The 72,089-nt window shown below is 35.3% G+C and overlaps 3 protein-coding genes across 3 annotated transcripts in view; 2 read left to right on the top strand and 1 right to left on the bottom strand.

The window, feature by feature from the left end:
* LOC145662859 (uncharacterized) overlaps positions 1-6,415 on the top strand; it is a 119,555-nt gene extending 113,140 nt beyond the window's left edge. The window contains exon 2 of the mRNA XM_081728795.1: positions 2,039-6,415. Within this exon, the coding sequence (XP_081584921.1) occupies positions 2,126-4,630 (2,505 nt within the window). The 5' untranslated portion in view covers positions 2,039-2,125 and the 3' untranslated portion in view covers positions 4,631-6,415. The remainder of the gene's footprint in view (positions 1-2,038) is intronic.
* A 21,756-nt stretch (positions 6,416-28,171) lies between these two features.
* mRpS24 (mitochondrial ribosomal protein S24) lies at positions 28,172-54,727 on the top strand. The gene is made up of 3 exons (XM_081728794.1): positions 28,172-28,311; positions 47,912-48,098; positions 54,330-54,727. The coding sequence occupies exons 1-3, from the start codon at positions 28,270-28,272 to the stop codon at positions 54,617-54,619; spliced, it is 519 nt and encodes a 172-aa protein (XP_081584920.1). The 5' UTR covers positions 28,172-28,269; the 3' UTR covers positions 54,620-54,727.
* Positions 54,728-63,121: 8,394 nt separating this feature from the next.
* LOC145662857 (calpain-9-like) overlaps positions 63,122-72,089 on the bottom strand; it is a 412,792-nt gene continuing 403,824 nt past the window's right edge. Inside the window, exons 15-16 of the mRNA XM_081728793.1 lie at positions 71,510-71,565; positions 63,122-69,136 (exon numbers count right to left, since the gene is read on the bottom strand). Of these exons, the coding sequence (XP_081584919.1) occupies positions 69,110-69,136; positions 71,510-71,565 (83 nt within the window). The 3' untranslated portion in view covers positions 63,122-69,109. The remainder of the gene's footprint in view (positions 69,137-71,509; positions 71,566-72,089) is intronic.

The raw sequence follows: 72,089 nt of genomic DNA, 5'->3' as shown, positions 1-72,089 counted from the left end.
CTTCGAACACTGCTTAGACCCCTACATATATTACATGAGAATAAATAATACATAAATTGATTGAATATTAGAGCACTCCATGCTTTTTAGTCAGGCGTATATAGAAAAACTTTTTTTAAGTAATCTGGAAAACATTTTTTTTTTACATTTAAGTTTGACTTTTTAAAAAGAAAGCATGTTTTTTAAAAATATTTTATGTTTAAAAATACTTTTCTAACTTTTTAACCATAATTAAATGCATTTATTCAGATAGAAAGGAAACTCACAAGTTAATAACTTATACAAACTCACAAATATCGAATAATTGAGTTCATGTTTTCAACATGAAATAGTACATTGATTACAGGTGGCAGCACTTAACGAGAAATAACTGCCTTAAGGTTATGAGATTTTTTTCCATTGTAAGTTATTAGTTAAAGAAAAGCTTCTAAAAAAACAAAAGTATGTTTCCTTGTAAGTTTAAGAATATTGTAAAACTTTATGTAATTTCGTCTCATAAGGAAGAGGTAGAGCAGTTAATAAAAAGAGTGTCCGGAATCGACTCCCACTACCAGTTTTTATTGTAAAAATCCACTATAAGAGTATTTGTACAAAATACTATACAATTTGTTCTCTATTTTAAAAGGGTAAGTGAAAGGTAGTCTTTGACCGTAAGGTCGCAGACAGGATCTCCAACAGAGCCCCGAAGCAGGCAAAGTGGAGTGGAATTAGGTTCCCAAAGCTCCGAAGCAAGCAGTGGGTAGGTTAGATGGCAAACAGAGCCCCGAAGCAGGCAAAGTGGCTGAGGTTTGGATTTCCAGACAGAGCCCCGAAGCAGGCAAAGCCAGGAGAAAGGATAGGCGTAGTCCCGTAGCAGACTAGAGGCCCTGGGATAGGTTACTCCTAAAATCCCGAAGCAGACAGTAGGAGGGTCACCAGAAAACGTCCTGAGCTGGATTCTTCTGCCCAATTTATAGCGTCCCTTGGGTGGCGGTGGCGCTTCTGCTTCGATTTCGTCTTCTGCTCCGTGGGAGGGACTAAACGTCGTCTGCAGGTGATTGCAGGTCCTCCTGGTGGAAGTTCCTCTTAATGAAACACGTGGTGGTGTTTATAAACACTTGATGCGTGTATTTGTTTACAAACAACTTCACATGGGATATTACAATATGCTTATGCAGTAGATTGGTAATGAAATTGATCGCGTGTAAGCTGCTGAATATCCCCAAATTAAATAAATTATTTCGATTTCTTCCACAGTTTACAGCACTACTAGTAGACTATAAAATAAATGAATTCCTGCATCTTACTTCCTTCTCAAAGAAAAACTTCTTACGTCACTGTAATGGACTAATAATAATCTATATAAAGTCTGTTTGTACAACACAAAATTTGGAACTGTTAATGATAAACTTCTGGAATCCTATTCCGTACTACTTACATGAGAACTTAGCATTGGTATACGTATAAAGGCGTAAACTTTTCTCCGTCTTGTTCGAAGACTTCACTATTAAATCAAAGTATGAAATAGAACTTGTAATCCGAACAGTTTATACGTATATATCTAATGTTTAATCGTTTCAGTATACTTCAAACGTTTAAATCTGTAGTAAGAAAACTTTTAGTTTATTAACGAGAATAACATGTTACCCTGTGGCCACATCGTGAATATTCCGTTGATGTGGAGCTCCTTCGTGGCTAAGCAGTTAGCGTACGCTCCTTTGGTGTGGGAGACCCGGATTCGATTCCCGGCGGAGCCCATGTGGTTCGGATTCCACGTTAATCAGTAGTTCCCGTCTCATATAAAACTTAAAATCAACTCAATTCCGTTGATACGGCTGTTATAACTACTTGCATTGATGTTTTATCTATCTTTAAAAATAGTTGCACAGGACGTTTCAGCGGAATACTTACGATGTGGCAAAATTGAAACACGTCTTCTGTCAATTCGGTTTTCACTTTGTTCCGAATATGGTATTGTGTAATCTTTTCATAATATTCTGCTTGATGTATTTTTAGAAGTTCTGTTTTAACTAACGTTGTTTCTTTTTCTTTGTTTCAGATTGATAAATTAACGAAGAATGAGAGGGTCTTGCATTAGAGAGAGAAGTAATGGCCGTTATGATTGGATGCTTGAATTTCCTTCAACATGATTTTAACCTGGATGATAACATTTACGGTTCTTTTCTCTGCAACAACGGAACAAATCACTGAGTGGGATAGCTTTCCTGATACAGAACCTGAAGCATTCTATTTATATTCTTTGAAACCTACAGGTAAAATTACTGAGAAAGAAGATGGTTGTTTGTGTGTTATAAACTTCGATTTAACCGGATGTTACAGAGAAACATGTATGGAAGTGCCACATTTGATGGTGACAACATCGTCATTTCGATTAAGAGCAACAGGAGTGAAAATCATTCGCCGAGGTGATTTCGTTAATATGTCTCGAGTAACTCACATGGACGTCGACAGTAACAGTGAACTTACCAAAATTGAATCTGGTGTGTTCTTAGATGTTCCCCAACTTACACATCTGTCCATTTGTTACAATATTCATCTGCAGAGTTTGGAGAATGATACTTTTGCTGGATTAAATAACTTAATTGAACTTCGACTTGTGAAGAACGGTTTCTCCAAGGTGTTTGATGTTAGTTTTGCGTTGTCTCCACTCATTCTTCCAAAGTTGAACAATTTAAGTTTAAGTGAAAATGTCTTTCGTTCCATATTTGCTAATGAATTTATGCCTATGGATGGCAGTACATTACAAAATTTAGATTTAAGTGGATGCCAAATAGAATTTATAAACTCTTCAGCTTTAGAGTATTTAAAGAATCTCCAAGTTCTAAGTCTAGCAGAGAATTCTATTCCAATATCTGTTTTGCAGGATCTTTTGAACTCTTCGCTTTCGTACTCATTAAAAGTCCTTAATTTACATAGCTCTGGATTTCGAGGTCGTGTTCCAAAGGTGCTCTTAGAAGCAATTGCTGAGACAAATATTACACACTTGATTCTATCAAATAACCAGTTTCAGTATATAGATAATACTTCTTTCCCGTTTATGCCGCGATTAGAAACTCTAGATCTTAAAGGAGTATTATTACAAAGTATTGATGACGATGCCTTTTCTTCACTTCCGAATCTTCACAATCTGAAACTTACGAAGAACAAACTTATTGGTATTCCGCCAGGGATTCTTTTAACTCACTTACAGTCGTTAGATTTATCGGAAAATTCAGCCGATCCTTTCCTTGGAACCAGATATTTTGATCTTGGTAGCAATTCATTTGTTAACATGACAAATCTCAGAGTCCTTAACTTGTCATACAATCGTCTTGGTAAGCTTAAAGATACCTCACTGTTCGGTCTCCGAAATCTGCACACTTTAGGCTTGAGAAATGCATCGTTATTTGATCTCGGGAAAGACTCATTTGCTTCTCTAAGATCACTTCGTTTGCTCAATCTAGAAAGAAATCCTATAAACCCTAGCACCCTTGTTTATGGGGTGTTCAATGGATTAGTTAATCTTAGAACACTATTACTTGGTGAATGCGATATAACACATTTCCCAGACAGTTCTGTTTTCCAAGATTTGTTACAGCTGAAATACCTAATTTTGAAGGATAATTCGCTGAAGATCTTAGACCCACATCTTTTTATGGGACTAAGAAACCTACGTGGTGTGGACTTGTCTGACAACAAGCTTGAAGCATGGGTAGATAAGAGACTGTTTGGAGATAGTCCTTACCTTACTCAAGTATTCTTGCTTCGCAATCAAATCTCACATTTCACGCAGGAAATGTTAGAAGACTTCAGTAACCTCTCAACATTAGATCTGTCCGATAATCCATTCTCATGTGATTGCTCTCTTGGGATTGTTGAATTATGGTTGCAAGAAACAAAGTACTCTAACATTATCAACGAAACAATATTTACAACACCATGTTTCAGACCTGATGAGTGGAGAGATCGAAAAATAGTGGAATTTCTCAGGGATTTCGATTCCGATATCTGTGACAGTGAAACTGTGAATATGCTGCTGCTAGTAGCTGTTCCGGTGGTAGTGCTTTTGGGATGTGCATTAGTGTTTGCGGCAATGACATATCACTTTCGTTGGTATGTGCGTTACTGGATTTTCCTTGTACGAACGAAGAAGAAACGCAGTGCACGTGCTGCAAGTGAAGGTTATTCAAATTATCAATATGATGCCTTTGTCTCGTATAATCACGAAGACAGAAATTTCGTCGTACGAATGGTCTCTATGTTGGAGAATTACGAACCACATTTTAGACTATGCGTTTATGAGCGTGACTTTGAAATTGGAACTGTGATTTCCGAATCCATTATACAAAGTATTCATGAGAGTCGAAAGACTGTGTTGGTAATCAGTGATAACTTTGCGAAATCTCAGTGGTGTATGTGGGAGCTCAATATGGCTCAACATCGCCTCTTCGAAGAAAAGTGGGATGCCTTGGTATTAATTAAACTTGGCAGTGTTGCAGAACAAAACATAACACCAACTTTAAGGTACTTAATGAAAACTCGAATTTATCTTCAGTGGGATGCGGAACCAGAAAAACAAAGAATTTTCTGGGATAAACTTAGAGCTGCACTTGCCAAACCCCCTCCTGGAACTCAGTTACAAAAAGCATAGTATTGAAATAAATACTCTTGTAAGTAATTTAATATTTCGTATATTGTGCAGTGCCAAATTAGAATTGAACATCATATATGCATAATGTATCATGTGATGTGATTGTTCCTTATTTGATACAAGTGTTTACTAAAAGTTGGAGTAGTAAACTTAAGAACGTGTGTATTCGTACAACTGGAAATCATTTATTCAATCAAAAAGTTGAATGCTTGCGACTTTTTTTGAATATATGTATGTATCATGAAGCTTTTCTTTAGTGTAATATTTTAATAGAACTACAGTATTCTTTCTGCGTAATAGCATAACGTATTCACATTTTTTTAATAATTTACAATGAACATTGTGCGTAAGTATTAGTTTTAGTACTAATCATGATTGTATTTTGTGAAACATCTTGGAACTTTTAAAAACATTATTTAAGGTGCATAAATCATGTATCCTCATTGACCTACGTACATTCTTACGAAGTAAAGAATAAATTACGGATATTGTAATTATTTCTTTATGTTGTATATACCAGTTACATGATCTTATGTGCTTAAATTGACTTACCAAACACAATTTGAAATATTCAACTAAATGCCTCAAATTATCTTTTCACACTTAAGCCCTTTGTTTACCCTCACATGTGCACTTCAACTCAAATCTTAACGTACTATTTTAAGTTCCTATTTGCACTTTCCTTTTACATACGCACACTTTCTTTTTCACCCTCACCGATGTGTCCTTCTTCACACACACACACTTCAGTTTACCTAATAGAAGAAATTGGGATTATTTCCATAAGACTCAACCATCTTATATTCTTTGTAAAATTTCCAAGGATGATATGTTGAATTTTTAATGTAAGTAATGTTAATTTTCTTTCATAGTATCTAGTACATAAATCTTGCCTTAGATTCTTCTTGATTCATGATTTAAAATTTATAGTACACACATTAAATACATTTTGTAATTAAAAATAAATTCCTCCAGACATTATTTTTAGCATTATGGGATTAACAACTCATTACAAGAAAAACAGTAATATGTCAATCTGTGCAAATATCAAAGAAATGATAAAGTAATTCAATATGTTGCATGTTAGAGCTTGAAATCTTAATTTGGTGCAGTTTTAAAAAAATTATGTATATACAAATAAGAGCAGCATTTTCTGTGGTGTTATTTAAAGAATAACTTAATTCAATTTATTACACTAAAAACAATAACGCCAATCTTCTGATTGTAGTGGATTTATACTCTTCATTCTCGATTTATATAGAAATATAGTGTGCAAACTATGTACTGTTAGTAGACACTTGTAAAAAGTTTTAATAATGTTTAAAAATGTCAATATACTCGTACTTACGGTAAATGCAGTGCAGTACGGTAAATAATCTAGCCTGACTCCAGAAGGCAACCTACACTGTACTGCAGATATTTTTATATGATACGTTGTACCCAGAGTATTGCAGGCTTTTAAAATGTATATAACACAGCGTATTGAAATAATTTGATATTAAGTTATTGAGGTGTACATTAACAAAAAAAAACTATCAAAAATGAATCTTACATTGGTGTGTCTTGTTTGACATGAATGTTTTCATTTAAGTATTGTAATATTTTAATATGTAAAAAAGAACTGTGACCTTTTTATTGTAAGATTGTAAAACTATTACTTCAGAAGATACGTGTATGTTGAATACAATAATGTACATAGAAACAAACAATTGTACAAAATTTTTATAAACTCAATTAACTATAAAGCATTTATTATTTCATTCTATCGAAAGCTTTAATGGAACTTTACATCTCCAACTTACCTTGAAGATACATCCTAATTACAATTCTTCAGAAGTCCTTTATTCTAAATTTTAGTGAGATTCTGTGAATAAGTACAAGTATAAAAGAAACATAAAAGTAGTAAAGAGTATCATCCCCTACATTTTTTAATGTTTAAGTTACTTTCAATGGTCTCCGGAAACATGCAACACTAAAATATATTCTGGAAGGGTTTCTAAGAAATAAAGATTTTATGAGGGTTCAATATACGAAGGTGAATTTAACATTAACGGCATAGAAACAACATTGCTTTAACACGGCCATGTTCCAAGGCAAACAGTTGGTCAATTTATAGGATAATAAGCAATATGTGTCTTATCGGAAAACGCAACTCCTACAAAAGTGAGGTTAAGGTAAGTAATTAACAAATGCCAATAGTTAACAGGTTTTACTGTGTTTATTAAATATAAATAAAATCAGTATAGGTTCTGTCGGAAAAACTCTCTGAACAAAATTAATCACATTACTATCTTAAAAAACAAAAACAAATTATACCTTAGGCCAGTGATGGGCAAACTACGATTTGTTAACCAGAAGTGGCTCCCTGAAAAATTCTATTAGATCCGTGACATGATTCCTAATGTGATGAATGAAAATAATTAAGGAAAATAAAGAATTTTGGAGTATTTTGTTCAGAAAGCCACAGTCGGATTACTCATCCAACATTTAGAAATGCAATCACAGCTTAATTTAACAAATTCTTGTTCATAATCTTTCAATCATTAATAAGGCTTCGTATTACAAGAATTTTGTAATATGTACTATTGTTGTTTTTAATAAATTATATTGGTCCACCTAAAGTTTTTTGACCCCTCCTATAAAAGTTTTGCTCATCACTGCCTTAGAGTATGTTATAAACGATTATTGTGTCTAAACAAACAACATTTATAAAAAATCGAATGAACTAAATCACCAGTCAGTGGCGATTTGTTTGAAATAAACTTGTCAAAATTGAAAAGTTGTAGAGCTAATTTATAAGGATAAATGAAATTTAATTTTGATAGACTTCAGGTCTAAAATTAAACTGAGAAACGGGTGTACAAAATGTTATCTTCTAGGTTAGTCTAGATTCTTATAAACTATAAGATAGCAAAAAAACATAAAATAAAACAATCTGTGAAGATGCACACAATGATCTGCGTGGAAGAGAAATAATAATCAATCGTGCACAGAATTCATCATGGTTAATCCACTTCACTATGCACACTACAAGACTCAAAATTATACTCACTATTTGCCGTTATACTTATGGCTTTTTAGTTTCTTATGGAACACACACTTTTAAGTTCTGCTGATAGGCACATTGATGATAGTTTTTTTTTTTTTTTGAGACTGAACTATCATCAAAAGTGCATCAGAGAAGGATAGTTCTACTTGTCCGAAGTATATAATGTGTCGTTTACACATAACCACGAGGAGAATTACAAGGCACTAAGAACAGTTTGGAGCTTGAGTACTAATGCACACATCATTTTACTAACTTGTGATTAACAGCACCTATTTTCTAGTTCTTCACAGGGGCACTGATATACAGAAAAGCACCCTGATTGAACGTGAGAGTTTTATAGGTTTTTGATAGCGTCAGGTTTGATCCTTGTCTCACGCGTCGATATTTTGGTTTGGCTTCTTCACTTGGGATCTCGCAGACATTGTGATTTCTATGGAGATCACTTCTTTCTGATTCGTATTTTGGAAAGATTCATTACCTGTCATATATTGATTTCTTAGAGAGTCAGATTATTGGGAACAAGCTTACATTTTTATCTTTTCTTCCAGGAAGTAAGGTGTAACATGAAATAATTCACTGAAATTGTCCTATACGGCAATATGATTTTTGACCTTTTGGTTATCTTTATTAATCACATATATTCATGTATTAATTACATAGATACAATGGTCTCAGCTTTTCTTAACATCTCATGATGAAAAATTGTATTACTTGATCATTTATGAGAATTGTTTATACATCTGCGTTCATTGACCTTTGAACCTAGTATTAATATGATAATGTTAATAATATATAGTTACAGATTGGACCATTTATCTTGCAACACTCTTGTAACTCTTAAACTAATATATAAGATTCGATTAAATTTTGTAACATATAAACATTGATAGAGGATCATTTGTAACATACTACTCCCGCAAAATACTACTCGATTTAACAGTTAATGAAGTTTTTTATATGGCACTACGTTAGGTTATTACACATTTCAAACCTATATGGTAAACTGAAACTGACAACACTGAATTTACTATTCAATGTTACAAAAGGAAACTGACAACACTGCATTTACTATTCGGTGTTACAAACTAAGGACATTAAAGTATCACAAACACCTGTAAACATCTAAAATTTTAGTGCCTTTTACAGCAGTAATAACTAGAGGAAAAATATGAAAGTTTATATTTTAAATCTTGCTTCGTAGAGCATTAGGAACAAGCTTAATATTTCATTTGTATCTTGAATTAAAATAACGTGTCTTAAATACTCATATTTCGATCAAATTTTCATATGTGGTAAAAATCTTCATATTTTGTCTGTAATGTGCCTAAATTGATTTTGAACTTCGTTGAACCCGGTGACTTTGCATCACTTTGAAGGATAACCATATTTCTTCCTCTCTGGTATGTAAATGGGAAATTTTCTTATCAGATCAACAGTGATAGACTGAAGCCCATTATCTGCTAATTATAGACTATCTACTGGTGAGAGAAATCCCATAGCGAGTGGGAGTCTACCAGCATCATCAGTGTTGGAGTTTTAAGGTAAGTTAACATGCCACTTTGGTGTGAGGAGGCATAGTGACATTACAAGGTGCCGAATCCCATGGTATGACCACAGCCTGGCAGAATCCAAGCCATGATCTGGGAGCCCCTTGAAACCAAGAAGAGGCTACAATATCAGCCCTACCAACCACACATAAGGGCTGAGGTATCACACACACTACTCGTGCAATCCACCCATTTGGGAATGGGACAAACCTCTCCTCTTCGGGCAGGATCTATTAATATCTCGCTCACTTTATTGTATGAGAAAGAAAGACAATGCCTGTGTATGATATACTTGTACATACCGACAATATATTTAACTTTAAAACGCATACTGCACTGTATTTTACTTTGATGGTGCAACTTAGAGGGAGGGGAGATATTTAAAAATGATCGAAAATGACCAATATTAGTATCGAATCCATAGTTTCCGGGGTCACTGAAACGAACAATGACATTTCCAATGCAATTTAAATCCAAATTCAGCTCTTTATGTCCAAAATGAAACTTATTCTCCACGTGCGAAGAACGGATATTCTGGTAGTTTCTAAATAAGTTTACTTTTATATACTGAATATCAGACCTTCAACTAAAGCAAATCATTACATTCAACATTTTGTGAATGCAGAAAGAGAACTGTGGATATTATTGAAATTACATCCTTACCCCATCAAGAGAAAGATTTTCGAAAATACTGTAACACGTTTTCCCTTATTTTAAATTAAGTCTCTTCATACTGAATTTCACACTTCCAAATTAAGCACACTCACAATTGGCACGGTTCTAAATCTTATCTCTTGCCTTGTAACAAAATAAGTGTTCTGTAAAAATTTCACGTTTCAAGATATAGCATTATGATCTGGACCATGATAACTTCTTTTCTTTTACATAATAATATATTAATAGACATGGATAACGTCTTCATACTTTGTCTCTCTTTAGTAATAATGCAAATAAGACGTGTGTCAATGCATATCGGAAGTATTTTAATGTTGAATACTATGTCCATGACATGAACTATTTCTAAGAAGTAGGAACATGCTTAGATACCGTCACATCCAATCACGCAGATTATTTCCAAGAAACCTAAAGATCATAAAGTTATTTACAGCAATTGATATGTCTACCTGTTCCGGAGGTACTATGAACATTGGTAAAGTTCGCAAGGGCTGATACCGAATTGATTCCGAAACGGATGAGTTGATTTCCATTACCTGACAGTGGATTTACCCCTAGCGTACGAGTTGATTCCCATAGCGTGCGATTCCGAGTTCGTATACCGTACCGATTCACGTGTGCCAACCACATCTTGGCTGCTTGTGAAGTTGTAGTTATCAAACTATCCTAAATAATTCCAACTTTCAACTTCTGAATAACTGACTTGACAGATGCAATTTGCAATATAAATTTGAGAAATTTTATACAGTGAACAAACTACAGTAAAAAAGAAAATTACTTTTGACTCACCATTTTCGCTACTTGGAAGATGCTGGAGTAAATATGTCAACTTCATTTGCAAAACTAAACACACCACTAAAATATTTTCAATCACAGAGCTCAGTCATTCACTAAACACATAATGAAATAGTGTTTGATTCATCAACTATCCAAGTTTGACTCCCCTGCAGTTGGTAGGTCTGATTTACCTTGAGACGGCACCAGTCCTGGTTTTTTTTCTCTGTTTCCTCACTTCAGTCCAGGCAGGCGTGCAGTGCAGAGCAACTCAGCAACAATGTGTACTCCGCAACAGAAAGCGCAGTGTATTATTTGGCTTGTGAAAACTGAGTCAATTATAACAGTGCAACATAATTTTAACACTATGGTGGTGAACCACCTACAGCAAAAACTATCTGTCATTGGCTAAAGTCTTTCAAGGAAACCGGTAGTGTTTTAATAGCAAAATCACCAAGTAGACCGAGAACTTCTCAAGAACCACGAAGTTCAGACTTAACCCCACTGGACTTGGGGCCACATACAAAAGTGTTATGTACAGTGAAAAGATCAGAGACATCAATCATTTAGGGAAAGAATCGTCGCGGCGGCGGTTGGGACAGTTACACCTGAAATGTTGGTGAATACGTGGCGAGAAGTGGAATATCGTCTCGACTTGTGCAGGGCCACAAATGGATCCCACGTTGAAGTCACGTATGACAAGATAGCCCCCCCACTTTAGAAAATTGAAACAACGACTAGGTCATTCGTTTGTACTACGTTTGTACCGTTTGTACCGAAAATATTTTCGTTTGTACCATTTTCCTTCTAGGGGTACCTGAGAGGTCAACTGGGGGGGCTATCTTGGCGCCAAGATAGCCCCCCGGTATCACAGCACAAAAAATTGGAATACACCATTCGAAAGCAAATCGTTTGTACCGTTTGTACCGAAAAGAGTTTTGTTTGTACCCTGATAGTTTTCGAGAAAGAGTGGATGGCGTTTGGGGGGCTATCTTGTACGCAAGATTGGCCCCCTAATATGTACTTTTTCCATGCCCATTAATAAGTATTATGTGTCTATTCATGTGAATTTATGTGAATTTAGATCTCTTGATGTACATATCCAAATGAAAAGAAGGACTTGTTGGGAATAACGCAACGTTAAAACTGAATCGGCGAGTGGGAAAACAGTGTGAGTTCAAAATAAGCCATTTTCAGTTAAAGGCGAAAATAACACTAAAGATGTAGAACTACAAGATGTAATGAAGAGCAGTACAATTTGGAAGACCTCGCAAGAATGCTATAATGTCGATTGTACATTTGTGGCATTAACAAACGAAAGTTCTTTCTTCAAACATCTCAAAATGCGTTTTGTGCACCAGTAGTGTTTTTCCGCTGAACGATTCAATTAAATTTAATCTATTTGTGCCCTTTTCCGTAAATAAATACCGTAAAAAGCATAACGAAGTGCGTACAAATTCAGAAAGAAACTGGATTTACAGAAATAATCTTAAACAAAGCAAGCTAAAAGATGAAATGTTTGCTCACCTACACTGCGTCCTTCCACGTTTCAGATTTACACCAACTGAAAAAATTAGCTGTTTATATCTGTCACATTAACGGCTCGAGAAGTTTGCCGCTTTCATAGACAATAGACGAAAGCAAATAGGCTATTGCTGAATAAAACGTATTTACTTAAGGAAAAGGGCAGAAATAGAGAAAATTTAATTGAATCGGTGAGTGGAAAACTACTATAGTCCACAAAACGCATTTTGAGATATTTGAAAAAATAACTTTCGTTAGTTAATGCCACAAATGTACAGTCGACATTATAGCATTCTGTTATAACGTGCAAGGTCTTGCAAATTGCACTGCTCTTCATTACAACTTGTAGTTCTACATCTTTAGTGTTATTTTTGCCTTTACTTCAAAATAGCTTCTTTTGGACTCACACTGTTTTCCCACTCGCCGATTCAATTCTAACGTTGAGTTATTACTGAAAAATTCATTTTTTTTATTTTGATATGCAGAACCAGAATTCTAAATACACATGAATTCACATGGATAAACATATAATACTTACTAATGGACATGGAAAAAGTACACATTAGGGGGCCAATCTTGCGTACAAGATAGCCCCCAAATCTCATCCCCTGTTTCTCGAAAACTATCAGAGTACAAACAAAACTTTTTTCGGTACAAACACTGGTATCTTGGCGCCAAGATAGCCCCCCCCCCCAAATGTCATCCCCTGTTTTTCGAAAACTATCGGGGTACAAACAAAACTTTTTTCGGTACAAACGATTTGCTTTCGAATGGTGTATTCCAATTTTTTGTGCAGTGATACGGGTGGGTTATCTTGGCGCCAAGATAGCCCCCCGCCCCAAATATCATCCCCTCTTTCTCGAAAACTATCAGGGTACAAACAAAACTTTTTTCGGTACAAACGGTACAAACGATTTGCTTTCGAATGGTGTATTCCAATTTTTTGTGCTGTGATACGGGGGGCTATCTTGGCGCCAAGATAGCCCCCCCAAATGTCATCCCCTATTTTTCGAAAACTATCGGGGTACAAACAAAACTGTTTTCGGTACAAACGGTACAAACGATTTGCTTTCGAATGGTGTATTCCAATTTTTTGTGCTGTGATACGGGGGAGCTATCTTGGCGCCAAGATAGCCCCCCAAATGTCATCCCCTATTTTTCGAAAACTATCGGGGTACAAACAAAACTTTTTTCGGTACAAACGGTACAAACGATTTGCTTTCGAATGGTGTATTCCAATTTTTTGTGCTGTGATACGGGGGGGGCTATCTTGGCGCCAAGATAGCCCCCCCAGTCGACCTCTCAAGTAACCCTATAAGGAAAATGGTACAAACGAAAATATTTTCGGTACAAACGGTACAAACGTAGTACAAACGAATGACCTAGTCATTGTTTCAATTTTCTAAAGTGGGGGGGGGGGAGACTATCTTGCCATACGTGTTGAAGTCTACCAACATTAAACAAAACTTGAAGGAATTCTCTTTCATGATATCTAGTCATTGATGTAAGTTTTCATTCATTTCCCAATTAAATTTATACTTGAAGCTAGGGAGTTCTTTTTCAAACACCCTGTATTTAAAATTATGTATCTTTATATACTGATATGTTTGTTCTTCTATCTCGTGCGTGAGGTCCCTAGACTTTGTGATGTGCAAACATCATGAATGTGAGTGTTCTCGTAGCTCTCGTTTTCTCCTACTTTCTTCATTCTACCATTATCTTCCCTCTTATTATAATTATCACCGTTTCACTAAACACAGTCAGGAAACACAATTACTAGCAAAGATGCCGCGGACCACCTATTAAGAAACACTAGTTCACATGCATTACACATTTTTATTTCTTCTTTATTGTTACTCATAATTTACGTGCTAAGTTGCAACTGTCAAGCATAAGTAATGGAATTATATACATGGGAGAAGCTTGTAGCAGATTTTCCGAAGATATTCATAGCGGGTAATGGTAGACTCTATTAGTTTTAATCATTTATTCTTCTATATAGTTCTGTTTGTACCGCTTTTTTTTTTTTTTTTTGAGTGGTATTCTTCTCACTTCTCATTTTAACATAAGTTTCAGTCTTAACACCCTTCAATGTTTCTATCAGGTGAAAAATGCTTGGATGGGGAGAGTAAAATTGAGTGTTCAGTTTAGAGTGGAATGCTTCGCAACAGCTAGTAGTACGTTCAGAACTACTATTAAAGTCGGCCCACATTATGGGTGGGAAGTCGCTGTTTGCGAGAATATAGGTCAAGTAAATAATCAAGAAATTCATCCAGTTTTTCATGTGTAGGTTTGCGGGACATTAGATCTACGAAGCAGTCTTCAATTCGATCTGGTGGGAGAAGAGGCAGTCCAAACAAGGTTTTGAGAAGTGCTTCTAGTTCAGTGTCTTTTGATTTAAAATTATTTAACAGTCCCAAGGGTGAATGTTTCTCCACAATGACTGACCGAGATGGAATCTGCAGCCCTTTATAGTCGTTTGGGGCCAAACGTAAGCAATTTCTTGGTGGATCGCGGTCTCAGTCAACGTATATAATGTCTGGATTGGTGATATTTTTAATTAAGCACAAAGCTTCCTTGAATGTCTCAGAGGTTTTGTTTGGGAGAAATAAAATACCAACGGGAAATAGTTTTTTTTATTTACACCGTGAATTATAAATATTTGATGGAACAGCTTAGGGCAGCTCTTGAAAGTACCATCTACATTTTGAGGTTTTCGAATTTTTAAGAAAGTCCAAATTACTTTCACACGAGAAACCAACAATATTCTTTTCTGAGTCGTTCACAAACAAAAAGTTTTCGCGCCTGTTTGTGTTGAAAACACTTTTCTCTAGGGCTTCGTGCAGTTCTTTTAAGTTATTAGGCAACTTCGGAAGCTTGCGTGAGAGAGCAGCATTAATATTTTTCCTAATTCAAACTAAATCACGTGTTGTGAGTGTGTCGATATCACTATCAGCTAACTCGATCCGTATAAGTTTCGACGGGCGCTCACACAAATTTTCTACAAAACACTTACATGTTCTTCTCGTACATTTATATCTTTCAACCCCACCGACAAGACACTTATGGAAACAACATTTGTAACCATCTATCATCAACAGTTGCTTGCCCTTTTCACTTGGCATCACTTCAAACTCCATCGCTGGCACACAATGAACTGGTTCGTCGCAAGTGAGTAGCGATACCTGCAGGAACTGTGTGAAAGCAGCCCGGGAATCAACACGGACAAAGAGGGTTCGTAGTGTTGGGAACCAACTCGGATGTTATCGTTAGACAAACTTGTCGAATGCGGGAATCAATTCGTACACTACCAAAACCCCAAGGGACGCAAAACGGCAGCAGGTTCGCAAGACCGCTTAAAATTATAACGTTACGAGAACTTGTAATTACAACCATGCGCGTCGACTACGTGGGTGCTCCGGGGCTCCGGCACCCACAAGATTTTTAGTTTGGACCCGGGTTTGAACCCGTTTCTTTTGCGTTTCAGTCATGTTACTAACTGAGCTAGGGCAACTCCAACTTATCCTTATAGTACCGGTATGTTTTACTTTATCCAGCACAGCCCTTTATGACGGTGTTCATAAAAGATTTTAACTAAAAAGAAATCAATCACAACTGAAAGCTTATTGGCTAACACGTCTCGCCATTGATATGCACCCACATAAATTTTGGAGAGTGGGCGCCGTTGATTACAATTACCAAAACGTATTACTGTAATGTCATAGAAGTAGACGAAAGTGACATTTTTAAAGCAAATTTTCATAACTACGTCATTTTAATCAGTATAGAAATTTCTACCCTCGATTTTCATATCTCCGGAAGAGGTTGGAGATAGTTATAATACCGAAATTGAGACCGACACTTGTAATTTAAGACGATATCGGGACGAAACTAAGTTCAGTCTCAAAAATTTGAAAAAACAATTACTGAAATAGTCTTACTCGTTTTATACGATAATGAAACAATTACTTTTGCATGGTCGTAGTCACAGGCACATGAGGAGGAGGGAGGCATATCGGATTCAATATATTTTATTCTCTTCCAGTAATTTTAATGTTCAAAGGGCATGTTGCCGACATATTCCAAAGCCTATTTTGTAAACTCATAAGGTTTCAACTTCCCAACACTCGAGGATCCACAAGGGCAGTTTGCGGGGAGGGTTATTCTACCAGGACGATGAACGTAAGCTAGAGGTGCGAAAAACAAATTTTATATCTGGAATATAATAGTGTAACATTCATATACAACAATTGTCAATCCACTGCTGGATGAAGAGCTTGCAACTCTTCTTTCACAACCATCCATTTTGGGCTATTCTTTTCCACTTTGCAGTATTTATTGATTTCGCCATAGCGCCTTGTACGAAGACTTTTTCTAGTTTCTTCTTGTCTCTTTGTGTGCAGTTTGAGAACCTCTTTCCTCCGTCGTTCATAATTTCTTCTTGGAATATGGCCAGTCCATTGCACCTTCAATGTCTTTATTTTCATAATATCCGTCACTCCTATCAGTCTAATCTACATGGTTCTTTTCCTATATTTGCGAATGATTCCTAGCATATATTTTTCAGTTCTTCGTTTTGTAGCCTCGGGATGATGAATGTCCATTTTGTTAGTGTCCCCGTCTCTTATATGACAAAACCAACAGCATATATTCAGTGAGAGTTTCGCTTTAGACTCACTGGTGTTTGATTTTCAATACGAAGCTGTTCCTTCAGATTGCGCTCCAGCCTACGTCAGTTAATTTCGTTTTTCCTAATGTTACCCCCATGAACATCTTGTCTTAGGTAGGCTTAGGTGTACCCTTCTATTTCCGTGTTTGCTGGTGGAGTTGTTTTGTTGAACGTCACTTTCGACTTTTTTGCTACAGTCATTTTTAACCCGATTTCTTTGCTTTTCAAATTATCATAATTTGCAGATATCTTTGTTTACAAAGATAACAATATCATCAGCGAAACGAAGGTGGGTCAGATGTTTATATTTATCCATTCGTTCCCCTACTTCAGAAGTCAACACATACTGAAGGTCGTTTGTGAACAAATCTGGAAGAAATAGTATTACCCTGACTATCTTTTTCTTATTTTTATAATTTTTCTACAGTCACAGTTGGATATTTGCTGTAGCTTGTTTATATCTATTACCGATAACTTTTACACAAACTCCTTAGACACTGCTTGTTTTAATAATGTGAAGAACCACCGAGGTCTTCACGTAATCGAAAACTTTTTCGTAGTCAATATAGAACATAAGGGTAATTCATAGTCGTTTGACTATTCTATCAGTTTCCTCATCACTTCAATATGATCTACTGGGCTGCGGCCTGTTTCTTGATTGGGGGAGGTTTATCTCACATGAGCTCCAGTACTTAAAAAAATAATGTAAAGAAAAGAAGAAAATCAATAAGAAGAAAATCTATAGGTTCATAGGTGTAAATTGTGTCTGTCCTTTTTATGCAGCCTATGATCACGGCATTTTTAGGAAACTCACTTGGCTAGCTTGCAAAAAGCTATGCTTGGATAATATCGGTTCTTTGTCAGTTTACTTTATTATGTCAAATAACTCCATTGCCTGGTGCCTTTTATCGTTTCAGGTTCTTATTTTATCGTTTCAACTTCTACTTGAAGCACTAAGGTATATCTTTCTTTTTCTTCCTTTTCTTCCACTTCCGACCTAATGTATCAATATAATTTGTTGCTGGATAGTTAAAACTAGTGGATGTGCCAGTTTCTCTCTTCAGCACTTCTATTTACTTCAGTCCATTGCTTGGACTCTGCTTTGTCGTCTTAAGACACATTTGTATTGAATTATTTTTCGTACAATACTGATGTTAAACTTTCCCATATTCTGTAATGGAATTTTCATGTTTTAGAAGTTCCACATATTCTATATTAGATGTTGGATTGTCATTACATTCCTTCTTTTCTTCGTTATAGACCCCCTATGTCGTGTTTCTTTGAGATTATCTTCTAATTCTTCTTTTTCGTAATACTTCCTATCTTCATAGCTATGGTAAAATATCAGACTTAGTAGCTGTATCTATCAGGATGTTTGTGATCTCCCTGTTAGCTTCTGAAATGTTCATGTCCTCTTTCATGTTCCGAGTATGGCAAAATAGTTTTTTCAGTCCTATTTGAAGTACGTTATGCTTCTCTTGAACAATTTTTCTTTCTACATAGGTTCCTGTTGCTTTCTGATTTTCAGAGGTAAAGTTTTCATTAAACTATTTGATTATTACTTCCTGTGTTGAACCTGTTCAGAATATTTCAATCTTCAACCATGTATCTTCTATTTAACACATATAGTTCATATTACTTATCCTTGCACGTATGTGTCGTCATGTCCATTTTTGTGGGACTTTTCCTAGAGGAAAATTCATAGTGTAAATTTTCTCGGCTTAAGCAAATTCTACTAAGAGGTTTCTACGTTTGCCTATTTCGCCATTTCAGAAATTTCTTTGTGATTTTTTTTTCGTTTGTCTCTTTTTGTCCTATTCTCGCTTTAAAATCTCTCATGATTATGTTATGTAATTCATTTGTTACTCATTAAACTCTCTAATTCGTTAGTCTTTAATTTTTGCACTTCCTCTCCTGAATGATGTGTTGTGGGAGCCTGCAAACGGTGTCTGATATCTGATAGGAAGGGAACCCTTACGAATTAAGTGAAGATGTGTGAGTTGGTTGGATTTACCGTCAAATATTGTTACAGAACACATTGCTATTTAAAACTGATCACTGCTACGTATAACTCGAAGTTCCTGTTATCACAAGCAAGAGGACTAAGAAGATAAACTGGGACATTGTCAGATTAAGCAAAATAAGAAAAATAAGAGATGAACTAATCTTAATCGAGGTGTTGTACATTCACCTCTCCTATTACAAAGAATCAGAATGTGACAAAACTAGCGGTGTTTGATTTCTTATCAACAAAAAACTGAACTGCAATGACTTGGAGGTAGATAGTATATCTAGTCAAGTATCAAAGCTTTCATCACTCTCCAGTATATATCAAATGTGCTCGAAAATTTTCTTCTTACTTTGGCGCTAGTTTCGAAAACCAGGTGACACAATACAAATTCAATTTGATGCATAATCCTATATGTTTTGGTTTAAATTATTTAGGCGCCAAATTCATATTTTCAGTCGTCATGGACACCTGGCGCCCAGGAATCTTCAAGCTCTGTGTATGAGAATAAAAGTGAGCCTATGACAAAACCAAGTTTAGGGTAGCCTTTGGAGGACAATTGCCTCCCCGTGGATTCGCCAATGCTTCCCAACATTATTTTTCACACAGTTTAGGAATTATTCGGGGAAAATGAGTTGAAAATTTCTTGTTTTACTGAACTGCTTCTATTAGTAAATGATACACATCTGGTCACAGAAACTTAGACTGCCTTTCAGAGACAGTTCAAAGAAATTACCCTAGATTTTTACGAATTCCCTTTAGGTCTAGCTTATTTTCCCTGTATTTTTATCACATTCAGGGGTGGAAATTAAACGATAATATTGCAGTGTTTATATGAGATTTTGGTTGTAGATAAACAAAATGGTTACAATACAAGAAAAATAAGAAGTAATTTTAAATCGCAAATTTGATACATTATTTTTAATCTAGAACGATTAGAAAACCGATGAAAGTAGGGGAAATATAACTACAAATGCATTACAATGATTAACCACCTGCTTTATGGATTTGCTGATTGTTTCACTGCCAATTCAAATGTCCCCAAAACGCACTTTTGTCCCTTTACCATTATTGGAGAAAAACTAAGGAGTAATTTGTGAAAAGCCCATCAAAATCAGCAAAGAGCTTCTGCTGCTTTTCTGGTATTACATGTGACCCGTCTTTTGCCTAGGAGGCTGAGAGGAACTGGCCTTTGTTTCTAAAAGGGTTAAAAGATTTCAAGAAACAAAGCAAAATCACATTTGCTTGCAATGCCAATATTAGAACCTAGCAGAAAATAAAAAGAAACCTAAATAAAGTTCGCTTCGCAAAAGGCGAGTTACTTTTCTTTCTTTCTTATTTTTTCAATGAACTTTAAGAAGTTCGTTCCTGAATTCTCTATGTCTGTGTGTGTGCATTATATGCAATTTTTTCAGTTTTGAGCCTTCCATTAGGTACAGCATCGAAATCTATCTAAAGAAATGATGGAAGGTTTGGGTTCACTTTTACCGTTTCCGAGATATTGACCGAAAAAGTTCCATTTTCGGAAGATTTAAGGAGCCATATCTCGAAAACCGTAAACCATAGAGAGATGTTATTTTGCGATTTTTTCAATTTTGAGCCCTCCATTTTGAGCATGTCTTCGTACAACAACATATCGTAGAACGTTTTAACAGAACTCTTAAAAAAACCTGAAAGAAACAAGCAAATTATAAATGGATAGATATGCAGTATACAAGAATTGTTTAATGAGTATAATAATAAAATACATAGAACAATTGGTATAAGGCCTGTAAAAGTTAATAAGAAAAATTGATTCTTTTAAAGTTCGTTCTTTCAATGCTCTTGCAGCATTCTCAACTGGTTTTAAAGCTGAACTCTTAAAACGATACTTTTTTCACGAAAAAAGTCTTTTAGAACTTATTTTCTCTGAAGTCCTTCAGCAAGTAATTCTGTGAGTAGTGTTAAAATAAGCATACGAACATGATTATAATACAGTGTGTTTGAAAAAGAACTCCCTAGTTTTAATGTGTCCTAGAATCTGTACAAAGTGACATACAATATTCTAGTTTATGGTGTTTGATTCATCAACTCTCCAAGTTTGGCTTCCCTGCAGTTGGAAGGTCTGCTTGACCTTGAGACGACACCAGTGCTGTTTTATCCTCTGCTTCCTCAGTTCAGTCCAGGCAGGCGTGCAGTGCAGAGCAACACAGCAACAATGTGTACTCCGCAACAGAAAGCGCAGTGTTTTATTTGGCTTGTGAAAACTGAGTCAATTATAACAGTGCAACATAATTTTAGACGTCACTATAGTGGTGAACCACCTACAGCAAAAACTATCTGTCATTGGCTAAAGTCTTTCAAGGAAACCGGTAGTGTTTTAATAGCAAAATCACCAGGTAGACCGAGAACTTCTCAAGAACCACGAAGTTCAGACTTAACCCCACTGGACTTGGGGGCCACATAAAAAAAAAATGTTATGTACAGTGAAAAGATTAGAGACATCAATCATTTAGGGAAAAAATCGTCGCGGCGGTTGGGACAGTTACACCTGAAATGTTGGTGAATACTTGGCGAGAAGTGGAATATCGTCTCGACTTGTGCAGGGCCACAAATGGATCCCACGTTGAAGTCTACCAACATTAAACAAAATTTGAAGGAATTCTCTTTCATGATATGTACTCATTGATGTAAGTTTGCATTCATTTCCCAATTAAATTTATACTTGAAACTAGGAAGTTCTTTTTCAAACACCCTGTATTTAAAATTATGTATCCTTATATAAAAAATATACTGATATGTTTGTTCTTCTATCTCGTGCGTGAGGTCCCTAGATTTTGTGATGTGCAAACATCACGAATATGAGTGTTCTCGTAGTTCTCTCGTTCCCTCCTACTTTCTTCATTCTACCATTATCTTCCCTCTTATTATAATTATCACCGTTTCCTTCAGCCTCGGTGCATAATTGTGGGACGTTAAACTAAAAAGAAGTTCTTTAATTTTAAAGTTAGACCCTAAAATATTTTAAGATAAATTAGTAGCAATTTTACCTTTTGCAAGGAAGAGAAATTTGAATATTTAAAATACTGATGTTTCATTTTCTGAAAATAACCCTCACGCATTTTAAATAAATAGTATCCGACGACTGAAAGATAGATAGGCTTCTTGTAAAAGCATTACTTATTAGAATTTCAAAAGCTTACATTCATGTTTATTTACGTTACTTCGCTTCAATAACGATCTTACTTGCGCCAATCAAAATAAATAGGAAATTTTGCACGTTTGCTTCTCGTTCCTTTGAAGCAGACCAATGTTAAACTGAACTCCAGCGTTAAACTAAACTTTCATATTTAACTTAACAGCTACCTTTATTTGTTTATCTCAGACTGATGTATCTACATCATAAATTTTGAAATAGCTTTAGGAAATAGCGAATTGCATACTTCACTTAGTCCTTCTTCATGAACTAGGAACGAAAGTAAAACGCTCAGGAATAAAATAGTCGAATGGTAAGCTGTGTGGAAAATACGATGATGGAACCCAAGATATGTGGTTCAAACAGACCCAGTGACCTTAGTTAAAACTGTGGAAAAGGTGGGGATATTAATCGTTAACAATATGCCAGTAAATATGCATAATAACACAAGACACTCGTATCATACCAAAATAATTGGCTACATCAGGAACCAACAAACTTCACTACTTTCTAGCTTCGATTGCTATAAGTTGGAACGAGCGAAGCAAGAATAACGTACTGAATATTGAAGTGCTAACTTCCAAATGAGAAATACACTAAATTAGAGAGGGCCTTATGCAGAGTCCTTTTGAAGTATGATTAGCGTCATATTAAAGGCCTGACTACTGCAGGAAACATATGTTAGTCGAACTCTTTAGTATGGCACTAACCACGTGTCAGAACGATTCTACACTACATTTGCTACATTTGCTTAATAAAGTGACATTTTTTAAAGATGTCATTTGTCTAAAATTGTATTATGTGAAACTTATAAGTAGAAAATGTGTTTAAATAAGATCATGATGTCCTATCACAAAGTAACAATGGAAAAGAATAAGCTCTTAAATAAGTGATATAGTTTAACATGTTGAATTATTACACACACACACACACACATTCATATTTTTATATTTGTCTTATAAACAAAACTATGAAAAGAAATACAAATGTTATGTAGCATCCACACTTGTGTCCCTAAAGCCTTATAATAAAACAAGCTGAAATGCCCATTCTTTGCACGGGAAGAGTAGGTTTATAGAAATAGTTGAACTCGTTTTGCCTGGAATACGCATTTAATGAAAGTGTAATTACAAAAACCGATAAGATACTCGATTATGGCATATATTTTGAAATCTAGTACCGGTATCCCATTAGGATACGTCCCTTAGAAAATAATAAATGTGACATAATACCTGAAACCTTGAGGAAGGAATTTTGTTCCAAGACTGATTTCATACGAGTAAGCTATTTCTTGTAATCCGATCACGAACAAATACCGTAATTTCTATTTCACCGTAATTTTGGAAAATACTGATTCTTGTGTCTGCTTATTTGGAATGAAAAGTTTAAACATAGATTTTCATCTTCGTAACTTGAATGGCTTATGAGATACTTTATTTACCGCATTTTAATTATGGATTCTATACCTATTTAGGACATTCTTTTTAATCAAAGCAGTGCTAAGTATGTTCCAAAATTCATTTTTTTTGCCATTTTCCCGTGATGCGATCACAAACAATAAACATCATATTCAATGCAGAGGAAAAAAAGGAAATACCTCTTTTCTCTTAAAAAAATTAAAAATGCTAAATGGATGATGTGTTTGCTGATTTTGAAAGAGGAGTTTATATACCGAATTTCATTTCCCCAACTCCGATTTATGTGATACTCTATCCTGAGCAAAACATTTAAATTATTTTCCACCTTTACCTTTCTTACTATCCGTATTTCGAAAAAAATCTTATTTATTGCTCTCGTAATAAAGAAAGTTTTCTGCCCAAGTCACACGTTTCTACATATATCAATATGGCTTGAATTTTCAGTGAATCGCTTCCACTCTCCCATATAATCGTATATTTTGCCCCTCCTTCTCCTTCAACGAGTGGAATTTTCGAAACGGCTGAAATACGTTTCCTTTATTTTTAATTAAGAGTTTATATAACAAGTTTCACACCTTCAACTTAACTGTATTTTCTGAATAAATAATGATAAATCTTTCTGCTGTAGAAATTATCCCTAGCCTCTTCAGAAGCGAAATTTTCGCAGACAATGAAATTATTTTTATGTAAGAGTTTATACACCGATTTTCACATCTTCAACTTAAACAAATCCTCACAAGGGCCACTTTCTCAATAAAGAAAGGGAAATTAAGATATAGTTCTTTCACTCTTTGCCTTCTAAAGAGCGGAATTTTCCAAAAGGCTGAAACACGAATTTCCTTTTCTAAGACAGACAATATCGCAATAACACTATTCTTTCTTCTTATGATACATTATATAGAGGTAACTATCAAATGAAAAGAAGGGGTCCGCGATAACTTCGTGATACATCGCTTATCTCTGGTTCATGGGGCCCTGGGTTCCATCCCAGCTCGTGCCAAGTGGACCTAGTGGTGGACAGACACCATATGCTATGGATTTCTCAGGATTCTCCACTTTCTTCCAATTTTCTTCATTCCACCATTTTTGTCATTTTTTCAAATCTTTAATTGCACCCATCTTGACTAGTTGTTTTCATAAAACCGGGTGGCATACTGATTCAGTGGTTATGCGTGGATGGTGATGGGTCATGTAGTTACGTGTTATTAGTGAAATCCTTAAGAATGACATTTTTTGTTATTGTCAGGTATGCTATTTCTGTAGAAGGAGCAAGTATGTGCAGACATATTGGACTTATTTGTAATCTGGATTGAAAATGAATATAAAATTTGAAAAGTTGAGGAAAAGACGAAGAATATTGTGGCGGGCCGGCGGTATGCGTTTGCGTAGACCGGCATCCACACAAGAGAGTTTAGTAATTAACCAAAATACTTCTAATTGGTCAACAAAGTTTCTGCAAATCACCAATTATAACTCGAGCGGCAAAGTTATACTGGAACAGGAACTCAGCTAACAACCAATCTGAAGATCTTAGCTTTTACAAGGTAGCGATGGCCTCGGCCAAGACTTAACTTCTAACTAGAGAACGGTGGAGTCGTTATCTCGACGAAAACTTTATAGTTACCAACCCCTGGGGATATTACTAAAGCAAAACTCAGAAATAAAGTTCCTTGCAGTAAGCCTGGAGTTTATTGTTTCTAATGTTATTACAAGTTCACGAGCTTGTGGCGTTAAGTGTAACTATATGTGTGGTAAATAGTTTGACTTACGTGACGGGTTCCAATCGATAATCACTGCACAGAGAAGCACAAAATAAAATAAAACTTCACTAGACTGGGAGGGCACGAGTCAGTCCTAGTAGAAGTTTAGGTGCAAAGGTATAACTATTTGATTTTTCGTATGTTTTAGGCCAGCTAGGCAATGAACCTATAGTCTGTCAAAACACACATCAAATAGGGAAGTAACAGAACTTCGACCGTCAATTTCCTAAGCTCGCCAGCAGTTTCTGGGCACACAGGTCCCGGCTGGAGCTAGCTTTCAGAAGTAGATTGCCAAGTTCGAAGGAGGTAACTTTGACCGTCAGTTTCCTAAGCCGACCAGCAATTATGGACAGATCCCTGGCTGTCGTCGAGCTTTCAGAAACAGAGTGCCAAGTTAGCCACTAGGATAAGGTATGGATGGAACCAAGAGTGTAGGTTGGCCTCCGGAGAAGCCGAGAGGGTAAGAGGCAGAATGACGGCTAGGACAACTAGGAACTTACTCGGAAATCCTGGGCTAGATCGTGCCTAAGACATTGCGGACTCCGTGTAGATAGCACGACCTTGAGGGGCCTCAGGAAAGGGACGTTGTCCGACGATCAAGCCAAAAACACGAGTTTTTAAGGGGCTCTGTCGGCTTGGCGCACGGCACCAATTTACGTTTCGTGTGCATAATTGTAACGCGTGTAGACATTGCTCTCGGACCGTGAGGTCAGAGGTTGGACATACGTGGTAGTCCGAAAGTTCCCTGGGGAGGAACCCAAGAGTAGCCAGCAGCCTGAAAAGAAAGCTGATTGGTGTGCACACGACACTAAGGGCAAACTCAGCTGAGAAAAGTGCTTCTCCGAGGGGCGGAGAGAAAAGCAATTGGAACACGTCATGCTTCTAATACCAAGATTGGTTTACAATAGGGTGCCTGGGCGGCGCTAAATGAGAAGAGAAGATTATGTTGGTGCGCATGCGTGTATATGTATTCCGTGTTCTTGGACGTGTTATCCCCAAACTCTGGCAGAATAGTATACATCGAGATATACAATATTCATACATTGAATCACTTAGTATTCATACATTGAATCACTTAGTATTTACACATTGAATCACTTAAAATATAGAACATAAATGGTTTTAAATACTAAAGAACAAAGATTTTATATATGTTTGAACCGAGGATCTTCTTACTGTAACTTATCTTTAGACCCTTCTAAGATAACATATATAAACATCTGCAGTTTGAGGACAGAAAAATAATCTTCTTTTTAGAAGCAAAAATGAAAAGATTTTTAAACATACAGATTATATAGACTTCGTTAAAAATCTTCTACCACTAATAATAATAATAATAATAATAATAATAATAATAATAATAATAATAATAATAATAATAATAATAATAATATAACTAATACAAGACTACATATATGTCAGACACAGAGCCAGACATCTCCCTGTTACAGAAGGAATGTTGTTATCTACCAGATGGTTGACCTCGGAGGTCAAGAAGGGGAAACTCGGATGCTCAGACGGGAAGAACGAAAAGTCTTTCGTTCTAAGAGAAAAAAAAACAACACTCAACACGAATTTGTATTTTTAAAAGAAGTAAATGAAATACGAATTCTGTTGCAGATTAAAAAATGCAAAAAAAGAAAAAAATAAAGAAAAAAGAATTTGCGAATCTGAGCACAGTACAATATTAAATAAAGATAAATACTAAAATGACAAAAACAATGATGATTGAAAAGACGGGGGAATTGTGGCAATGATAAAAGTTAAAAAAGGAAGAAACAAAATAAGTAATAGAGTTGAGTTTAAATAAGCTAGATAGTATTGATAGTGAGAACTAATGCAAATGGAAAATAAAGCGGAATTGGAAATGTCAAAATAATTCTTTAAAGACGAAAGCATATCTTGTAGACGAGTAAATACAAAACTAAGAGAGTCATCGATTGTTTCATGTAGTAGTGTATTGTACAAAGTAGGGACCTTGAACATTATGAAAAAGCTAACATTTAAGCAAGTAAATAAACAAATAAAACAGTTATGAGGTTGCAAAATGTATATGTGGAGAAGAATTGAGAGAATTAGCTGGGTTGAATGGAAATCAATGAGGAAAAGGGAAATCCTTCAGTTCAACGAGGCTAAAGGAGACGAATAATTAGGCAAATGAATAATGATGGAAAAATTGGTGTAATAAGATTGTGGAAGGAAACGGGAGTACCGCGAGGAAACCCACGGACACGATATTGCCCACCACAAGTTTACTTGGCCGGGGATCGAACCAGTGACTCCCTACAGCAAAGATAAGGGCGCTCTACCACTAAGCCAAATCAATGAGGAAATGCCGGGATTAGAAGAGAGTGAGAACTAATATTGAATGTAGGTTTGAAAAAAATAGAAACTGGTGAGGATATTGCTTGAGAAAAAAGATCCTAAAGGACCTGATAGGAGGTATGACGGAAGGACAAGAACAAGGAGAGGAAACATCAATTGATGAATGCTATGAACATAGATAATTCGCAAGTGAAGATAAAGGTTTCTGTGCAGAGTCGTACTGACGCATGATTAGTAAACTAAACCATACTAAAGAATTCGACTAACATATGTTTCCTGCAGTAGTCAGACCTTTAATATGACGCTAATCGTAAGTCAAAACGACTCCGCATAAGGCTCTTTTTATTCAATCAATTTTACTTATACACGGTTAATTCGTCCTTGCTGACAGGTTTTATAATTTCTACCTCTCAGACTCCGCGTTCGCCATAACTTCCCGTTCTACCGCCTCTCCAAAACGTCACTTCCAATATCTTCTCAGTGATATTGAGTGCATATGCGAAAATTAACAACGTGTCGGTAGTTTTTTCGCAATATATTGTTCGGAGTCTGACAGACTACACGTAGTAGTAATGTGAGAAAAAACATGCGTAGTGCTTAAGGGTTAAAACAAATCTGATTTGAAGACAATTTTCGTGGTGTTGTCGACTGGACCTTAAGATCGCGACTTTAAAACCAATAATTTTTTTGTTATTTACTTGATTTGGCTACATTGATGAAAAATATGGCGGCTCTCAGGAGTGAAAGTATACGGAAGGTAAAAGCAAACATTTTTTTTTTAAATGGCAAAATTACTACTAACAACAAAGCAGTAATTTTTTATATTATTATAGTCAATATTCTCATTTGAAAGTTAAAATAACAGTAACTTTCGTGTTACAAATGTTGCTATGGTGAAATGTTTAGTGCAAGGAGAATCAACTATATCGTAATTTTGTGTTTTATGGTTATGGAGTTCTAGTTTAAAACATCAGAAAATTTGTAGACTAAGAATTTGAATGCCACCGGATATAAAGAAGTGAATGATATACCGTAATGCTTTACTTTTGGCACACCATTAGAAAGAAATGTTCAAAAATTATAGTTTCTTTCATTTATTCTTATTGTCCCCTAAGAGGTTTCCGCCGGGCGACATGAAAATCTCACTTGGCATAGTTAAAGTTCAAGGGGCCACTGGAAGTAATTGTTGAAAATTTACAATTTTTACGATTTACGTATAAATACGTCTTCCGGATATGTGACAAAAACTACAGTGCAAAAAAAGTCTACCTGTGCTAGGTAGCCACTGAAAAGCGCGAAATCTATCTAACCAAGTCAAGGCAAGGCGAAGCTGAGGGGCCCGCGCAGGGATGTCCGAAAAGATCCGGCGTGTAAGCGATGGTGGGTGGGTATATGAATACCTGGATTTTAGTGAGATACTAGTTTCGGCATTTATTCCGAAGTTGGGCGTCCGATACTTTTCGAGCTAAATCTACATAAAAGCTATTAAAATTCATAATTTTTCCATTCCCGAGTTCTTAGCTGACTTTAGAGTTCCTTTCGTTACATCGTGAGGTAGGGGAGAGGTTAGGTTTGTTTTGCATATACAACAGAAGTGCCCTTGGACGTCCGAACAAAGTTTACTATTTAATTCACAGTATTGCCGAGCGAGCGTTAGCGAGTGAAGGTGGGTTAGAGTCCCGTAGGGCACGTTGTTTTCAGTCTTCATTAAACTCTAATTAATATTTTTTACACTTACCTTAGTACTTCGGTTTGTGCTGAAAACAATAACTTTCTCCACGTTTCTTCGCTGTAACCTCCTTTCTACACTTCCCACAATTTGTTCTTAGGTTCATTAATTCATGGTCTTCACATAGTATTAGAAGATTTTGCTCGTTATCAACGTATTGCTTCACGAAATTTAACACAGTCAGTTCACATCCTGTGCATCGTTTCGGTACATTTGCCGCAATGTTGATAATATAAATGCTCGTTAGTTTCTTACAATGCAAGTATTTTGTTACCTTGCGCCAAGTAGTTCCCTCCGCTCGCCGAATAGTCCCATGTTTGTAACCGTTTCTATATAACAAATAAAGATATTTTTCGAGATTCTTATATATTATGAAGCACACAAACGATCAAATTATCCATATCTTCCCTGTAAATTTTAAAACCTTTGCTGGAAACGGACGCCCAACTTTGGAACTTAACCCCTAGTTTCAATAGCACTTGTCATGGCTTCATACTAGCAACGCTTCACTTTTGAACATAAAATTCATATTGTGTACACTATGTAGAAAACCGGTTTTGGGAAATAGCTTCTAATAGGGTCATACACTTACTTATTTTATCTGCTGTAAAGCACTTGTACTGATTTTACAATAGAAAGTCTAAAATATAACTGTATTACTTTGTATTCTGTCGCCAGCAAAAATTTGTTTCTTATAAATATTTCTTTTCATGCAAAGTATTGAATTTTACCTGTAAATCTTCTAAAATATGGTGCTCCAAAACTACACCAGCATCGGATATACTCAGATCTTTAACACTGCATATTTAAACGGAAAATATTGTCCATATCTTTCCGAAAATGTTTCGTTTTATTTCAAACTATTCGCTTGTCTGGCAGTGTACTTCCACATGTGTACTACTACTACTACTAATAATAATAATAGATTGAAACAGATTATGGGTTAAGTTTAGATTGCCCCTCCGTCTTTTATAAAAATTAGGAAAATTGACAGGAGAAATGAGGCAAGGAATGATGATTTGAGGTTTTTATGTGATGTTTAGGTGTGGAAGTTTGGCAGTAGAGTTACGTTTAATACGAGAAAGGATGTGTAGAAGTGGATACTATTTGCAAGACGTGGAGGGTTTCGATGATTCAGCATCACAGTAGTCGTATAGGATGGCAAGTCAGTACGTTGAATGTGACATTTCCGCATTGAGTTTTACAGAATTACATAAGAATAATCACGGATTACTGAATTAAAGTGATAATTGAAGCTTCTGTGAGAATCGATTCCAGTTACTGTTCTAACTAAAGTCTTATCGGGTAACCTAACCTAACTAACCAAACCGAACCTAAACTAACTTAACCTAACCTAAACTAACTTAACCTAGCCTAACCTAGCAATTTTAATCTTTTAACAGCTTTCTTTGTAGGTTTGAAACTGTAGGGGCAACTCTAAACATAAGCCCAGATTAGACAAATCTTTTACTACAGGAACACAAGACAAATTCACATAAATTTAACATAATTGTAGTCCATTGACAGCACTTATTCGATCCGGATCTTAATTTGGTCTTAATTCGCCGTAATGCAATTTAACTGTTTTAATTGGGCGTAATCGCGTGGGGAAGATGAACTATCATATTATCTTATCTTCACAAGAAACATATGTTGTTTAGTCTACTTGTACTGAAACAAACTCTGCTTGTAACATTTCGTCTTTAATTATATTGTTGAAAAACATGACAAACATTCAATAAGTCATTCTGTGTGTCACTTAATTCCCCTTTAAAAGTAGAATCATTCTTAAATATGTTTTCATGCATGTCTTTATATGTCAACAACCCCAAATATTTTTTGTATCAAAGCACGCAGAACTCTCTTGCAATCTGTTTATTCTATTTTCAACACAGGCGTTGGTCTTTGTTCCTTAATAACACATTAATTTTCAAAAGACCACTGACATAGAAGATTCTTTAATAGGAATTATATTACGTATATTCATATTCTCCACTTACTGACATTTTCTCTCATTCACTTTTGCGAATGTAAGAAAAAATGTCACTCACAATATCTCAAAAACGCACACTCTCTACTCAATTCTAATGAACTCAACGAGTCTGATTTCGTACAGGCTTGCGCCAATGTAACGGAATAAAGGGGCATTAGTTTGCGATAATAGGCGTAGCATCTTTAGAATTGCTTGTTCTAGCTTTTGCGTTGCGTTCGAGTCCGCAAAATTAAGCAAAGTTGGTACGGAATGGGTCTCTACGTTCTCTTGCTCTTTATTCGTTTGACAAATCGAATCGAAATCGAAGGTCTCGAGAGAAACGCTTTATGTAGAAACAAAAGTCGATAAGCGCTGAGGCCGGTCTCTTTCGCAGGTTTTACCAACATGTTCTCTCGCGGGATTTTCTGAGTAGCTTGGCTGTAGTTCCACTGCCGCCTGAGACACTGTTCGGTGAGCCTTCCAGCAGTGGTGATAACCACGATTTCTTTATGAAACAATATTTTTTTAAACTTAGAAAACTATCATACATTCTGTGCAAAGAAAATGAATTAATTATAAATTATAATTTCTGAAAGTAAGTGGGTAGGCCGGGCCTCAGGGCCTCTTACGACCCTTCGCCACTGTTGACGAAACCAAGTAGCACAGTATATACGACATGAAAGGCGCTCACATTCATCGTGCAGCGCTCTCTGTCAAGACTTTCGCTCGTCATATTTTGTCGTATTCTAATTATTGTAACACTTTAATTCGTAAAGATTTCTTACTTATTTTAAAATTAAATTGATAATTTCATCTTTGCAACATTCTTCTACAAGTCCACTGTGGGAGCCAGATTCAAGCGGGACTTTCACAGTTTATCGGCAGAACTACGTAGATGTTACCTACAAACTGTTCGGTCCACCAGTGCATCAAAAGTCGTAATATCCGAATGTTTATTTTCACTTTCACATGTGTTTCGCGGAACCGGATGTAAATAATTTACGCTTAGGTGCAATTCTTGTTTTCTTTATTATTAGTTCTTAGGTCTAGTGATCATGGTGTCCATTCAACTGGCTCTTGTCGATCTTCAATGATTGGGTAATTCATTGTCAAAAAACTCGTGCACTGTTACAGCATAGTGGAAAGGAGCTCGATCTTGCTGTAAATAGAAGTCATTATCATGTCACCGTAATTGTGGAATAACAGTGTCCTGTAGCATGTTAAGATACAGATCGTGGGTAACAAGTCCCATTAAAAATACAAGCCAAATGACGATTTACATGAAAGGCTCGCCCAAACTGTAATCACAGGTTGATTCAACTGTTATTATTTTTATATGGGAGCTTTCTGTTGCGTAATCATCATCATCATCATAGGTATTCTGCCTTTATTGGCAGGTCACTTGACGCAGCTGAGAAGCTTCCATGCTCCACGGTACTCCGCTAACTTCTTCGTCTTCGCGTATGATCTTTCTGTTTTTATATCATCCATTAATTGTAGTTTCTTTTGCCCCCTCCCTCTCTTTCCCACCACCATACCCTCTAGGACGTCCCTCATGATACAATCTCTTCTAAGGCAATGTCTCAACCAGTTTCTCTTCCTCTTCCTAATAATATCTAAAAGTGTTCTTTTCTCACCCACCATTTCTAACACTCTCTCATTCGTTTTCCGCTCGACCCAACTAATTCTTTCCATTCTTCTCCACACTCACATTTCGAAGGCTTCCAGTCGATTTTCATCACCTTTACATAATGTCCACGTTTCCGCCCCATACAGTACAACACTCCACACGAAGCATTTTATGAGTCTTTTTCTCAACTCTTTATTCAAGGTCCCACAAAACAGACTTTTCTTCCTCCTAAAGGCTTCTTTCGCCATTCCTATCCTTGCTTTTATTTCACGTTCGTACTTCATGTTATTACTAAGAATACTACCCAGATATCGAAAACTATTCACTTGTTCTATTTTCTCTCCTCCTACTTTTATATTTGACACAGACCCCTTCGTTCCAATCACCATGGCTTTTGTCTTTCTAACATTTATTTTCATCCCATATTCTTCAAAGCCCTTTCTCATTTTTTTCTAACATTTTATTGATTTTCTTTTCAGCTTCTGCAACATGCGCCATATCGTCTGCAAATCTTATGCATCTAATCATTCTACCTCCTACCGAAATGCCTTCATCATCATGTAGACTCTTTTTCACTGTCATTTCTAGATAGACATTAAATAGTGTTGGCGAGAGGCAGCATCCTTGTCGAACTCCCCTTCCAGTTGCACTCTCTTCCGTCAGTTCTTCCCCTATCCTAACACTTACTTGTTGGTTCATGTATAAGTTTCTTATGAGTCTTCTATCTTTCCATTTCAACCCTATCTTCGTTAGAACTCTCAACAACAATTCCCAATTCACGCGGTCAAAAGCCTTTTCTAGCTGTCAAAAGCAATAAATATATCATACATCTCTTTTCCTTTTTCTATAAATCTTTCGCCGATCGGCCTTAATAATCCAATTGCATCTCTTGTGCCCTTGCCTCTTCTGAACCCGAACTCTCCTCCTCAACTTCTTTATTTGTTCTTTCATATAACCTTCTGTTCAGTATTCGGAGCAGAATTTTAGCTGCATGAGATATGAGACTAATAGTTCTATAATCCTCACATCTCTTTGGGTTCGATTTCTTAGCCATCGTTATCATGATCGTTTTCAGAGAGTATTTTGGCCATTCTCCTGTTTCATATATTTCATTGCATAGTCGGAACAATTCTTTCTTTCCCTTGTCTCCTATATTTTTTAATGAATTCGATTGGTATGTTATCTATTCCGGTTGCCTTTCCATTCCTAATCTCGGATATAGCCTTTTCAAACTCATCGCTAAGAATACCTAATCCTTTATCATCCTCGCCTACTTCATTTTCTATTTCAACATTTAGGCTACACGGTCTATCCCTACTCTCATATAAGTCTTCAGCGTATTCTTTCCACCTTCCTATGACCTCATTTCTCTCGCTGACTACCTTCCCATTCTTATTTTCTACTGCCATCATAATACCCCCTTGTTTCCTCCGAAATTCCATAGATTTCACCTCCTTGTACATTTCCTCATATTTCCCAACTCTTTCTAATCCTTCTATGTCCTCGCATTTTCTTTTGTAAAACTCTTCCCTCGCTCTGTCTGTTTCTCTTCGTAATTCATTATTTAAGTTTCTGTACATCTTTCTGCCCTCTTCTGTATCAACCTGTTTCCACATCTTCCTCTCCCTCATTTTCTGCAACATCTGCCCTGTAACCTATGGTTTCTTAACAGTTTTGTGTTCGCGGTAACCTACTGCTTCTTTTGCAGCCTGCTGTAAGCAACGTTTAATATGTTCCCACCGTGCGTTACTACCTGCACCTATTCTTTCCTCGTTTGAACATTTTTCTCCAAATTTTTAACGAAAAGATTTCTTATTTCCTAGTTTTTCAACTTTTCAGTATTCAACACTTTGTTCCTACTTTTCTTCTGTCTACATTTTTCAGTTGAATATCTACTTCGGCCAGCACAAGATTATGATCAGAGAAAATATCAGCCCCGGGAAGGGTCTTCGCGTTCTTTAAGCTATTCCGATACCTGTCCTGAATCATAACATAGTCTATTTGATATCTTCCGCCGTCTATTGGTGATTTCCATGTATATCTTCTTCTCTTGTGCTGATTGAACCAAGTGTTCCCAATTACTAGTGAATTCTGTCTACAGAAATTCACCAGTCCCTCTCCCCTTTCATTTCTTTCACCTAAACCATATTTGCCTGCGATACTACCTTCCTGTTTTTCTCCCACAACTGCATTGAAATCTCCCATTAGAATTAGGCATGCACTCTTCTTCTCCCTGTCTATAATTTCTTCTATTTTCTCATAATTTTCCTCTACTTCTTCGGTTGCATGCGAAGTCGTCGGTGCATATGTCTGTATCACCACCAGATCCTTCGTTTTCCCTTTAAGTCTTAACATCATAACTCCATCATCAATAAATTCTACTTTCACTACCTTCTCCTTTAAGCCCTTTCCAATATTGCGTAATAGACACAGTTATGTCTATTAACAGCGCCTGAAAGTTTAAAATTCGCTTCGTTTGACCAACGCACTTTTCAAATGATTTCATCAACTTGCCTTTCTGCATTCGACATCACCTCCCAGAATTGGAATCGCCGATATGTACCATCCTCTAATAATCCATGAAATAATCTTGGCCAATAGATTTTCACACCTAACTGTTGCATCAGACGCCCCAAAGATCTAGAAGAAATGTTTAACTCACGAGAAGCGCTCCTAATATTTTTGGGCTTTGGATAAGTGCTTGCGCAACTAGCATTTCATTGTCCTGGGTTGTACCACTGATCGGTGTACACTCTTTGACACATTACAGCTGGAGCCTGGTTCATCAAATTTATTGCGTAATCTGTAAACAGTTAGTCTATTTGGCGGAGATATATGGAGTTTTGTAGCCCATTTTCGTCTGACCTTTTCAGCATTCTCTGTCTTCCAACATTGTTTGATTATCCACTCAGCGTTGGTCAGTGGTTATATTGCCAGCCATGATTATCTGAAAAATAGAAAATTAACTATAATAAATATAAATTGGTTATATATGTATGCGTTGAATTCGTTACATCTCCATTGCATTTAGTGAATTCCGTATGTTTCGATTTGATTTTCAGTTTGTTGTCCCTTTCAGTAACGAGGCCATATGAGACATGGACCTACAGCTTAATATAAGAGCCGAGCCATATGAGCTCACACCTGGAATCAAACCGAGGTCTTCCAGACCAATCCGTATGTTTCGAATATAAAAACGCTAATATTAAGAAGACACCAAAATTAACATAACGCCAAGCAGTGATAAGAAATCGACGGCACATATATATAATATTTTCAAGTTTTATCAACAACGTGCCAACTGGGCCATATTTGGTCCTGTCACAGAAATATATTCGGCATTTAGCTCTCGGCTCTCTTTTCATCAACATAATGCGCAAGTCTCAAGCTAGGAAAAAAAAGTTGTAGTAGTCCAATCGCTAAACAGATTTAGTGGTAGCCCAATAGGCTACATTTCTGCAAATTTCGCAATGTATTTTCACTTGCATAGCATGTGAGACAATAAATTAGACAGGGGAAAAAATTACGGCTCAAAATAAATGGATATATAATCATAAAATAAAAACTAACTTACGAGAAATATTATCCATCCAATTTATTTTAGGTAAGTTATTTGGTGAGAGTGAACTACAAATCACACCGCAGGTTAAAGTTAATGCCAAAAATCTAGTGTAGCACGAATCTCTTGAGTTAAGAAGATAAAATTTTATAATTCTATATATAACTTTTTTTTTTTTTTTTTTTTTTTTTTTTTTTTTTTTTACAAAATCAATGTTGCTCGTATCATTATCACTTAAAAGTGGCAGAACCATGTGAAATGAATTTTCTGTCTGCTATACTGTACTTAAATTCACAATGCACAAGTCTATGTTTTCTGTCGTAAATACGTTTAAATTGAAAATAGTTCGTTTCGGTATGCATATTAAAGGTAAAATAACATCTTCGTAACATATTGCGGGAAGGGAAGTGGGGACCCGTCCATGCTCTAAGAGTGTTCGTGAAGTAGATGGGTCTGTCCCATAATAATACATATATCTTATTCATGATAGATACTTGCAACATCAAACAATAAGCTTATTTTAAAAGATTGGAGGAAGTCATATACCAAATTTCAGTACAATCGAATAAGCTTTAGGAGAGTTATAGTGAAACAGACAGACAGATAAATACTGATTGTGTCAAATGGTAGAAACTCGTTATGTTCGTTTCAGTTACGTGTATATTTAGTGCCCGATATAAGTTTATATCTACTTAGTTTTACACCCTTACTTTTGTAGCAAAACAGTAAGAAAATTCTAATAGGATGGAACTAGATCTAAAACTGTAATACTACGTTTTATAGATATTTCTTCCTCGAAAAGAAAGAAAAAAAAAGTGTACTTCATGAAGATTCAGACATGAAGTAGATAAGAACGATACTTACTATTGCCGAATATTCACTCGCTGCACGTTCATATATATATATATAGATATAGATATAGATATAGATAGATAGATAGATTTATTTATTTATTTATTTTAAATCAAGATACACAGCTTTAAAAGTTTTAATAAAATCACCAAATTCTTGCGTGAACTGATTTTCCGCACACCTTCCATTACTACAAAGCGCAAAATATACTATCCTACAAACAAACAAAAAATTATTGTTATAGATAATACCTCTCTTGGATTAACGTTCTGTCAGCTCACTTTGATTAAAATTTCTGTCCTAAGGAGGAGAGAGGTTTCATTATGTGCCAAAAGTATAGAATATGTCACAAGCTCCTCGTGTTAGGGAGATGAAACCTGCTGTATAAACTCCTTATTAAGAAGAAGCGAACACGTGCCCCAGCGCTTTCCAAACTTCTGCTTTTAAGGTGACGAAGAAGGATAATGTCCGATTATTTGTAGTAAAATACATCCCGAGGGGAAGAGGGGCTTCAAAATTAATGCAAAAATTAAATTTCATAGAACTCCTTTAAGTTCTGTGTATAAGCTCATCCAGCTTCTCTGGAACTTCCGTTTTAACTGGGAGAGTAATTTGGAATAACTTTCGTACACATTGAAATCGACGTTGTATGTATCATCATGGCTGCATGGGAAAACTGTTGCATTACTTGAAATTATTTTTTATGAATATAACATGTTCTCGAGCCGTTGTTTTATGATGTTATTTTATTAAACTAAATGTTTTTAGGGAGGAGAAAAGGTTCAAAATGTGTGGAAAACAGAGTATCTTACTAGCTCCTTAAGTTTGGAAAGTGAAACTCGGAATATAGATTAGTTATTAAAAATAAGTTGACACCTGTCCCAGCGTTCTCGAAACTTTTTCACTTCTAAAGAGGAAAGTAGACAATATCTATGTCCGTATTTTGATTTTCCATTTTGTATCAAGAAAATAGCCAAACTGAAATAACAGTTGACCCGTTTAAGGTGGATCACTAGGTATTCCCAGTGCTATGCTAAACGCTGCTTGAATAGTGCGGAGTTGCCAGATAATGTCGAGTGTTTACTGATGCCAGGTAATAAAGGAAGTAATTATGGAATTCTGTTTGGATACTTACTGGAGAAATTAATTTTCAACCTTTACCACAATTCACATTTAAGTTCCGCTTCTCAAACTGCAACGCTACAATCCAGAAATTTTCTTATTGTGACTACCACAGTAAACGTACAAATTTGGCAATAACGCATTATGGCGTTCTTCACAAGTTTCTTCTAAAAATCTATTTCCTTACGTGTAAATTAATATTTAAATAAAATGTAAAACGTATGGTAACACGAAAAACGGCCAAACAATAAATCTATTTCGTAATATAATAAGATCGTTACTTTAAAATGCTTTACACATATAAATAAACATTTCATAAAACTGAGCACTTTTACTAAGATCTAAGAGCAAGTGCCATCTTGTGTGCTCATTGTAAAACGAATCAAGTATTTTCTTTTATTTGTTCCCTTTTTCGATATCAAATGAATCACTTTCTTGTGTTATAGATAAAACATAACTCTATCTTAAGTACAGTATTTATAATATTTAAGGTTTTGTTGCGCGGTAGTTAAGGGAATGAGTTAAAATATGTACTGACTTCCAGGTGGTGATCCACTTTAAAAATGAATATTTGAATATGGGCCAGTTAACATTCGGGTCCAGAGCCGTAGCTAGAGATTTCGGCACGCGGGACAAAGTAGAATTTGGCATTCCCTGCACTCACCTTATTAAGGGTTTTTTTTTTTTTTTTTTTTAACATATAAGAGAAGCAGCTTTTGTTGTAATGTAATGAATAAAAATTTGTTTTAACCCTTATTGAAACATTTGAGTTGCGAGCGGAGCGAGCAAGAAAATTTTTAACAAATCTATTTCTTTCCAAACCGACATCAATATTGATTTAATAGGGCTCCAATACTTTTACGGGGTGCCGCGTCGTTTTTACTCTTTTCCAACACTTTTCCGTTCTTCTTGCTCCTCTCTCCCTAGCTACATCTCTGCTTGGGTCCACGTGGGATTTTATACTTCAATTGAAATGCATATCCTAAGGGTTGAGGGGTTTAAATATAGCTTTCAGATGTTCTCCATAGACCTTCCCTTTTCTTGCAAAGAACATGGATTTCAGCTAGTAAAATATGTGTACGAAAAAAAAAAAAATCTAAAGACTAAAGAAGATCCTTTATCTGATACTTTTCAAGATATATTTTGAAAATACTTTTTTTTCCTAAGTCAGTCGACTGGGTTCCTAGAGCATCTGACGTGAATCAAATGGAAAATCATTGGGTAGAAGTCACTAGAAGTCTACGAGAAAATTGACCTGATAACCCACGTAGGATAGGTGATGAGCTGTGGGAGCTGGGTGGCACAGGGGCATCGATACGTCGCCAACTTACAAAGAGACTTACGGTAGTGTCAGTCACCGATTTGAATGAAACTTTGCATACTTGTAGAACATTGGAAAATAATCGACACTTTTTTTTTTTTTTTTCGGCAATTGTGAAGATTTATGGGTAGAAATCACTCTTTGAACGTTACGGGTGGTCTCCAAGCATAGACAGAAAACAGTAATTTAATATAGAAGAAAACATACTGCCAGGAGTTTTTAGGACAGCTGATTCAGAATCTGACGTGAAAATTACAAAATTCAAAATAGCGTATCCAATATAGTGATTACAATTACAAAATGTCTTCTGGTTTAAAATTCTCTGCCCTTAGCCAAGAACAATTATAATTGTCAGAGGTTACTACGAGAAGGTTGCAGACCGGTTTGAAATCCCTTTCTATTGATTTGAAACCCCTTTATTTTAACAAAATGCTTGATTAAAGTGAATCTGCACCTCTCCCTATGCGGGGTGCTTATGTATAGTGAGTCGCTTCGCCTCTCACTATATCATAACTTCACGTATCCTCAGTTGTTATAATTATGAATTTATTGAGAAAACGCTTCATAGTAATATTTCGTAAAAAAAGAAAGAAAAGTGTGTAATGCATAAACGTTGTTTACACCAACCTCACCTTATTACAGCAATAACTGACAAATCGCAAAATGCAGCACAATCTACTTCCAAATAACTGTTTTTGTGTCACGCATATCTAATAAGATTTGCAAATCTGGGAGAAGAAAACTGATTATGACTCAGGATTTGGATCTAAATTATATTATTACGGAGATATAAATTTATGTTATAATTGTAGAGGACAATATCAGTAATATGTTTCAAGAAGTTTTCCCACGACCTAAATACGAACACATCAAGAGGCTGAATCCTACCAGTTCTTAGTGCCGAATGGTTTCTATTTTGATCGGAAAATAGGTTGAAAAGTTGATGAATTGTAACCACTCCACGAATCTAAAATGGACTTTGCATTAGACGCTGGGAGAAAAACCGTTTGAAACCATGATCTCACAAGACCTGATGTTAATATTCCCGAATTTGATACTTTCACAAATACATTTTCAGATTAAAAGAGGTTGTTTTGAACTATAGAGAGAAATGTTCCATTATTTTCCTGCAAAATAATTAACAACGGTGATAAAACACCATTTTCAGAAATCAAAACGCGTATGGTGTAGCTGTGAGTCATAGATTTATTGACTGTGCCATACATTCTACTGTTGTGTGTCTGTAAACGCTATAGTGAGAGATGCAGAGACTCACTTTAATCAAGCATGCCATTAAAATTAGTACAGAAAGGGGTTTGAAATTGGTCTGAAACCTCCTCGCAGTAATCTCTGTCAACTATAATTGTTCTTGGCTAAGTGCAGAGAATTTCAAACCAGAAGACACTTTGTAATTGTAATCACTATATTGGGTCCGCCATTTTGAATTTTATAATTTTGACGTCAAAATCTGAATCAGCTGTCCTAAAACGCCCCTGGCAGTATGTTTTCTTCTAAATTAAATGGTTGTTTTCGGTCTATGCTTAGAAACCATCCCTAACGTTCAAAGGGTGGTTTCCACCCTTAAATCTTCACCATTGCCGAAACAAAAAAATACGTGTCGATTACACTAGTTAACAAAGGTTTTGTTACATAAAAGGAAATACCTGTTCTTAAAGGAATTTTTTGCGCTGAATTCGAATATGCACTCGGTTTTTCTCCATCACGTACGATTTTCCCGTAACAGAGGGATTTTCGGGAAAATCCCTCAAAAATTTCCCTTTTCGTTTATTTTACACCCCAAGATCTTGTCCCCTTGCATATACTAACATAGAAATTATACCTAAGTATACTTTGATTCATATTTAACAAACCCTCCAAGTTTCGTAATAATCGCTTTATTCTTTCTAGAGAAATAAATATGTTTGTATGTATACTGTGTGTACTGTTTATTGCACCTTATAGTAATGCTTTCAGATCTCTTAAGTTGAGGTAAAACGTTTTGCTTTATTACCACAAACACATATATAAAATATAATACAATATAATTTACAAGTGTGACAATTTACAATAAACAATAATACAAATGTACCAAAAGGTCATGAAAAGACAATCAAAACTATCACAATATATGAAACTTCCATTGGGTTACAAAAACGTACACTACTTCCTTCTTTTGTAAGAAATGTTGCATTCTCTAACAAGACCCCAACAATAGTCCCCCATCATTGAAGGATCCCATCGTCCCTGGTACCTTTTCTCCATTGCCATTATATCTTGGTGGAATCTTTCCCCCTGTTCGTCGCTGAGAGCACCTAGGTTAGCAGGAAAGAAGCTGAGGTGGGAGTGCAAAAAGTGGATTTTTAAAGACATCCTACAACCCAACTCTTTGTATTTCTGTATCATGTCCTGTACGATTTCTGTGTAACTCTCAGCTTTGTTATTGCCCAGAAAGTTGCGCACAACACACTTAAATGCTGTCCAGGCAGCTAGCTCAGCACTGTTTAACTTGCTGTCAAAGCTATCATCAAGCATTAATTTCCTAATTTGGGGACCAATAAACACTCCTGCTGAAATCTTAGCATCACTCAGGTTAGGGAACTTATCTCGCAAATACTTGAAACATTCACCAGATGTGTCCATGGCTTTGACAAAGTTTTTCATAAGTCCTAACTTGATATGAAGTGGCGGTAGTAATATCTTATTAGGATCTACCAAAGGAGCGTATTTGACGTTGCATTCTCCAGGTACGTAATTCACTCTAGGTTCCCATTCCTTCACTTCATAATGTTTGTCATCAGCTCGGCTATCCCATAAACATAAAAAACATTGGTACTTCGTGTAACCGCACTGCAGTCCTAATAAAATACCAACTACCTTGAGATCACAACATATTTGCCAACAATGGTCCTTGTAATTTATAAGATTTAGCAAAGTTGACATGGTGTCATAGGATTCCTTAATCTTCACTGAGTGCGCAAGTGGTATAGAAGGTTTTTTATTTCCATTATGTAAAAGGACAGCTTTAAGGCTGACCTTTGACGCGTCGATAAATAACCTCCATTCTTCTGGAACGTAAGGAATTCCTAGCTCCGCCATCAACCCATTTATATCCGTACATACGCACACATTATCTTGCATTGAGAAATAGCTTGAAAATTGAACATGCCTTTTCCTGTACACTGATATGTTCGTTTCTGCATCCAATAAGTTCCACTGCTGGAGCCTTGATCCCAGAAGTTCCGCCTCTTGTTTTGTCAGGTGTAAATCACGGACTAGGTCATTAAGTTCACATTGCCGGATGAAATGTGGCTCGCGAACACAGTCAGGGATGAACCTTGGATCCTTGGATGTACATGTTGATGTCGATGGTTCATCAAGGTCATGATCATCATCAGAGTCTTTTGGCCATATCTCTTCCCAGTTGGTAGGGGGCTCGGGAAGTGGAAGTTCTTTTGCATTCTGTCACATTTGATAACAAATATTGATAACCATTTCATGAACAAAACGAAAAAACTTGGAGAATTGTATATATATGTATTAAGATATACATATACTGTACGTTTAAAAAAAAATATACGTTGGAAGTACATTCTATTTTTATACACGTTTCTAATTTACAGAGAGCAATACAAGTGTGTTGTTGACTATTGTAAATATTCATTTTTATGTCTGTGTTTGTAGTAATAAAGCAAATCGTTTTTACCCCAACTCAGGAGATCTGAAAGCATTACGATCAGGTGCAATAAACAGTGCACACAGTATACATACAAATATATTTATTTCTCTAGAAAGAACAAACCGATTTTTACGAAACTTTTAGGGTTTATTAAATATAAATCAAGGTATACTTAGGTATAATTTCTATGTTACTATATGTAAGGGGACAGGAGCTAGGGGAATAAAATATCTGAAAAAGGGAAATTTTTGAGGGAATTTCCCGAAAATCCCTCTGTTACGGGAAAACTGTAAGTGATGGAGAGAAACCGAGTGCATATTCGAATTCAGCGCAAAAAGTTCCTTTTAGATCAGGTGATTTTTCTCATGTAACAAACAAAAAGTTTAAATTTGTTAACTAGTGTTATTTTTCGATGCTCTACAAGTGTGCAAAGTTTCAATCAAATCGGTGAGTGACACTTCCGTAAGTCTCCTTGTTAGTTAACTCCGTACCAAGGCACCGGGAGAGCCGTAATAGAAGAGCTAATAGGGACTATGCAAGATACTAACCTAGAATAAAGTCACAAACAACAAAAAAATCTTATAGAGGTATCTAATTGCATCAATTATTTCTCCTGTAACTTGACTTCAGTTGAGACTTACTCGTACAGCATATAATGATTTCCTAGCGTACTTCTATAGCATATAACATTTATTTACAAGTAATAGATTTAGTGTTTCTCTTGTGCAAGTGGATAGTGTTCTTGCTTTCAAAGCAATAAATCTAGATTGGATTCCCAGTGGAATATTTTTTTTTGTTTTTACTAATAAGTAACATTCATTTCAAAATCATTCACGTATTGTATGAAATGTTCAAAGTGACAACAACGAGTAAGAAGAGTAACCATTTGTCAGTGTTGTTTAGAAAAGACATTGAATCTATACCATCAACAAAAATAAATATATTTGATAATATGAGGAAAAGCAAAGTGGTATGCAATAAAAAATGTAAAGAAATCGAATACAAATACACAACAGAATGATATTAATAAGTGCAAAATTGTGAGAGGAAAGGTCCACTTGCTACAACAAGAACAAAGAAGCTACAATGATATAAATATTCTTTTCACTGACATATTTGTCAGTCACCTAAAAGAATCTTTCGTCTAGAAATTTCTTCCTAATGCAAGCGAAAATTATAAATCATAAAATATATCACTGCTATTAAATGTTGCCTGTTTCCTAAACAAAATTACAACTCTCTATAATGTGTAGTGCCCTTGACCAGAAAGCAATATCGAAAGACTAGCTGAAATCTCTGTTCTTTGCGCGAGAAAATTAAATTTATGCAAAATATTTGAATAATTGAACCCCTCTTGTCCCCTTTAGAGCACGTATTTGAATTGAAATGAAATTATAAAAACCCAGCTCAGCCCAAGTCTAACAAACTTCTTTCCAAAATTCGTCTTAAACAGTTCAAACGCTTTCTCGTAATAGTGAAGAGAGACAGCGTCGATATCGTTCTTATATATATTGGGAAGAATATAGAAATTTCCCCCTTCTTCCCTTCCCTTTAAAAGTGGAATTTTTTGAAACCCTGAGCACATCCTTTATTTAAGAAATTCATATTACTCTGTTTGGCATACATTTTGATATCCTTCCTTCTTTCTTAAGATACCATTTTAATCGGTACGTGACGCTTGGGCGCGGACGTTTGGGCCCCGCCGTTTGGACACTGGACGTTTGGGCGCGAGTTAAATTAAAAAGTCATTATGTTAGGCGCTGAGTACTAAGTTCAAATCAATATATCACAAGGTTTCTACTGTAGTGGAAGTCCTTGAATTATACTGGATTTTGTTTTACATACTAGAAGTACTGAAATTTGAAAATTTTGAAAACTGAATTAACAATTAAATTTTGTAAATTTAAGTTTCAACCAAAGTTAAGTATGCTTTTTATTTGATAACTTTTCAAGCCAAAGGTAAGTAGGCCAGACTAGATATGATTGACAGCATTACGTACATAGTGAGCCTATTCCATTAAAAAACTTAAAGCACGACTTCTACTGTAGTTATGCAATAAGTGTGAATGTCAAACACATTTCTAGTGGCTAAATGACAAATATATGTACACTTAACTATTATTTTTCACTTTGAAATCATCCTTTTTTTTTTTTTTTTCCTTTCGCCACTTTCTTTAGTGCAGATTAAATGCTTACAATGGGACGAAAAAAAAAGTGTGTTAAGTTTTGATTTTTATATTCGAATGTTAATAAAAAAAGTGATACCAGAAATACAGCATACTACAGTTCCTAAACTCAATGTCTTAGACACCCTGTATTAACAGTTTTCCCTCAACTCGATTAGGATTTTTAGATTTCTGGGCTCTCGGCATGTAAGGCCATTTAGCCCGTCACGTTTGAGGGAGCACACTATCCGGGAAAAGGGAAGGAAGAAAGGACTGGGGAAGGAAGGAAGCGGCCTGGACCTATAAATTAGGAACCACCCCGGCATTTGCCTGGTGTGAATGAGGAAAACCTCATTCAGGGTGGCCGGCCTGAAAGAGCGTGTTACACTTTTTCGACCGAGTGCCCCTACCGGGAATCGAACCCGGGACTGCTCGTACAGAAGGAATAGTGTTAGCGACTACGCTACGCGGGGCCACTTCTCTCAACTCGAGTGCGCGGAAATCTTTTATTGGTAGTTCTTTATTGGACTTAAGGAAGAGAAGAGTTTAGCAAACGTATTACGAAAGAAAGCAAATTTTAATATCCATAAGTATGTAATTGTTAACTTTTTTAAAAAATACAAAAATTAAATCAATATGTTTTAATTAACATTAAGAAAATTATTAACAGTTCGTCTGACTCCTTCATTTCCTAGCTTTCTTATATAATACAAAAATTAGATCAACATTAGATCAGAAGTACAAGAATCGTGAACAAGCGAAAAATCAATCCATAACGAGGTTAGGCAACAAATGCCACAAACGCATTAAACTATTTAATTTAGATGAATAAATAAGATAGAAAATAGATAGATAAATGAGGTGAGATAAAGATAAAAGTGTAGGAAATGTATATATCTTGATTCGCGCTTAGTTTTCAGTGCCTAGCTTATTTTATATTTCGTAAATTGTGATTTTTACTATGTACCTCGCGCCCAAACGTCTGGCGCCTAAACGGCTTCGCGCCCAAACGGCAGCGCCGAAACGTCCGCGCCCAAATGGTGGCGCCCAAACGTCCTGTCCCGCATTTTAATCAAAGTGACAGTAAAAATCCCGGTTCGATGAATACTCAAAGTGCCACAAGCTTTTCAGCGAAATCCTCATCGGTTCTTCTCGTCGCCAATCAATCGCCTTACACGTAACTCCTAGAACTGTTCGACGCATTTTATGAGTTTTTCAAATTCCATGTCTTTAAAATTCAAATAGATCAACGGCTTCTTCATGGTTATTTGAATCGGTGAAGTGATTTTTACAGACATAGGAAATAAAGGAGTTTTGGTAAACCAAACTCTTTAAAGGTAAGAATGAAATTATAAGAATCTGATATGGATTGATCCTTCGAGCGCTCTGCAACAGACCGTTCTAAACAGTAGAAAAATTGGTAAAGAGCTGCAAAGGCTTTAGGGTAGAATTTAGTATACAAAAAGTTCAAAAATATGTGGGTTATAAATAAAGTACTAGCAACATACTGGTAGTTCAGAGATACAGTGAAAATCACACTACAGGCCTTTGATATAACGTCTTGCTTTATACTGGACTCTTTTCTAAGTCCTTGTTAGTTGTTGTGTGCCATTGGTGAGCTTGTTTTTGTTGATCTCGGTGGTGAACGCCCTACAGAATATAGCGAGGATAGATTACTTGGAAATATGATGCCTTGGAGGGGTTTTTTCAACCATGGAGCCAGGTCAAAATCGCGCTGGCTCAGATCTGGCAAGTATAACTTTATATTTACTACCTGCCACGCAACAACGAACATTGCAGGATGTACCACACAGTTTTGTGACTCAGCTTGTGTGAATCTCCCTGACAGTTTCAAAGAAACCTTGTTCTAACTCCACCTGCTGTTCTATAGCGAACGAACGATCGCTGCAGTCTTAATCTGCTGGATTCGTCCCAGCCTAAACGAAACGGTTTAACTCATCGCGCAGCCATCCGATACAATAGCGCATCTTTGCCACACGCTTCCTGCAACCCTTCACGACATTAACTCTGCATTTTTGTCACGGACACTTGGATTATTATCCAAGAACACTGTTCAGGTTTCGCAAACATGCGTTAGGGCACCTACGCAACATCTGCTACTTCGACCATGCACAGCACAACCTCTCTCTTTACCGACTGCTTTTGACACGGCACACCTTGACAATCATTCGAACTATCAATTTCCATATATTTTGATTATACTTATACACTCCTTCCTACAATGTTGCCAGTACTTTGTTTACAACTCACGTAGAATTTGGCGTGTACATATGTTTTTAATTGAGTGCCTTCATGATTCTTCTTTTCTAGCTTTTATTTTGTATGAAAGCAGAAGCGATAACAAGTCATCGACCATTTCATGCGTCTGCTGTGTGTTGGAGGACACAAGCTGGAAGGTATCGACCGACTCCTAAAGGCGATAAGCCACTGACATATGAAATGGCTAACAAGCCACATCACATAGCTCGCAGGAAGACATGGAATTCTTTCAATACTAGTAAGCAGCATTTATAGCTTTATAGTGTTTATGTTGATAATTCATAGTGTGTTATGTAAGCAATAATTATGACAGACAGATACTAGAAGGATCAAAATATGTTTAGTTATGGAAACTCTGAGAGATAAATTAATAAAATTTGTCGTGTGAAAGGTAACATATAGCTACAAAACTAATTGCTGCACCCATAATTACATATACTAAGTTTATATCGAAATTTAACCTTGTAAAAGATTTCAAAATCAATGTGAATTTCTAGAAGGTGGTTGAGGATGAAAAAGACAGTTAATTTCAATTTGGGTAAATAATTCATCATAACACTCAATGTTAGATTCAGGTGGGAAGTACATTACCCAAATAAATATTGTTTCCCCCGTGTACTTATTTATACTAATAGGTAATGGTAATTGTTATCACCTCTAAATATAAGTTGATGTTGTACTTGGCCAAATCAGAGTTAAGAACCTCCCATTTTTTGATTTGCTAGTTCTGATGGTGTTACGATCTTACATTAGAACTGTATAACTGTTATCAAATAGTCCAGTGACATAATGTAATTCATTAATCCAAGTTTCAGTAATTGCAATCAGGTCATAATTGTTTGATAATACACCACAAAGGAAGTCATTCACTTTAGCAATCAAATCATGAGCATTCTGACAATATACGTATATTGAGCAGTTTTAAAGCATCTGAATGCACAGCTGTTTTGAATGGCTGACTTGGAAAATGAAATCTTTGAGTTTTATGTCCTACGAGGATGCCGGCTAGACTAAAGGAGACGGTGATGATGAGAAATGAATGAAATGGTGGAACGAAGAAAGTGGGAGAAAACAGGAGAACCTCGAGAAAACCCACGCACACTGTGTTGTTCACCACAAAATCACTTAGCACGAGCTGGGATCGAACCAAGGACCCCATGCACCAGAGGTGAACGGTCTACCACTGAGCCACCGCGGACTCCAATGATTCACTTGGATTAGTTAAAGGTAACTTAGCAGTCTTTTCATCGCCGTTCTTTGTATTGGCCTCAGATTGATCTTGGGTACGTCGGAGCGGCTAGATGAAGTGGTGGGGGAGGAAACAGAATAGTCTTTTCCTTGTCGCAGTTCAGCTTCATGATGATTGACAACCACCCTGAGCGAAAAATGTGTCCAGTTGGCATCTTCAAAAGTTGCAGAAACATTCTAGTTCAGTTCTTGATAGCTTTCCGTTTCATTAGTTTCTACTTCAGAAAGTATATATCTTGTTCTACTTATATATATAAGTAACGGAACTGAGTGCTCAGTATTTTCTTTGCTTATATTTGTACGTTAAATAAGGTTATACGCGTGGTTTCTTATGTTCGTTTCTCACTGCCTCAGAATAGTCATGATCTACATATATCCAAATTCCATGCAGTTTAGATTTATTTTGTAAAACCTGTCCTTTTATTTTTGTTACTACAGAAGTTACATACGATAGGTTTAGTTCTGTTAGGACACTTTGTTTTTGCGCGATGCAAGAGTTCATTGTCAATTTCTTATCGAAATCTGTCTCATAATATATTGCACACTTTCTTCTCGATAGTGTCCCAGTTCTCGTTAGACAAATCCCGGAGACAAAATCTGGTGTTTTACGGAATTCATCCTCTTGCATTCCGTAAAACATAAGATTTTGTCTCCGGGATTTATTTTCAGGGTCGTTCACTTTCACGGTCATGGAATTTCACATATTGCTGTAGATCATGCACTTTACTTGACACTTTTACGATTTACATTTGTACAGGGTTCACTCTGTCCACTACCTTTGTCACAGTTTTACGCAATAATCGAACTTCAATCACTAATGTATTATTTGACCCGCATAGTCAGTAGGATATGTAATAGGATATGTATGTTTTCCTTCTGGATCTGCGATTTTAACAATAGATGTTTCAGTTTAATTTTTACCCGTTTTAAATAACTATGCAAGTTTCCACTAAATAACTACTTATTCATCTCTGTAGCTGTATTTCAAGAAGTAAAGGGATGATAATTTCCTTCTTCACCAGGTAAGAAAATATCATTTGTGCAGTTCTTAAGTAGTTATATAATATTATTAAACTTGAATGAAAAAAAAAAAAAAAAATCCGAAGATCGTATACCAGTCAATAGATGTTACTGAATAAAAGAAAATGATATACGTCAGTATAAATGTTCATGCGTAGTTAAACAACAAATAAATAAACAAAATGTTATGATTGTAAAAATGAAAGTCAGTGTGTTTATGACTTAATAACTCTGAAACCACCTAACCGATCTCGATCAAATTTTCAGCATAGTTGAGGTTCAGACCTGGGATGGTTTTTACCATTTCACTTTGAAGGTGCAACTTAAGGTAGGGGAAGGAGATGTATAAAAATGGTCCAAAAACGACCGATATTGGTCTGAATCCATAGTTCTTGGGGTCACTGAGACGAACAGTGACACTTCCGTTGCCGTTTAATTTCAAATTTAATCCATTAGTACTTTATGTCCAAAATGAAACCGATTCTCCCCGTGCGAAGAACGGGTATTCTGCTAGTAATAAATAAATAAATAAAAAAAAAAAAAAACGAACTATTTTGTAAACCCGAAAATTGAAGCTGAGCAAAGATGACGCCACCCATTAAGATGAGTCTTATGCTAAAGTATACACTCATGAAGCGATCATTATGACGGTAAGAAGACGACAGTATCTAGTATGGTTAATGATATAAAGTCCAATATTATGATTAACACTGAAATTTTATTTTGTATTTAACTAAAATATTGTTCAAAGATAAGATATATATCAGTTGATAAATAGAGTTTAATAAAATGACATGTTTAAGAGTAAATTCTGATGTTAATTTCCGAGAAAATCGACTAAAACTAATTTTTGTGGCGCCAAAAAAGTATGTGATTAGTTTCCAGTAATAGTTGCTGGAACAGGATGGTTATAGATATATTTATGTGATGTATGTAAGAAAAATACCCTGTTAAATATCAGATTGTATCTTCTTCCGGCAGTGATACACGTACTCCTAACAGTTACGAACATTTTACTTTAATATCTTTGAACATTTGGTTATATTAATTTGATTTGCAGGAATGTTCTTGTATCTTTTCTAAAAGTAGAAACAATGTGATCCCAGAGCAATCAGAATTCTGTCATGTGTCAGGGTTCCTACTGGTCAGGGAAGTCAGGGAAAACTCAAGAAAAATGGTGCAGGTCAGAGAAGAGCTTAGAGAAAAAAACTGGAAATCAGGGAAATTTTATAAAATGTATTTTTTCTAACATTAATTGTACACCATATGTAGTGTATGTTTCAGTGTCAGATGTCCGTAGGTAATATAATAATTGCAGTATTGAATAAGTAAGAGAAAGTGGAATGTACGTACGAGACATTGATTACTATTTGTCTCTATAGAATAAATGTTTTCATATATAAATATTCACCGTTATTTATTTCTTATTTATATGTCAACGTCATCCGACACTTGTCAACGTCATCTGACACAATACATAAAATATTTAAAAAAAATAGATATTTGCATGAGATACCGTTATCACTAGTCACCTAACTGCTTTCTCTTTCCAGCCAATCAATTAGTCAATAAATAAATGAAGATGTAGGGAGATGTACTTTCATCTGGTCCTAGCCATAAATTTCATCGACAACAGTGCCTCTATGTAATCTATTTTTTGTCAAATCAAAGGCCGTGGGGAAGGCCTTTCATAATTTGTACGTGAGAGATACTGGCGACCATCATTTCTGGATTGGGAAGTGCGTCTGACTTTGAAATTTTTCGCCCTGATATATACACCAGGTTATCATTAAATTAATATCGCTGTTCAGAGAACTCTGGAGACGTAACCACTTGACATAACGCAACCAAACCTGGTAGGAGTATATTTGGGAACATGCAGAAGCGGTTGGTGTAGAAAATAAAATTAATTCCAATTTTCGCCACCAGAGATAATTCTGGCGCTGTATAACCAAGTAAGTGCAGCGTGGAAGAAAAACGACACTAAATGATAAGAAAGGCTGTAATTACCTCTCCTGTGGGTCTCGAGGCATTGAGTACCAATGCTATTAATACCCCGCGGTCAGTGGCGGATTTACGGGGGAAGGGGGAACTTTTGAGCTGAAGCGTCCCTTTAGAATTTTTGGATATCTTACAAAAACAAAGTTAAATGTTAGTCCTTCCTCTGCTCATAAACTGCAAGCTCCCCACAAAGTTCCAGGAAAAGATTAGTGTCAAATCTCGCCTCCAGAGACTATTGTGTTTCTGTTCAGTGTTAAGTACGGTAACTATTGTATGGAAGGCAAATTATATTATTGATATTCAATGAAAGAAAGGCCGTAATTATGCCCCTCTTACGACGCGTGTCATTTATTTGTACTCCTATTAATATCCCTGTGATATGGTAATGTGCTATAGGCGATGATGGTGATGTGAGGTTCTGTCCAAAGGCAGGTCTGAGGGTCCCTGGGCAAAGAAAACCCATGGTGACTAGTACCGTATGAGATGATGATGACGTTCTAAGGACGGAACCTACACAGCAAAAAATAAGGTGTTGAAACAGCACAAAACGACTACCACTTTAGCATGTTACTTGTGTGTCAATTCAACACCAAGCACATCGCCTTCCAAGCATATCAGAAATACCTCGTTACCGGCTGTGAGTATTTGCATTGCTGTTCATTGTTTGGTATGAGCAAATCTTTTATGCATTTATGGCAAGTAACTAATAACATCCGGTGTTTTCTGTAATCGGTCACTATAATATTGTTGTAAACCCGTGAATCGTCTGACAACTGTTACACTTCCATCTGTTTTCCTTATCTGTTATTCTTGTGTCTTAGCACGTAAAACAAAAGATGGCAGAACTGTTACCCATGTAGCTGAAGTAACACGCTAAAGTGGTAGTCATTTTGTGTTGTTTCAACACTTCATTTTTTGCTGTGTACAGATTAACATGGGATTCGACTCATGTGTGTCTTAACGAAAATCTAACACGGGACCCCTGGATCGCAAGGTGTAGGAAGAATGTAGGTGTAGGCAAAGATTGTAGGAAGAAGAAAACAAACATAATGATGATGGTGTGCATTCTTATAATGATGTGCATTCTTATCACCATCAAACACGAACTCGAGAAGGATCTTTCAGGTTGTATTCCAAATAGTTCTAAAAAAACACCAAGAGATAGTTGAGGAGTGACCATTTCTCTAAGGTGTGACGATTTGCAAGTACGGCTTCGAACGAGTACGATTTGACGAAGCTAATTGAATTTTTGTGTGTAGAATTCCGTTGCTTTTTCATTGAACTTCTCATAATCGTTACTAGTTAGGGGAGAAAAAGAAAAGATCGTAAATGTATAGGTATGTATTGATTGTTGATATATCGAAAGTATTGCTAAAATTTTATCTCGATCGCATTCTTCATTCCCCTCCTCTCACTGCTGATACACATAACAGGAAAGATAATGTAAACATTAATAGAATAATTCGTCTATTTGTAAACGTGTATTGCAAAGAAAAACCTTGCCTCACTCGCCTAATTTTATACTGCTTTTGTTACTACGTGTTCCGAAGTTGACTTTCTACCTCAATAATTTCAACAACTTTGCTTTTGACTTTTGCTGAAGGGTCTTGAAGATTATTAGTTAATTCTTGTCTCTGTTGCCAATGTTCGGTTAAACAGTATCTTCTGTAATATCTTGATAATTATGTTTGGTAAGCTTCCCTTTTACGTAGATTACATATTATGATTTAAACTGGAACTATTTACAAGAAAATAATTGTGTCACTTTGTGATATCAAGGTCAGTATAAAATTAGAGAAGTGACATAAGTTTTTTCTTCGCAAAAAACACTTCTATAAATGTAAACACGTACTTGAAATGACCGTTGCATTATCACTGTCAGTGTAATATAAGTATAAAATTAGATTACGTTTTCCTTGCGTTCCCTGTCAAATTTGTGTCACTTAAGTGTCTTTTTAAGAAGTTATGAAAAAAGGAGTACTAAATTCCTGAACTTAGTACTAGAAGACAGAACTAAATACTCGAATAAATAAAGTACTAGATTTAGTGTTAAATGAAGATACCAGTGGTAGTATCTTAATGAAGAAGTATGAATACAAAGCTTGTTAATTAAAGGCATAATCAATCTTTTGCATGTTTTTACGTGTCTTTTTCTTGTAGAGCTCACTAATGTGATTGTTTTAATTTAATTTACTTGCAGGCAACCTGGAAGGAGGTTTGCGCCCAGCGGAAACAGCAGTAGAAGATTTATTTATTCGTAAATTTATGATGGGCACGTGGCACGGAGTTTTTGCCTCTGAAGTGATCATTAAAAGGCAGCATAATATGATTCGAATTGCAGGAATTCTAACTCAAGCTATATCTCCCAGGAAAATGTACTTTCTCATTGGCTACAGTGAAGAGTTGTTAAGTCATTGGTTACAGTGTCCTGTGAAGTTAGAGTTCCAGACAGTAGCTGACAAGAAAGACGTTGTGTTTAAATACATTTAAGAAGTGTATGTGTGTGTGTGTGTGTAAATACGTGCTAGTAAGAAAGAACAAAGAATTGTGGTGTATATTAATAAGTTTGTAGATAATAAAGTTTACATGAAAATGGAAGCATTTATTTTTTTAAAGAGAATATGTAACATGGCCAGATGAGATACTTTAGTCTTCATTACTTTATTTATTATATTTCCTTGGAATTACATGAATATGGCATGTGATCATTATCTATAGAGATTTACACCAATCCATTTTCTTGGAGGAAGAATTGCAACTTGTGTTTATGAAACTAATCTTTCTCACTGTGTTGAGTGTCTCTTATATACTCGTATACCTAGAGGCAACTCTTTCCAGTTTCTCACATATTCTTTCACCTTGTATATATATATATATATATATATATATATATATATGTGTGTGTGTGTATGTATATTGCGTTGTGTTATTTCCATATATATTGATATTGTCTTGGATTGAAGTGACCATGAGCAAATTAGTAGAAAGTGAGATGGGAATTTACAGCGTTAGAGATGGATCAGTTTTGAAATCATGCTACACCACACATATAGGTCACACTGTGTAACACCAGCCAACAAACCTTTTTTGGATAAAAAAAAAATCCAATATATATCAATCAAAAAATGTTTGTAGGCCTTATATCTGGAGAACTACATATAGTGTAGGCAAACCCAAACTATCAGTTAACTCAGTATGGTGTGCTTATTCCGTTAAAAAAAAATCTCGATTTAGGGGAAACGATTAAGAAAGATATACAAGTCGCATGTACAAACTTCGTTAAGGGTGCGGAATATTCAATCCAAGATGACCCATTTACGTTTTGGAACTTTATTAAGAGTAAAACAAGGCATTTAAATGGCAATGTATTGTGTTATAAGGGTAAAGAGTTAACATGTGATAAAGATATAGTAAATGCATTTGCAGCTTACTTTAAATCAGTGTATACAGATGGAGCATCACTGCTAGTTGAAACAGATGATTCGACATTAGTTGAACTGTATGAAAAAATTGGTATGTTACAAACAGCAGTAGTAGAAGTGGACGAGATCCGAATAGCAATCAAGAAGCTACAATCAAAGTGATCGATAGGTATCGATGATGTACCATCATATGTAATAAAAGGTTGTGAAGACAGTTTCTTATTACCTTTACAGATGCTATTTAACCTAATACTCCAAAACAGCCCGTTTCCAGCAAAATGGAAACTTACAAAAGTTTGTCCTATTCCTAAGAATAATGACAGTAAGAAAATTCAAAATTATAGGCAGGTTTCTATTCTAAGCTCGTTTGCAGAGATATTTGAAAGCAGAATATGTAGGCTCATTGAAAATCTCATTAAACCAGTAATATCGGATTATCAACATGGATTCGTTCCTGGCAGATCCATCGTAACAAACCTCACTGTCTTTACTGATCATCTAGTTTATACTTTGGAGAGTAATAATCAAATAGATGTAGTTTATACAGATATTGCGAAAGCGTTTGATAAGGTAAACCACACGTTGTTACTGAATAAACTTAAATTTCTCAACTTTTCTGATCAGTTAATTGTTCTTATAAAGTCATATTCGATGGACAGAAAACAGTATGTGGTTTATAAATCCTGTAGATCATTCGAATACATTCAATTTTCTGGAGTCCCACAAGAATCTAATTTAGGGCCTTTACTTTTTATAATATTAATGACCTTCGTAATTGTATTCAAACCTCACATAAACTACTCTGTGCAGATGATTTAAAATTATATAGAAGAATTATAATAGCACAGGACTGTATCAGTTTGCAGGAAGATCTAGACAGAGTAAATGAATGGTGCAAGCGCAATTTGTTAAATAGGGGCCGCGGTGGCTCAGAGGTAGAGCGTTCACCTCTGGTGCATAAGGTCCCTGGTTCGATCCCATCTCGCGCCAAGTGAACTTTGTGGTGGACAAACACCGTCTGCGTGGATTTTGTTTTTTTCCCGTTTCCTCTCACTTTCTTCATTTCACCATTTCATTCATTTCTCATCATCATCGTCTCCTTTTGATTAACCACCATAACCGTGGAATGTAAAACTCGAAGATTTTATTTCATTTCATTTTTTGCAATTTGTTAAACATAAATACAGATAAACGCAAAACTTTTGTTCTTCACTAAGAAACGGAATGTTAAATTTCAATATAAGATAGATGGTAAACAATTAAAGGGGGAACAAACTGTCAAAGATCTGGGTATAATATATGATAGCTAACTGTCGTTGGACATCATATAAATCAAATTGTGAATGACGAAAACAGGACTTATGGATTTATCTTGAGAATAGGAAGGAAATTTAATAAGTCGAATACTTTACTGAACTTATATTTTTCATTCGTTAGATCAAAATTAGAATATGCGTCTATTATATGGAACCCCCACACGAAGAAAGACTGTATTAGAATAGAGAGAGTTCAAAATAAATTTCTGCGGTTTCTGGTATACAAGAGAACAGGCATCTTCCCCAGATATGAAAATAGTACTTCTCTTAATGAAAATTTTAACACAATGTCTCTCAATCACAGAAGAGTGTTAAATGATATGATATTCTTGTACAAAATAGAAATTTAACAAATTAAATAGTAAGAATTTGGTATCTGCCTTTCATCTTAGGGTATTCAATGGAAACATACATATGAGCAATAGACATTTCTTTCATTGTAAAAAATCTCGAACAAATGCAATGAAACAGTCACCAACGTGAAGGATGGATGCAGTGTACAACAAATTGAGTAAACGTGGAAATGTTCTGGATATACACAGTATGAATCAGGATAGATTTCACAAATATAGTACAGCTATTCTATGTAACTCTGATATGAACATTGTAATTGGGTAGAATTATGTGTTGTGTTCTTCTTAAATAAATAAATAGAAAATACGAAAACTCGATTTAGGGGCCGTTCAGAAATTTTGTGGCCCTTGATTAAATTGGCCCAAAAGATCCAATATATTTCATTTTTACTTTTTTTAAGTAGAGAGTAACATTCTCCTGATAGTGTACCAGGAATATAGTCCAATTTATTCAACAGCTTTTTCTAAAAAGACAAGATGGAATGAAAGTGTGTTGAAATAAGGATTTTTTTTTTAAAGTGAAAAAGTATTGAACACGTGGTGTAATATAGTTGGAATAAACCCTGTGTTGCATCATCCCAATATTTATCTAATTACTTTTCACAGTTGAAGGCAGAAAGAAAGAAATTAGTTTAAAATAAAAACACAGAACGACTAAAGGACACTAGTGCAAGAATAAAGGAAAATAAAACGACTCTTGAGATAGTAAACTCAACTGACAATCAGATACCAGAGACGGTTAACTGACACCCATCTTTTATGTGCTCTTGAAATCCTAATCGGATGAGTGTATTATCGGTATGATCTCGACGGCCAATCCTAAGAACACCGCTATCATCATAAAAAAAATATGTTCGAATCACACTACATTAAAAGAAAACACCTAACGTTATATTTGGACTAAGGCAACTCCTCCAGAATTTTGGTTTAATTAGAAACATCATTCAAAAACTCAACCCTCTGACTTTAAATTGTATAGGCAATAAAATTTTTAAGATTTGAACTTAGGCTATAAGTTCAAGCAATCCCTCTGTAGATTAAAGAAGAAAGCAACTGAAGTGAAGTAAAGTGAAATATTTTAAATTGTGTAAAGCGTGTGCAAATACAAATCGTATTTAAATGAAACCTGCTCGTCAAGAAAAACGAAAAATATAGGCCAAGACAGGGAGCACGACACATGCCCAAAGGATAGCACAATACCTAACGGTCACAAGCGTAACAGATGTTGGGGAAGAGTCTAATTTCGTCCGAAAAGTTCGGCTCTGGCCTGAACCATTCCATCATTGCATCTTTCACATCGTCATCGCTATGAAACCTTACTCGTTGAGAAATTTTCCCAATGGCTCGAACAAGTGGAAGTCGCACGATGATAAGTGCGGGCTGTAGACTGGAAGCAGAACCTCTCATTGTAACATGAAGTTTGTCATGTGTTTCCGACCTTCCCGGAACATTCGTGGCCAGTTCTTTAGTTTTCTTCGATATACTCTTCTCCCCAAACTTACACTAATACTCCTGTGAATTTTACTGGGCTGACAAGAATAGAATCAGAGTCCGTTGATCAACGCGGGACGGTTTGCAATCGCTGCCATACCTTTTCTGTGCCACTTGTCAAATGACACGCATTAACAGCTGGTTTGATATGCATGCACGTCTATTATTAATAACTGTGTCACTTCACCAAAACACACACTTTCAGTGATGCTCAATAGAGTGCACAAGGTTGCACGAGCAGCCTTCAGTTCGACACACTTCGTAGTAGCGTCTTTGTTTTTATTTTGGTACCGCCAAGTTATGAGTTAGTGTGTGTGTAGCATTCACCAAAGTAGTTTAAAAAGGTGTTGCCTGTTTCATTATTTTTTTGTGGAAAAATGACTTAATAACTAACTAACTAACTCTATGGCCTATGGAACCCGGAGGTTCAGTGCCGCGTTCACAAAAGCTCTCCACTGACTTCTATCCTTAGCTAATTGCATCCAGTTTCTACTTTGTATTCCTATCTCTGCGAGATCCATCTTAATATTGTCCTCCCATCTGCGCCTTGGTCTTCCTAATGGTCGTTTTCCTATGGGTCTACCAGTCAAGACTTTGAAAGCGTTTCTACTTTCTTCCATTCTAGCTACATGATCTGCCCACCTAAGCCTCCTAGACTTGACTACCCTAACAATGTTTGGTAAACCGTATAAACTATGTAGTTCCTCGTTATGAAGCTTCCGCCATTCCCCATTCTCGTTCCTCTTGGGTCCGAATATTCTTCTCAGGATCCTGTTCTCAAATACTTTCAGTCTATGTTCTTCCCTCAGAGTAAGCGACCATGTTTCACAACCATACAGAACAACAGGCATGATTATCGTTTTATATATTTTAAGCTTCAAATTCCTCGACAGAATTCGCGACGACAAGAGATTTTGAACCGAATAGTAACACGAATTCCCTGCTTTTAGTCGACATTTAATTTCTTCGTGAATATGATTTTCGTCTGTTAATATTGATTCTAAATATTTGAAAGTATCCACTTTATCAAAAGCATTATTTAATATTTTAACGCCTCCACAATTTGCCGTATTACGGTCCCGACGCACTTCCATGTATTTAGTTTTCTCTGCATTTACTTCTAAACCCATGTCCCTGCAAGCGTTTAATAAGATCTCTGCATTTATTTCTACTGTTCTCCTATCATCCCCTATTAAATTTACATCATCAGCATATGCCATAACCTGGTGAATGCCGTTCAACTCTAGGCCCTGGTTGCTATCTTTGATTTTCCTTATGGCGTATTCCAGCACAAAGTTAAATAATAATGGCGACAACGCATCTCCTTGTTTCAGGCCATTTTCGACATGGAAGCTCGTGGACAAAAATTTTCCTACCCGGACTTTACTTTGGGATTCACTTAAACATATCTTAATTAATCTAATTAGCTTTCTCGATATTCCAAGTTCTGTAAGAACGTTGTATAATGTTTCTCTCCTAACCGAGTCATAAGCCTTTCTAAAATCAATAAATAGTTGATGCACCGGGGTATTGTATTCCCACTTCTTTTCGAGTATTTGGCGAATGGTAAATATTTGGTCGATAGTTGATCGATTTCGTCTAAATCCGCACTGATAATCCAATAATTTCATCTGCGTATGGGATCAATCTTGCTAACAGAATATTTGAAAGGATTTTATAGGATGTTGACAGAAGAGAAATGCCTCGATAATTATTACAGTCAGTTTTGTCGCCTTTCTTGTGAATTGGAACAATGATTGATTCTTTCCACTCTTGTGGCAATTCTTCCTTGTTCCAGATAAGGAGAATGAGTTTGTGTATCTTGTTCCACAATTTTTCGCCTCCAGCTAAAATTAACTCAGCCGGAATTTCATCTACAACCGGAGATTTGTGTTTCTTCAATTTATAGCGGCTTCCACTTCTATTCGATTAGGTTCTGGAATATACGTTCTGCGGTGTGTATCTCCTTTTCTCCACGCACATTAGTTTTTGGCTGCGTGTTCAGCAAATCGTCAAAGAAATCTTTCCATCTATTTAAGATGCTATCCGTATCGGTGAGAACTGTTCCGTCAGATTTCTTTAATATATAAGCACGAGGTTGATAGCCTTTCTTAAATTCGCTGATCCCCTTATACATGTCCCGAATATTTTTATTTTTACTATTATCTTCAAGTTCCTTAATTTTAGCTTTCAAAAAATCCAGTTTCTTTGTTCTAAAAGTTTTGGAAGTTTCCCGCCTGATATCTGCGAAATTTTGTGTAGTTGTTTCCATTCGGATTTTGTAGCCACTGTAATTTTGCCTGTTTTCTCTTCTCTGCTAGTTTAATGCATTCTTGGTCGAACCATGGTTTGTTCCTACGTATTTCCGCGTGTCCCAATTTTTCTTTTGCTGAACTTTTAATGCTATCTCTAATATCAATCCAAGTATCCTCAACACTAGTGCACTCCGAGTCTTCTAAAACCGAGAATCTATTCGAAACTTCAATCTGGTATTCCTCTCTTACCTGGCTCTCTTCTAATTTCTTTAAATTAAATCTCTCCGTTTTCGGACATTGAATATTACCTTTATTCAACGATAATCTCTCCCGTATTATCGCTACTACCAGGTAGTGATCAGTGTCACAATCAGCCCCTCTAAACGACCGGACGTCAATTATGCTAGATTGTCTTCTTCTATCTATTAAAACGTGATCAATTTGATTATGTGTTTTTCCGTCTGGTGATGTCCAAGTGTATTTATGAACGTCGCGATGTGGGAATTTTGTACTCTTCACGATTAGGTTTTTGGATGTTGAAAAGTTCACGAGTCTAACACCGTTGTCATTACTTTCCTTATGCAAACTTTCGTTCCCTATAATCGGTTTGAAAATATCCTCTCGTCCTACCTTCGCATTGAAATCCCCTAATAGAATCTTCATATGGTATCGCGGGAGTTGGTCAAATATCCGTTTCACTTCTTCGTAAAAACTATCTTTTATATCGTCACCCTTATCTTCAGTTGGAGCATGTACATTTAAAACAATAATATCACACCACCTTCCCTTAAGAGTAATAAAAGAAAGTCTGTCAGTAACAAATTCAACCCGTTTAATTGCTGGTAATATTCGTTTTTGAACGAAAAACCCTGTTCCTAACTGGTGATTTTTATTTCCTTCCCCGTAAAAGAACGTAAAATTTCCGGAATTCTCAGATCCATTTCCTTCCCACCTAACTTCCTGAACTCCTACTAAGTCCATCCTGTATTTCTCTAACTCACTCGTTACAGATTTTAACGCGCCTGCCCTATAAAGACTTCTAATATTCCATGTTCCAAATCTCATGTCCATTTTCTTTTGCTGATGTCGTGCCAAGTTATCAGTCCTTGTCCGAGGCTTTTGTGCATGTTTCTGAACAGGTACCTTTTTTTACAGGATGAGGGTGTTAGCCTTACCCAAACCCCCAAGCTGGAGGACCACTCCTAGTCGTCTGTCCGCGACTGCTTATTCAGTATATTCGCAGCTAACCTCTATATCTAGAGGCCTTCTCCTCGATCCGCAACCTGAGGACGCGCCATGCCGTAACATGCAAAAACATGTGTGAACACAAGTCATTTAATGGCTGGCCATTAAAGACAACATGATTGGTTGCTAAAATCATCCGATTAGGATTCCCAATGCACATAAAAGGTGAGTGTTAGTTAAGATTAACCGAATGTGCCAGATTATGTTAAAGATACCAGGAAAATTTCGTTAGCTCTTGGACTTATAAATTCTGCGCATATCGACCATTTTCCCGATACGGAAGTTTTATTTGTTAATTTATTTTTATTGAAAAATTACATATAACATTAATAAAAGAGGATTAGAAGAGATTTTCAAACATCAATGTGAGGTGATACGATTCATTCGTATACAAAACCATGTATAGGAAAAGACAATATCACCCAATACTAACTGACTCTATGGCTTAAGGAACCCGAATGTTCATTGTTGAAGGAAAACTTCTACATCGAATTCTATCTTCGTCAAGCCAGTCCACTCTGAATTGAGCTGCTGCTTCTAAACCTTCCCCCCCCCCTCCCCAGTTAGGTGGGTCAACTTTTCGGATTGCTGTCCTCCAACTGTTTCTATCTTCTGTCGTACCCATTGTGACACCACACTGCAACGTATCGTTTTTCACACACTCTCTCCACTTTGGTCGAAGATCCCATTAAAAGTTAAACAAACACGGAAGAAGATTAAAGATTTAAATAGAAAAATGTAATCATTTGCTCCTTCTAGGCCTTTTATTTATAATTAACTGCGAAGTTTTGTTCAAATCTTCACTGCTGTGATTCATATTTCAAGTTTGTGCACAAGTTGTCCAACTAATTTTAATACCAATCTGGAAATTGAACTCATAAGTCAAAAACTAAAACCAGATACACAGATTAGTCTACCTCGAAGTGGATTTTTTTAAGAGATTACAATCCTTGTGAGAAAGAAGTTTTCATATTCAATCCTAGTTATATCAGGCGAAACAAGTAGACCGATCAACATGAGTAGATCGACTACCACGAAACTACTGCACGATGATCAAGAAAAAGTATGGAGAAAACGGAATGTAAGTAAAACTCAATAAATTTAATATTAAGGTTTAATTCATAAATATACATATACTACAATAATAACATTAACATCAAATATTTTCCACAATAAATTAAGATTTCATTAATGTTTAAACAGTTTTCTTTTTAAAAGAAATCACAAAAAGTAATAATTCACTGACAGTAGTCAGTTTCGGCATCTTTTATAGACTCTGGATACTTATTTTTACAATATATACAATATAAACAATTTATATCTATTAAAAACATATATTTTACTATTACCTGGATGACACTTTGGTTGTTACTCTGTGTTTTTAACACTTTCTATAATATACACACATTTTTAGCTTTACATATATAATAGAACTTTCATTTACATCTACGTAATGATTACATTACTGTAGCTCTTATAAATATGTGCTTATACATATATTACTATTTATAATGTCATTTTTATTAAGATTTTGATTATTATATGAAATTACGCAAAACTTGTTTTCATTAAAGAAAAGGTCGTGCCACTAATTAGAAATAAAATACGTTTCGAGACTGTAGTTTTGTTTGTTTCAAAACTAAATAATGTGCTATTCTAATTAACTTTTTTCAAGAAATTACCATGGCACGATTGTTTTTCTGATTTCTTTTTAACATAAATAAATTGTGCATTGAGTTACTGGAGTAATAGTAATTCTTTGAATCAGCGTTTATTAATTTGTTTGAACGATCAAATGCTACCAGATAAAAACATATTTATATATTGTATTCTGGTACATATACAAGTATATCTATGGATAAGTGTACGCTTTTCTTTAAGAAAGACGTCCAGTGCGATATAAAACTAATTTACACTTTTTGTCACTGTTGAGATAGAGTTTTAATATAAAAGGTATTTCCAAACGGGTATTTCTGATATTACAAACTGGTATTACTGGTATTTGGTATTTCCAAACCAAAATTTTTCGCTGTATTGTGATAAACAATATTCATGTTCCCTCATTTATTTAACTATTCATAGTAATTAATTTACTTCTAAGCTACTAAAGAAATGCGGAAATTTTGTGATTTGAAAACACCAAATCTGAAACACAGAATATGCAAATTTATTTATTTATACATTATAGGAAACTAATATGGATGCATTTCTTAATTTGCTGATTGATTTGGTTGCTAGTTTCATTCAACTTTATAAACAGTGTGATGCAATGTTTTAAGGAATATTTTCATGAATATGAAAAATTATCATTGTATGCAGGTTAGATTACTAATATTTTGACTAATGAATTAACATGAAAATCTGGTTAAGGAATCTATTTGGTATGAGAACTCTTCTTGGTAGTATTCTCAATTTCGGTGTGGGAGACTCGAATTCGATTCCCGACGGGATAACATGTAGTTTGGATTCATGTTAAATTCACACATACACAAACTAAAAAGTAATGTGGTTTTTGAGTCACTGCATCTTTAGAAGTGGCGTAGTGAGGAAAACTAGAAAAATGATAATTTAATTAAGATCTTCCTCTTCCTTAACTAACTGGATCTCTTAAATAATAAATTTTATTTTCTCAAATTAAGTTTATGTTACCAATAATTGTACTTTGAATCCTACTTCATTCAAAGAAAATTATAATGATCACAATCTTACCACTCGTCCATGAGTGTTAACATTCTTAATTGTAAGTTCTAAATTATGTTTGTTTGTGAAGTTGTAAATCAGAATCAGCTTCCTAAAGTAGAAAACCTGTTATGTGATCTATTAATTGTGCCAATCTTATTTTCTTATTGCTTTTTTGTGTTTGTTGTTTTCTTTCTGTCTTATAACATGTACCGATATTTGGATTCATTCTTACTTATTTTGGTCATTTGGATTTTTTGCATATCTTTTTTCCAACTGATGTACTTTCTTTAGTATGTACCTGCTTATACATTCGATTTTCAATTTGATATTACATGGGATTAGGTAGTAGAATAGTTTGGAGCTGAATCTCATTTATAAAGATATTTGAGTTTAAAGTCTGTTAAACTTTTTTAAATATATGTAAAACTTTTTACGAACAAGAGTCATTCACTAATGTAAGCTACAATAGTGATTTAAAAAAAAGCAATTTTAGGCTATACAAGGATTGTCCTGAAAATAAGGAGACAAGTCGTAGTATTGCTCGCACGTGTGCTTGATCAGGAAACCGCTGGTAAGGGAAGATGGGGAAGCTTTCAGCTTCACAACACGACAGAGCTCAGTTGGCTTTGAGCAGTGAAGGCAAGTTGACACGCTCGAGAGTGTACTCCTGTTTCGTCGCTGCATTACGGCAAAAATGGAGCAAATGTTGGAGCACGCTGCGCGGCATTAAACTGAGGAAGTGTCTTACCAAGACGTTCGATATGATCAAGAAAGCATATAGGAATGATGCATTGTATACAGTAGATCACGAGTGTTATGGCACCAAGCCGCTGAGAAGACGTCCACCACAAGAAACGACCCGGGTGCCCTTCGACGACGGTTATGCACATTATTAATGTTAGTTGTGTGCGTGTTTATTGAACACTGGTCAGCGTTTAACTGTTCGTATGATTGCAGAAGAGTTAGGGATTCCGAAAACGCAAGTTCATGAAATTATAACTGAAAATTTGGGTGAAATTGAACTGACGTCATTAGCTGTCAGGGAGATTTTGATTGGAAAAGGTCTAACCACGCTTCCCCAGCCACCATACCTCCCCGATCTCTCTCCGTTTGACTTCTTCCTGTTTTCGAGGACGATAAGCGTGTCGAAAGAACACCGATACGATACCATCAAAGATATCCAGAGAAAGTGCTATACGAGGTTCCAGAAAGACTACCGAGACGCCTACAAACAATGGGAAAATCGCTGGGCTCGCTGTGTCGATGTTGAAGGTTCTTATTTTGAAGAATATTAGGTGTATTTTCTGTACTTAGTCTCCTTACTTTCAAGACAGATCCTCTACATCATGTATATCTGATAAAATGCTGACAAAATCGTTCGATCTGTTTCTCAGCATGTCGGAGAACCATTTGAATGTTCTAATGTTCAACAGTTATATCGTAATAAAGTTAGCCACGAACAAGACCATAGAATAAAATAACTCCAAGAGTTAAAAATAAACGATCAAGAATTTCATACTTGCAGGCATATTGTTTCACGAGTTTTGGACTTCAGTTCATATATGTAAATAAAAAAACATGCATCCTGAGCTTAACAAATAAAATATTGAATGCTGAAGAGCACTTTGCTTCGACACTTCTTCTAATCTGGGCATTCTCTTGACATGTTCAATTGTAAAAGTAAACCTACATATTTTTATTTATTTATTTCTTCAGGAGCCCTTGTAAGTAGAGAGTCTAAAGAAGCCTTAAAGGATTTTGACGTAATGTCGAAGCTACTGTACTACATAAATAAAATTAATGACTGATATCCTAATACTTATAGAAATGTGAACTGTTCTCAAAACATGTTTCCATATCGGTGAGCAATGAATGGATCATTGGAAACAGGTAATTTATGTGGATCAGAGTACTGCAGTATCAGGAATCACAAATACTCAAGATAATTGTTTCGTAATTATTGAAACAAAATTTCCAACGTTTAGAAACTAGTGTGTACTATCTACTTCATATCTTATACACTTAACTATTTTCTTTCTAAACATTCAACTTAATAGCACGTCATTGTTAGTATTTTTTGTTGCGTAATCGAAATAGAGCAAGTACTTCAATTATCATAAATATACCTCAAGTCAATACAGTAATATTTAAATAAATAAAGGCAGTTTAGTTGCATATCAGAAATAACTTCTCCAGAAGGAGATTTTTACAGCCGACAGTTCTATCATTTTCTTTAAATACTTTATTATTTCCGGTGTCTTCTGCTCCTTAATACCAATGCCTTTTATTTAAAAAAAGAAATAAAGTATACAGGTTGTTTCATAAAAGCTTACCGTAGTATTTTGTAAATTTTAAGCACACACATTTATTACAAAAAACATCGCAAATAATCTGGTGGTTACAGAGAGTAAATTAGGATTTTTGTTTAAAAAAATATGCATTATTATATGCAACTTGTCTTATCAGGTAAAAATCAAACTTGTCCATCTTAATTCACAATTTCTCAGTGCAGTCAGAAAAAACAGGAAGAATTTTAAGACATCTACCGTCTTATGCAGAGTCGTTTTGACGTATGATTAGCGTCATACTAAAGGCCTGACTGCTGCAGGAAATATATGTTAGTCGAACTCTATAGTATGGTACTAATCTCGCATCAAAACGACTCTTCATAAGGCCCCTAGAGTTTATTGTATGTTTTAGAAAGTCCTGTAAGTTTAACAAAAGTAACCATAATGTAATTGTCATTCATTTTAGTTTCGTGAGTCGTATGGCTGTCATTCAATAAATTTGAATGCACTGATATTTTAAATGCATTACTATGTAATTTTGTGACATCTTAGCACGATCAGTTCAGTCGAACGCTTGTCAGTCGTAAAATTGTCCATTGTATTTCTGATTGTCTTTCTAACAATTAAAGCGAAACAACCAGAAAATATTGTTAGTCAATAATCAGTCAGTAAATTATGTCAGTACTAACAATCCAGTTGTATAAGTAAATGGGGAAAGAACATGACATTTAATTCACAAGACAAAATGTGTCTTGTCATGTTCCGTCGATCCGTTATTTTCCCGTTTTGAAGTGATTTCAGTCAACAAATTTCATCCAAAATATTCTTAATTGCAATCATGGTTTTGTAGACCACATTTACAAATACTGATGATAATTATTAGTTTCTGTACAATTTATTGTAACTTTTAAAACTCAAGAACAAGTAGTTATATTCAGCATGGAATGGCCAGGTAACATAGTAATGAATTTCGAAAATTTACACGAATATTCTTTTGGTTACTCGAGGTCTAATGTGTATTGTTTTAGTTGATGTATTTTGAATTATCTACGCATTTTTTCATTCATTTGGTTAAATTTAATGCATACTGCACTGTATACGTATTGTATCTTGGATCCAAAAATATAAAATCCATCGCTTTTTAAATGCATTGCATTTATAGCTTATATCATACTACCAAAGAGAAACGGAATGCTTCTTATGTAATGCCAGCACTAAGTGAATTATGCAGAGCCAAAATTATTGGCATATATGTCGGTTTTGGATACTTAACAAACAAAAAATACGCCACGTAAAATTTTCACTTTCTTGAAAACTTTGGTTTTAATTTGACAAAAATACCTGTCTAACTGCAACAATTTATTTAATATATTAAATATATTTTGCTCGATGAATGTAAGATAGGTAAAACTGGCTGAACCTACCTATTTCAAAGATCACATCTTGTGTGTATTCACCAGACACATTTCACGTACAGTAGCTAGAATTCTCGGTGTAAACGTTCACTTCTGCATTGACATGAGGCAATAGTCTACTCGAGTTGGGATTAACTTAAAGCTTTCGTTTAGTTTCTTCTTTCCATTAACTTTGCATTGTTTCCTACAGTACATTTGGAAAATATAAATGGGTTTTTGTTTATTAGGTAGTACGTATAAAAAGGCCTTAAATAAGTATACCAACCAAGTTTCTAAACCAAATAAACAACATAATATTGACATATAACAAACAATGGCGTTTATGAAACATCCTGTACATTTTTTACTCCAGTCTTCGCTTCAGTCCTCGTCTTGAGGAGATGTAAATAAATAAAATAAGCATGTATACAGTCTCTACCCTATACACAGAGCTAAGTAAATGTGAGCGCTTAGCTCCAGAATCTTTGGTATGAACTGTTTGACCACTTTCCATTGGCTTCCTTCTCTTGGAGGTCAAGAGTAGATGGTCATCAAGATCATCTGAAAATAAAAATAACCATTCCATTCAGATAATTATATCGAAAGCATTAGACAATTTATTAATGTATATACATATACATATACATATATTTCAGTGAAACCGAGATTCTAAAATGATGAATATCTGGAAGAAAAGTTATATATATATATAACTCTGTCTGTATGTGTATGTGTATATTGCTAATCAGTTGCTGTTGGCAATAATTGTGTCTTAAGCTAAGTGTACTTAGAAAACATAAACATTTCGATAAGGTCCATTTAATATCTTAGAACTTCGCTTATTATTTTTTAATTAAGTTTAAAATATTAATGTAAGTGGAATTAAAATATGTAATATGGGAAAACGTGATGTATAAAGCAGAACATATCAATGGTCAAACTATGTATACAACACTAGTTTCATTTCTTCGCAAGTACATGGTGGCAAATAACACTACATAGAACATGTCAACGCTTCACACAAATCAAAATCACAAATAGAAAAATATACCTTTTAAGGTTTAGTCACTCGAACAAAACAATTCAAAAGTACATACGGACTATGCAAATAGGAAGTGACATGGAACAATCTGGGTAATCTATAGGAAAAATTAACTCATATTTTAAAAATAACATTTGGCATTTTAAATAATATCCATATCTAGTAACTATACTTAGGTACTTTACCCTATTTTACATAGGAATTAAAATTCATTAACAATATCTACATTAAACACATGCCACTAATCCATATTATTTTATAATTCTATTGAAAAATGAAATACCCGTGAATAACGGATATACGAATAACAACAGTTCTTTTCAATTGAAGGCATGCGGACAATATTACGAAATGCCATAAACAAATCATTTAGTCATAAATAAATACATATTGTTGGCGGTCCAAGTGTGATAATAGACACGAGGTAATTTTCCACAATTCATTCTTGTAATTGCAACAAATTGTGATAATGTGGAAAAGCGATATTGCTGTGTTAAGATTTTTTTTTTTTTTTTGTTTTTTTTTGTTTTTGGTAATAGAAATGTACGGTTTTAAACGTTTTGATGGAAATGTTCCATCAGACTACTCGTGCTGGTATAACGTTACGTATAAGATTTTTGCAACTTTTTATGATGTAATGATTTAGTTTACGTTTCGAATTTATTTTGATGATATGTGGTTAATTAGAATATTAATATGGAATATATAATGGCAGAACACTGAATAGTGCTCTAGAGTAATTGCAACAATTAGGTCTAACATGAATAAAATTGAAAATGTGATTGCAAGGATCAATGTATTGTGCTTTCATTTTCAATCGATATATTTAATACTTCTACGATGTTTCAGGCAAAATGTATACTGCAAGAAATTAAGCGTACATTACAGTATATATATGTATTTATTACAAAATAGTGAAAACATAATATATCTGAAAAGAGTGAAAACTTAATCACACATACTAGAAGACCTTTCACTAAATGCTTCATTTGATTATCATTTAGAAAAAGTAGTTTACTTTTTTATAAAACTCTATGGGTGGACAGGTTTTTACTATTTTCTGATAATTCACTTTCTACTTCTGCTTCGGCATTCCTTTGTTCCAAGCACACACACATATAATTTGAACAAAAAAAAAAAAACTTTGTTTCGTTGTCATTTTTGGTACATTTTTGGTTTGGTACATGATAACGAATTGGTACATTTTTCGTAGCGCAGCCATTTGCCGTAGATCAAGATATCAGTTCTTAGGAACTTCATATTATGACTATCATGAAATATAGGTAAATTTTGGCATTTAGCCACCACGCGCCAATTCTTACTACTAGCTGATTACTTAGACCCATAAATATGCATTACTAAGGAATGCTCTGTGTTATCATGAAAAGTATCAACGAATATGGCAACGAATCAATTTTTTGAATGGCTGGTCAAATTCAGTGACTGGTATAGATCACCTTGTATACATATATTCAGTTTAGGTGCAGTTTTGTGCTAAACTACTGCTATTGGAAAAAGATTGCTACGTATACTCTTTATTTCTTATTCTTATCTACTATGTTGACTGCTCGCGATGTTGACTGCTTCTTCAATATTCGTTACTACGCTGCATATAACAGATTTTCACAATATGTATTGATTAATAATTGATTGATCTTCTATACGAACCTTCTAGTGATGGTCTTGTTACTTTCTAAGTTTCTCTTCGCTTCTATGTTAAAGATACAATTTTAACGATATTGTTATAGAATTCAAGCCAACGAACAATAAATATTTAATGTTGATTTGCTACATTGACAATGTTTGCTATAGAGTTGATTATTTTATTTATTGTATTAAATCTTCAATACTGATCTTTTTCTGTATAAACCATAATATATAAAAATATTTACCTCTTCCAATGAAAGTGGGTTGCCCTTCATTTTTGTATCCAGACTATGGTACCTCTCTGAAAGATTCAAAGAGTATCAATTAGCACAAAAGAAAGTACATATGATTTTTTTTTTTTTTTTTTTTTTGCTTAGTATTAAAAAAATTTAGAGCAATAAATATCTTGACAGTGAATACAGTTTCGTGTATCACTAATTCTAAGCTTAGTTTAGACTAAAATTAAAGTTTAATTTTAAAATGACGGAATCTTTTCAATAACAGGAAATATGTATTTTCATGAACTTAAGTTTCTCATAATTGTCATCAAAATAAAGTGAGTTCTATTCTGGATTTCGATTTGTCATAGAGATGTAACCATTTGATTGACTCACTTTCGAAGCTTACGACGTTACTTTATTATTATTATTATTATTATTTATTTATTTATTTTTTTTAGAGTATTAGTACGAGTTTTTCAGATTTCAGATTTTCAGTACTAATAAAGAGAGTAATATTTCCATTAAGAGAATGAAAATAGATGATTTCTAAAAAAATTCTCAGTAGTGAATTTCCAAGAACTAGTATTTGTGATTAGAAGCTAAG

This window comes from Thermobia domestica, chromosome 10, assembly GCF_964235325.1.
Source record: "Thermobia domestica chromosome 10, izTheDome1.hap1.1, whole genome shotgun sequence".
Taxonomy (NCBI): Eukaryota; Metazoa; Arthropoda; class Insecta; order Zygentoma; family Lepismatidae; genus Thermobia; species Thermobia domestica.
Note: the sequence above shows the minus strand (reverse complement) of the source record. Positions and strands in the feature narration are given on the sequence as shown.

What these genes read in the sequence shown, in the direction of transcription:
- mRpS24 (XM_081728794.1), top strand. Translation starts at nt 28,270, where the DNA reads ATGAAAAATATGGCGGCTCTCAGGAGTGAAAGTATACGGAAG. An exon ending in GGAGTGAAAGTATACGGAAG is followed by an intron (nt 28,312 to 47,911) that starts GTAAAAGCAAAC and finishes CTTCTTTTCTAG; the next exon opens with CTTTTATTTTGTATGAAAGC. An exon ending in ATGGAATTCTTTCAATACTA is followed by an intron (nt 48,099 to 54,329) that starts GTAAGCAGCATT and finishes ATTTACTTGCAG; the next exon opens with GCAACCTGGAAGGAGGTTTG.